Source organism: Hyaena hyaena, unplaced genomic scaffold, assembly GCF_003009895.1.
Source record: "Hyaena hyaena isolate Hyena2069 unplaced genomic scaffold, ASM300989v1 scaffold_32, whole genome shotgun sequence".
Taxonomy (NCBI): Eukaryota; Metazoa; Chordata; class Mammalia; order Carnivora; family Hyaenidae; genus Hyaena; species Hyaena hyaena.
Genome location: NW_024080663.1, coordinates 2318165 through 2390253, shown reverse-complemented (window position 1 = coordinate 2390253; position 72089 = coordinate 2318165).

The following is a 72089-nucleotide window of genomic DNA, read 5'->3' as shown; positions in this document are numbered from 1 at the left end:
ATTTTGAAAGGGTTTAGCACTGCTAAGCTATCCCGGAATTAAATATCCCAGACAGATATTAGTCCTTTTTGTTTTAAAAGAATGAAAACAAAAAGTAATTTACCCACTCTTCTAAAAATTGTAATTAAACTTAATAGAATAAACATTTACACACAGAATAAACACATTAAAAGGCCCAGTGTTTATTCTTCATGAACTACAATTATATACATTGACTTTGAAAAGAGTTATTTGCAATTTGGTCTTTTTAAGTTAAAATGTTTCTGAGGTGGATCCCTGGTTTAGGGAGCCTCAGATACATTATCCATATAGGGAATACATGCATTTTCACAATAACACACTAGGATGAATCTGTAAGTCTTTATTTGGGGATTTTCTTTCCTACCAAAACTTCAGATAGAAACTGAATGGCAAAGAAGGGACAAATATGTTTCCATGTATTTCATGTTTTAAAAACTTAAGTAAAAATCTTGAAGACCATTTTCCTGTTTGTTATCAAGATAAAATATGCTGGTGGATGCATTTGAAAGATTTGTCTTTTTTAAAGCTGCTTTCTTAGTTGTGCTATTGATTTGCACACCATCCATATATAAAATGAAAAGAAGAATTAAGCAGCACTCCCCCCCCCCCCCAACTCCCAGCAAAAAAAGCTTTCTTTGAAATGGAGTCCATAGGAGATAGAAGGGCCTTGAGAGACTATAAATCTAGCCCTTCTTGTTGTGTATGAGACACCAAGGGCCAGGCAAGCTTTGTGGTTCATCCATTGTCATCATTCACAACGGATCCTGTACTCAAAATCAGATTTTTCAGCTTTTATTCCGAAGTTCTTTTTACCTTAAGCATCATATAGCGGAGGAAAAAATGAGACTTGAGGTTTTACCATAGAACTGCCTCAATTCTCTAATTTGCTTTGTCTTTGTAAACACTTCCAAAGCCTCTTTAAAAGAACAAATGAACTCTGCATGAAACTAGACCCATAGTAAGCATTTTAAAATTTGATTCCCCTGTAGCTGTGCACAAACAATCCAAAATATTTAGAAGTCTTACCCTAATATATTTCTATTACAAAGGAAAATATTTGCATGCATGCTTCTGATAGAATATCAGTTATGACATTTATTTATTCATTCATTCTTCTTAGAACCCAAAAATAAATAGAATGTTCGGTAGATGTACAGGAACTAACTTAAATAAGTAACTTTAGTTGATCTGGGGACTTGTTTGAACTAATCCATTAAATTGGCCACACTTTGCTCACAAAGATAAAAATAGACCTCAAACAATTACTTTTCACTCATGTATTGGACGTAAATTTAAAGAAACACAAAATTTCAAGAGTATTAATTTTCCAACTGAATTATATCATTTTTACAAAAATAATTTTTTAGAAAGTATCTCCTAAGAGCACACTTTTAATTAAAGTTTTAAAAAAGAAACTATTTTCATATTATGCAATCATGCCACTATTGTAATATAATTTTTCAACTTTTTGAAAAGTATATTATGATATAAACTGTATTTTAACAAAGAACATAGTATTGGTAAATAGATTATGACAATAAATGTGGTTTTTGATTTGAAATTTAACTAAGATTTATATATTAATTTGAAGCTAGTAAAATAAATATAGTAAGTCTTATTTAAAATCCTTTGTATGTTTTAAAGTTTATAGTTTTTTCTTAGTTTTTTTTTTTTTTTTAACTTTTGGTTCTAGCTATAGATAATAGCAGAAGTGTAAATTTGCAGATAGTGTGGCATATCACTGAGCCTCAAAGGGTATTTCCATAAACACAGCAAATGAAAATTTTTCTCTTTGTACTTATATAGCTAGTAAAATATTTTTTGTTGATTTTGAAAACAGACTGTCTTACATAGCTCTCATTATTCATTAGAATATAATCCAACTCAGAACTCAAAAGATTTATGTAGTCATATATTTGTAATCTGGACAACAATACAAATGTTAGAGATACACTGATTCTGTTGTTAAGCTACACTCAACAAACTCAGCTAATCACCAGGTACTAAATATGGTTCAAGAAACTTAGAATTTCACATTATCTGTTTTCTAACTGATAGGTTTTTGGATGATTGCAATGTTTTCTCAATTAAAAAGCTTATACATTCATAGAGAGTGTTTTGTAGATTGATATTTAAGAATTATAAGTCATTTAAAATATAGATGTCAAGAAAAAAATCTCAAAACACTTTTTAAAAATTATGCTATAAAACTTTTTGTTTAAAGCTTATTTAGCATTTATGTTTATAAGTGTATAGCAACCAATAACTAAATGTAATAGCTAAATACAATAATAAAAAAAGCTTTGAAATATTCTATCACTGATATGTTTTATTTTTTAATTAAAAGTCTTTATTACCAAAATAAATTTACTTGTATATATGCAGATTACACTACTCTCTAACAGTGTAAGATCATCATTGTGTCATTTCTATAGTATAATGGTCCCTAAAACTATGTATAATTGAAAAGTTGGTGAATAATTGTGATGGTCTTATACTGTCTTCTATATCCTTAGACTTTCTCCTGTATTCTACATAAAAAAACAAAAAATTCCTTAATATATCCATCACCTGCACCTAGCCAAAAAAGGTCTGTTTTTTATATCTGAAAATTTACCATTACTGATGTGCAATATAGTAAGAAAAAATGTTTGTATGGTTTATGGAATTTTCTGTCCATCAAAATGCTACTTCATCATTGCTCTCCTTTATCTGGACATTCATTGGCAGTTCTGTTCTGGTTCTAGACTGGCACTGCTGTGACACCAAGAACCACATCATTCTAAAGCAAACAGTGGGCTTGGGGAGAAATCCTGGTTCCAGGACACTATTATTTATTTAAAAATATACTTGGTCAAAATCACATGATGTGTGTGTGTGTGTGTGTGTGTGTTCACAATTAAACGGTATAGTATTCACATAGAGGCTGTCATGATCCTCACGGGATCTTTAACCGTGAGTACCACCACTCCCTGCAGTTCTTTTCAAGCAAAAGTATCAGAACACAATTCACAGACACAAGAAATAAAATCAGTAAATTGTTTGTAAAACACAGTTTCCATCAAACTCCTTACCTGAGACTCAGTAGTAAACCATTAACCAAGATGATGTTTCTTACACCTACTAATGAATATCACAGTATAAATGTGAGTATTCACAGACATTATACAAATCTTAATGGGAAACCTAAAATCTTCCACCTATATAAGTCAGAAATTGTGTTCATAAAAATTTGAGTATATAGGTAGACTTAACTACAGTGAAAATAGTAGTAATAAAGGAAATTTTCATAAGTTTTCTCCCTCCTCCTCCATTGTGTCCTATGTATTACTATCAAAGAATAGTCTAAGCTGTATCCGTATGCTTTTCTCAGGTAGAAATTCTATCACTTTTGTAAAGCAAACCAGATTTTAGAAAAATGATGCATATCCTTCTAGTATTTGGACATCAACTTAAAAACAATCCAACTATTATAATTCCTTAAAATTACTTGGATGTAGCATGAAAAACACACACAATCCTTCTCACTTCTTTAATCTTGTCTCTGAATACTGACAGGGCAAAAGCAATAACCAGCTAGTAGTGATATACTTTAAAATTCTATTTTCTGAGGTAAACAACTTGCCTATAACAAAACAATTAACTACAGCATTTTCAACTGAATAAAGTTTTGGGTCCTCCCCCCTTATCCAAAAAGGCCCAATATAGTTTTTAAAAACTTGTTTTTTTTTTTTTTCTTTTCAAATTTAAATAGGAACCAGCTCAGTCAGACTGACACCTAATGGAAACTTTTATAAGAAGATGATTCTGCAAAGGAAAGAGAGCAATGAGATAAATACTTGAACCAGTTGAACCAAGAAAATCAAATACTTGTTGTTGACCGTGACATAAGTAGAGGTTTCCTTTAGATTTCATCACTAGCATTTACAATCATTCCACTTAAAAAATTATTACTCATTTATGAAGCAAGTGCAATCATAAGCTAAAGTACCAGTGGCAAAGAACTGAACGAAATAGCTTATTTTTAAAAGTTCTTCCTCAGTTTCTCAACGAATGACAGAGCATCACCTTTCATTTCTGGAAAACTCTAGGCCCCCAGCTCCTTTACGGCTTCAAATCTTATACATTTGTTAGTCAACCAGCAGCATGAAGCTAACTTTCCAAAGATCACGTAGTTACTATAATATGTGGCTCTCTCTACTTTACCAACTTCCCAATAAAACAATGCCACCAGCAGACATATTGAATTTTCTTAAATACATAACAAGCCCTTAATCACCAACTGGTGTATCCCTATCGAAAAAGGATAATTCATGGAACAATGAAGGAAAGAACAGTAGTCACACATTCTCTTGCTAGTGAGAGAATGTCGAGTGCAGAGATAGCATATTTGTGCTTTCTTTTCTACTTCAATTCCTTCTTAAAAGGGACTTGCTCTGGGAGCTTCTCGGAAGGTCCCCACTCATTTTCCTTGCAAACAACTTTCCCTGAGCGCAAAAGCTGTGAGTGTAGACACCCTGAGAGTTAACAGTGGGATCAGACGCGGTGTAGTGGAAATAGGGTCAGGAGAAGAGTGGTGCTGTGTACCCCTCACTAGGAATCCAAAGTACTAGAAGAAACGCCAAGCTCTAGATGGGAAAGCATGCGAGTGTGCCTGCCTTCTTCGAAGCATCTCGCTCTCCAGGGCTCAGAGCTGCCCTTGTGGGCAAGAACTCAGGGCGGGTACGTGCACGTCGCGCCCAGGAAAGGCGTCCTCCAAAGGAAAAAGGTGTCTGGGGCATAGCTCAGCTTAGAGCTGGTCTGGGAACGCCGCGAGGGAGATCGTCACAGGCTTCCCATTTTGCTGGTTTTTGTTTTTTGTTTTGTTTTGTTTTTGTTTTCTCCTGCAGCTTCGACTTCTCAGAAATTCAGTCTTCGCATCCCTTGCACAACCGACGGCACCACGCAGGGAGGAAACCTGGATTGAGAGTCCCAGCAGGTTCTTGCTGACCCTGGTGGAACCTTCTGGCCGCCTGTGCATTCTTGTCCCCAGCACTGTCTCCTCCTACCTTTGAAGTGCCACGACCTGGAAGGCCCTGGCGCCTCGCAAGAAGGAAAGGAGAGTTGCAGAGCTGTGTGGTCCGCTGCTGGCAAGAGCTGGGCGCCCCAGCCTCCTTGACCCTCCTCCTCCAGTACGGTGGATCAACTCTCCCAGCTCCATCGTGGGCATCTCAACTCTGGCCATATCCGGTTGTCCCCAGGAGTGTCTGGGCGTGGTTGGGGGGAATCGGTGGGTGGTTGCTTGCTCTTCACGCGGAGGGGACAAATCCGCATGGTTTTACCGTCCATTAGTACTCGAAACAAACAAACAAAACTGCAAGTAGAAAAAGGGAAAGGCTTGCTCTTCCTCTCTTCCCTTCGCAGCAGACCTGAGAAGGGGGAACATGCCTTGGGTTTGTTGGTGTTTGAGACTCGTCCTAAAAGCAGAGGCAGGGAAGACAGCGCTGAAGAGGTGTCCCAAAGAAACTGGACGGCTGAACAGTCACTGCCTGCCCCAACCACTTTCAGGAAGGTTCCAGTTCTGTGCCACACCGCAACCAATCCGCTTCTCATTCTGTTTCTCCACCCCTCCGCGGAGAATCCGCAAAGAAAGTATGGGTCCCTCAGGAGACCCGCCACACGCTTCCAATCTGGAAGTTCTGCGCGGACCCAGGTCTCTGTCACCCCCCTCCCCCCCCCCACGACTCCCCCACTCCCCCATCCCCAGTGCCCAGCCTCGGCCTCCAAGTCTAGCTGCGCAGTGGCACCGCTGGGGGGGGGGGAAGGGGGGGGACTCCGGCACCGCCCCGGGCCGGGATTCGCGAAGTCACGAGCTTCCGCAGCTTGCGGGGGCACCTTCGCCCACGGACACGCCCTTTCTGCGGAGGCAGCCCCTAGCGACCCTCTGCGGAGCTCCTGCTTCTCGCTCGCAACGCTGCCAAACTGCTCAAGGCCTTCCAGTCATTTCCAACTTTAGAGGCTCGCTCAGTCCCCGTCTCTCCCTCAAGCCACACCCCAGCGAGGAGAGGAAAAGAGCAGGCCAGGGCCGCCGAAACTCCGCGCAGGCTCCGCTAAGCAGACACCCATCCTTTCCCCGCCCCTCCCCTCCTCCTCGACCCCCGCGCCCCTGTGCGGACCCATTCTACAGCCCCAGTCACCAGAGGCAGGGCGCGCAGAGCCTTTCTGGTGGGATGTGTCTTCTAATCAACTAACACGCGACCCAGAGCGAAAACAACGAGGAAAGGAAAAGATCAAAAAAGTGCTACCTTGGCAACCACAGGCGTTTAGAGGCCAGCTGGTGGGCTGGGAGGGGCGGCCGCTGCCCGCCTGCCGCTGGTACTCTCCTCGACTACGCGTATTCTTAAGCAATAACAACGTAATCCGTATTATCCACCCAAGAATACCCGTCACCGAAGAGAGTCAGAGGACCAAGCTGCTGCTGCCGCTGCTACCGCTGCCGCTGCTACTGCCGCCGCCGCCACCAGAACTCTTGCTGCTGAGCCCGCCCCTGGCTGGGGCTGGGCTGAGCTTGACCGGGACCATAAATCCATAACTCGATTTCCCTAAAGAAGGATCCAAAGCTGTGCTCTGCTGCTTCCTGCCCAAATCCAAATGGCTGCTCTATTTCCAATTCTGAAAGACAAATCACAAAACCAGGCACTTAATACAGAAGAAGAGTGCTCTCTTCCCAGTGAGGAAGGAGGATGTGGGAAGGCTCTTTGGGCACGGGGTGGGCGTGACAAGTAACCTTTAGTTTACCTGGTGCTCTCCTAGCGCCTTCCTCTGTACTTGTTCTGCTTGGTACCCGCTCTGGTCTCGGCCAGCCCACTCCAGGTGTTTTGATTGAGTGTCATGGCAGCGAGAGAGCCCTGTAAGAGACATGCATAGTTAAGCACACAAATATTACAAATGTATTTGCCTAGACGGCTTTAAGAAGAAGTGAGGCTCAAATAAAGATAGGGTCATGCATGGGTGAAATTTTCAGCAGTGTGTTTTGGAAATGCATTTTCTCAAGCCCAAGATCACAGAAAATAAACACTCATTCAATTTACTACTTGAAATCAAATACTTATAGATCTACAAAAATAGGCATCTCTCCTTTGAAGGCCTTACAGCTATACAACATAATGATTTTGAAAGAAAAAAAAAGCTTCAAAGCACAAAATAATTAAACTCATTTTCCATAGTATCAGAACTCACTGAGTTGACAAGCTGGCATAGTTTATATGATTTAGGCATCGTTTGTAGTATCCATGTGAAATTCCATAGCCTACCTTTTTAATATACAGTATAAATGCATTGCTGTGCAGTTGTTGTGAACACCTCTACAGAAAAGCCTTTGAAGCTGTCTTCATAAAAATCATTTTAAGGAAAACAAAACAAAACAAAACAAAACAAAAACTCATTTGTAAAGTGACTATAATTTTGGCTTTCAGAGAGAGATTCTTTGAAGATCAATATGGCTCTTACTGGAAAAGCTTTGTCTTAAGACCCTGCAATGAATATTCTGATAATAAGGGTTTATTGTTCACTAAATAAAATGGACAAGTGCAACGTCACTACCCAAGACATGTTATAGCTCCGTTAGAAAGTTCTCTATTTGGTTTTCCCTTTACTCTCAAATACATGGAAGTACATCCATGTGGTGGAATAGGGAGGGGATATGGAAACATGGCAATAGACATTATGATTCCTTAAATTATGTAAGTGCAAATAGCTCTTCATCAAGGAGTAATTATATAACAGAATCTCTCCCACTACCACAACTCATCTCAACCTGACCTGGTTGAAATTTAAGGCACTTAGTTTGGGCTTGCTCTTACAATTTTTTCTTTAAATATATTACTTCTCCAAACACACCAACTCATCATTTTCCTGACATGTTACAAATAGAAAAACCAACATGAATTCTAGGTTTTATGAACATTTGGTTAATATATAATATCTGGTGCCTAAAACAACTCAAAAGAAAACCAGCATTGCCCAGTTAATAGCCTATTTTACAGTATTTTCAGATGACTCTTAAGTACACCTTTCACAAAAATACAGATGCCAATTAAGCAAATAAATAAGCACTATTTTCTGCCATTACCTAACATAGCTATAAAGTGGAGCTTTTCTCTGGGGGTGCTACAACCAAACAGACACACACACACACACACACACACACACACACACACACAGAAAGCTGACAGGTTCTCTTCAGCTTGAACTCCTAGAAACAAAAGCCCTTAGGGAAAGTAATGCAATAGTCTATGAGCAAAGTGTACATTTGCTCCTGAACTCTTCCATTTAAATCTCAACTAACATTAAAAGGAAAACAAGGAACACATTATATAGATAGGTTTTGATTTAGTAAATGGAGCATTCTTTTTTTAAGTAAAGAGGATTATTAAGATGTATATACACCACACACACAAACACACACATATACATAATACATACATCCACAGCAATACATGGCATATCAGAATCACAGTATGAATACCCACACAGATTTCCAATGCTTCCTGAGTAATCGCCTTTAGTTTTGCTTCCTTACAATTGAAATAAATACATGCACACACAGACTCACAGACTCACACGCTTTAAGAAACTAGAACAACGTAGTTGATACGCTTTCTTTTTATCCAAGTAACCAGTGCCAGCCCTTTCTCTACCTACCCAAATGTTCCACCAGCTTCAGCACCTGGACGAGTGGACAGCTCAGCCCGGGCCGACTGCCGGCAGCACTCGCAGCAGAACTGACGCTCTGAGCTCTAACCAAAGCTCTCCCGTGCTTCAGCGGGGCAGCCTGACTTACGAGAACACCATTTCCTACGAGACCACTGCCGCTGGGTGCATATTCAATTCAAACCTCCTTAAGCTGTCGGATTTCCCCCACCCATCCACCCTCCTCCCTTCTCCACCCTCCACACAAAAACAGAAAAGGGAAAAAAAGCCCAATACCATCAGGGCGTTTGTTGATCAACTTACACTTTGCTTTTGAATATTTAGATACCGCTAGCGGAGCAATAGCAACGGAGGCTTAGGTCCGCATTAAGTACCTTTGTTCATCGACTCCTGCAAGCCATGTTTATTAGAATCTACATTTCTCCAGCTCCCCAATAACTAGAGGTGTGTTTTGCGGGCGGGGGTTTTCAGCACCTTTTGATCTCCCAAGGCCACCGCGACTGACTGCCAGTCCCCACTACTTTCCCACCCTGTCCCCCACACTCCAAAACCCATCCCAGCTAAATGCTTGGTAATTTGCAACCAAATATACATAAAGAAACGCGACAAAGCAATCGGTTTGAGGAAATAAGCCAATTAAGCTAAAGCAGAAATGCTTCTCTCTCTCCCCCTCCCCCTTGCCTCCCTCCCTCTTCCTCTCTCCTTCCCTCTCAAGTAGAAAGGGGGAAACACCAAGGAGAGGAAAAAATCGGGAGGAGGATGGTAGTCGACTCTTACAATCAATGGAAAAACACTATACACATCTTTACTTAATAATACTCTCCTTCTCAGACAAAAAGAAACACATTTGTCGATGTAAACATAGTCTCCCTCTTCCACACACCCTACATCCTTTACGTTTGCTGAGATTTGTCTTGCGGTATAGCAAAGTAACTGTCACAAATCCATCTCGATTGAAGTGCTTACCCTCTAAATCCGGGTTTCAAGCGGGACTCCAACCGTGTGTAGAAACCAGAGTCATCTGATGAGCGGTGAGGTAGGCTCTGGGCAGTGGGAGCTGCTTCCCTCGGAGTGCCGGGTTACAGTGTTAACAAGCCCTGGGAAGGGACCTCGGTGCCTCGCGCTGGCTGTGCCCCAGTGCCTTCGCGTGGTGGCGGCTTGCTCACGCTTCCAAGGAGTCCCAGGCGATAGCCTTCAGCTGATGCGAGCTTCCAGAAAGGAGTGGGGAAAGGGGAAAAAAAAATCATCTAATGCAATCAAATCGATCTGATCTACACCATCTGTCGCCTGCCACTATACACAAACGTTAAAATAGGAAAACGGAAAACACTGACAGCCCGAGAGGGTTGGTCTGCAAAGAGTTCATTTTTAGCAGAGCATAATTGGGTATGGTCGGCATACAGTTACAAAAGCTGCTGTTAACCATCCAGTAGTGGATCCCAAACATGCTAATGGTGGATTAATTGAGGAAGATCTGACGTGCAAGCTTCATAGTCTCTTATTCATGACTTCCCAATGGGAAAGGACCAATGCCTTGTGGGACTATGGTAACATACAGTCAAAAAGCTGCTAAGAAAATGGCTGTGTGTTCACAGCACCTCTCTCTGATAACAAACATATGTCGACTAAAACGGTTTAGTAGAATGGGAGGGGGGGTGTTGGAGAATAAAATTTTCTTTCTCGGTATAAGCAATTCCTATTTTCCTTTCTTAAAGAAAAGCAAAAAATAGATACCATATCTTTACCATAGTGGAGGGAAAAGGATGGTTTAAAAGCTTTTTATCAAGATTAAACTCTGCTATATAAAAGAAACGGAACATTCCTGTGAAGCAATTCTTTAAAAAAATCTATTATCATTTTTTTCCTTACTGTGATCAAAGTAGATCCATAGCATGTGCAGTTTATAGAAACTCAGCCCAGTTAATCCCACCAGGATTGACTCGAGGTTGTTTAATGCCAGGTACCCTTTTGACTTCTTGAAATCAGGATGCCTCTTGGGCAAGACATTCTGCATTATTGAAAATTGACATAATGAATGTTAAGTGTGATTGCAGGGAGGAGATGGGGAGAGTTTTCTTTTTTAATTCTACAATTATTCCCTCCAGCCAAACCCCCTTTTGGTCTGTTTCCAGTCTCCTGATCAGCTGATGGGGGAGGTATAGGGACTGGGGAAGGAGTGGAGATATGGGACAGGGAAAGGAGATTGTAGATCATCAGTAGCCAATAAATGCAACTCTATCTGTAATAAAAATTATGGTAATAAGAGAGATCAGTTACTAACTATCCACCATGATATTTAAATATAAACCAGTTTTCAAAATTAATGTTTTATATACGGAAAGAAAATATATTGCAAACAATAGTGTAATGTTCCCCACCCCTTTTCAATTTTAAGATTAAAAAAAGGAATAGAGAGCTTATTATCTAGATATGTGACATTCTTTCATTATAAATATCTAAGTAGTCCACATTTCCTCTAATTTTGTCACTCACCTGAACATGGAAAATTGTATTCATTTTGATTTTTCTCCCTTTTTTGAGAACACGGATTACATATTTTATAGTAAACAATTAGTGTTTAGGATAATTCTTGAGCTAGCTTAATATATCTACTGAAACTTTGATAATCTCTTTAAGAAAAAAAACATAACAGTTATGAATTAGATTAGTTTAAAAATATAGCTTGAAGACAAATCAAACAATTTACCTGATCTTTTGTTTCAATATACATTAATTAAGCACTCCTTCCAACCTACACAACATTCCAGGGTCATAGTCAGAAATCCAAGACTAATAGCTCAGCAGCCTTTGTTGTCATTCGTGTCAAGCTATTGCCCCCTGCAGGTTAGGCTGAAAGTGCAGGCAGAATTTGGCCAAGTCTTCAGGAAATGGATGGGAGTCATGTTATTTACTCTCTCCCAATATGAGTCAACTTTTTAACTTTGTTTACATTATAAACTATTTGCTTAGAGACATCTAGTAAATTCACAAAAGAATGAGATTTAAAGATAGGTGATTAAAGTTTTCCTTCTGAGAATTTTGCTGAGTGGAACAGACCATCATCCCCTTTATTGTCACATAGGAAGTACCTTTATGCACTTAAGCATAGTTTCTTCATCTTCTCTTTTTCTTTTTGCACAAAATCCAGTACAATTCAAAAATGAATGTAACATAATTGGAATTATGATTTTTCAATAATAAAGAAGTAATCTGGGACAATTTACTACTTGACGTCAGGGGGTTCTTTGTAGACCCAATGATGTGCATTCAGATCAAACTCATTCAGATTCTTCCTACTGCTGATATGATAGGGGACAATTACACTGTTTTCTGGGTTATAAAATGAAACATTATTTAAACCACCATTCTCCTGACATCCCATCCTTTTCTACAATCAACCTTTCCAAACAAGGCACCTTGCCAAGATGAAATAAATTTATTGTTGACAATAGAATTTCAATTACATCAACTTTTCCACAGTATTAGAAAGTGGAGCATGTTCATGGGAATGATTTCACATTTGTGGGAAGATTCTTTTGTATTTCTTAAGTCACTATATGGCTACTCATACCCAGTTGTAAAAAAAAAAAAAAAAAAACTCTGCAATGTTATTTACCTGTTATTTAAATACAGATCTCATTGAACAACGGGATATTATTATGCAAAAGAGCATCAATTCTAATGCCAAATAAGCAATCAAATAATCTTATCCATTCAAATGTTAGAAGTATTTTTTCCACATTGTACTGAAGTAGTTAGAAATATAAAATGCCTTCTGCTATCTTAGAGCTACCTGAAATGCTCACGAAAGAGTTAAATAAACATAGTGCAAGGCTTTCTTGAAGGAATTTTTTTTTTTTTTTTTTTTTTTACCTTAACTACTGGTGCTTTTTGCAGATCCTCCAGAATAGAAACATGGGATAGGAACTGGATGACTAGACCATATTTTAAACAAATCTAAAAACAAAACAATCAAAAAACAAAAACCTGATTGCCTATCTTTGTTTTATTACGTTTTTAAAGCTTGTTGTTAAATTTCAAAAGGACACTACATGTATAAATTAAGAATCTTGCCTCTACAGTTCATTAACACTCTTGCTCCAAGCAAAGAGAAGCTTTGGACTAGGCTGCTGGACTATTAATTGCACAACTTGTTGTAGCCAGAGTAGCAACTAGTTGCCTGGAGCTGACATTTCTAGTTGCTTTCGAGTGTACATTTTTAAAGGAAATAAAATTCACCTCCCTTTCAAAATTATATATGTATATGATATATACATATCATATATATATGATACTATTACATATGATTATATATAGAGAGACACATTGCTATTGAGCCAGAAAATTTCATCTCTTTTGATTCAAATACCTATCAAATGCTTATCGACAGAATTGCTTTTAATTAGCATCCAGAAAAGAGATGGTATTATTTGACCTGTAGGTCTGAATCAAGGGGAAACTTGGTTGTTTTTTTTTTTTTTTTTTAGTTCTCCCCTTATACTAAACAGCAGATTGCCTGCAAATGCCCTGAAAAATACAATTCTCTACCTCTTACTATCACCACTATTGCTCTAATTGCTTCTGAAGGATCCGAACAGGCTTTGAGGTACCTTGTAATGTTCTGTTATTGCTGGAATCCTGGTTATTAGACATTTTTGTCCTCAGAAGCGAAAGACCAGGCAATCTTATTCATATGCATCCTGTGACTCAACTCAGTTTCCATTCGGCGGGCACGCGCTTGCTTGTGAGTGTGTGTGTGTGTGTGTGTGCGCGTGTGCGTGAGTGTGCAGGTTCATATGAAAGCGCCTGTTTCCAGAGGTTTTCAAATGCAAATAGAATGGGAGTGGTGGGCGCGGTGGTGGAGTGTGGTGTGTGGGTGTGGGGGGATTTGGGGAGAGACCGTAACTTTATACAAATTGAAGGCCATTACTACTACTGCAGATAAAAACAACTTAGATCTGAGAGACCCCTTAAAAAGATACAGTATCTTCCCGATCCAGACCGAGGCCAGCTAAAAGCAGGTCCCAGCGCTCGCGTTATTTTGAGAGAGGGTCCCGAAGCCAGCTGGAGGCCAGTTCTCGCGGGCGGGCCTCGGGGCTAAACTCTCGTTTGGTGAGGGGAAGCGCACGAGTCTCCAGGCCCGGTGCGCCATCACGGAGAAAGGGCAGCGGCCCCGGGCCCCAGCCCGGCTTTTTCCTCGGATGTCCCAGAAGCGGAGCCAGGGCTCCCTTTAGCCACCTCGAATCTAGTTTCCGCAGCTGCCTCCCGCCCGCGCTGGCTCGGACCGGGCCTCCCGAGGGAGAGCAAGGGAGCGAACGCTCAGCCTCCACCCTGGACCTCAGACCGGAGGTGTGGTTCAGGACCACGGCAGAGAAGCCGTTGCCTCTCTGGGCCACGCCGGCCTGCGCTTTGCAACCCCAAAAGCGCTAGGTGCGGTCGGCACGGGGGCGGGGGTGAGAGCGAGGGTGAGGGGAGTCGCCGCCCTTCTCGCACACCCCAGCCCCCGCCGCGCCCTTTCTCGGGTCCTCCTGCGACCTCGGCGTGTCCCCTAACACCCTCGCGAGGAAGGTTGCGCGGGGCCACAGGCGACCTGGGCCGAAGCCGGAGCCAGACGGCGCCGCGGGACGCGGGAGCCAGAGCAAGGCGGTGGCTCGGACCCCGTTCCTGAAAACGCTCGACTCCTCCAGGATTTGTCAAGTACTAAGCAGCTCCAGGAAGGCTCCGCGAGCTTTCGGGGAAACCCACTGTGTGGCTCACCCCTGTTGGTCTCTCTCGAGCCCTCGCCTTCCTCCCCTCTCCAGATCCACCGCCCTCCCCAGGTCGCGGGCCCCGCGGGCTGAGCCCGCCAAGCCGGCCGGAGCGCCGTTTTAGGCAGACCGAAGGAGCCCCCTGCTGGCCAGACGCGGCAGGCGCGGCGACCCTCTCCGGGTTTCGTCGGCCGGCCAACCGCGGCCCCGCCCTGACCCACCTCGACCCTCCCGCGCCCCCGGCGCTGGGGCGTGTCCAAAGACACAGAAAACAAAACAAAACAAAGCGCCAAAAGCCACTCTCACCTGTCGACTTCTTAAAGGTAAGTGTAAGTTCAGCCTTTCCCACGCCCCTTTCTGACCCTTCTCTGGTCCTCTGGGCTGAGGTGTGGGGGAGACAAAGCCCCTCCCCCCCAAAAAAAGAAAGAAATCACGGCTGCTTTTGAAAGCACGTTTTGCAAGCATGAGGATCAAACATACACACACTCGCTCGCGCTCTCTCTCTCTCTCTCTCTCACACACACACACACACACACACACACACACACACACACACACCACTGAAGCAAACCCACACTTAACCAGTCTGGAAGAGGGCTACTGATGTGCATGTTTCTGGAAGCATCTCATTAGTTGTTGGAGGGAATGTTTACTAATATTTCAGGTTGTAGGCAACAGCAGTAACTCTGTGGATTGCAAAGGGGAAGGGAAGAAAAAATGCCCCTTAGTTTAATCCGCCCTCCCATACCTGTGAGCCTTACTTTCAGTCTCAAGTCTTAGCATAGCCAGAAAAGTTTTCATCCTCTTACTGAGAAGGAAGACAGAGAGACAGCCTTTTCTGGGGGGTTTCCTGTGTCCTGCTCCAATTCTTCACTAGAGAACTGGGGAAGAGATTGTTTCATTTATCTAGACAATTTATGAGTTAGTTCTGTATGGCTTTTTGAAATTAGTTTAACCTTGAAATAGGCTATATGCTTGAGTGGCAGGTTTTTCTGTGCTTAGGTAAAGGTTATTAGAAATCACAATGTTTCTTTCTAGTCAGGCAACCTTGATTTAGAGATGGGCATAATATCTTATTATTGTGACTTTCAGTAATGTCTGTTGCCTCTGGATGTTTACTGTCTTTGGAGAAGGAGCATAGCTAAAAAAAATTTTTTTTTGTAAGTTTAGGTGTATAATAACTGTAGGTCCAGTAAAGGATCACTACTATTTGCTTCTATTTTCTTCACACACTCATTCTGCAGAAAGAAACTAAAGGATTTTGACTGTTCCTGGGATTATAGTAGGTAAGATCTAGGAGGTCTTTTAAAATGATGTCTGTTTTCTTATTCTGTATTTTCAGATGAATGACAATATTTGACCTGCTAATTCTTGAAAAGAAAGGAATGAGGTTCATAAGGAGTGAGATCTGGTATCTTTGTATATCCACCAATCCAGGAATTCTGAGCAGGTCATAGAGAATTAGAACTCTTCTGCAGCTAATAATAACAACTATAATAAGAAGAAGTAACATGTACTAAGTGTTTACTCACTGCCAGGTGCTATGCTGCAGCCTAGCCTTCACCTTCATTATCTCATTTAATTCTCACTGCAGTCCTATAGATAATGTACTAATACAGTTTCTCATTTTATGGGACAGGGAAGTAAGGCTTAGAAGGTTTATTTACTTGACCAAAGTGACAACAGGTGGTAACCAGAAGAGCAAGGATCTGGAGGCAGTCAGTAGAAAAGTTATCTTGAGAAGTCATCTTTTTGTATTGAATTCAGTCTGGTAACAAACTAGTATTTTAGATCTGAGTTTTAGTCTTTCATAGCAAAAAGGAAAGAGAATCTTTTCTGAAAAGAGAACATTTGATAAAAGGGAAGTATTTGTTTAAAAAAATGCCTTCCTTAACCCCGTTTCACAGATGAGAAAACTGAGAAAATGAATTGGCTGACCTAGCAGAGTGAGGTGCATAGCCAGGTCTTAAAACCAGATTTTTCTGATTCAAGCTTCTGTATTCATTCTGCTCAACTACACTGCCTAAACAGAAAGATTCTTGTTGTTTTGTTTTGCTTTGTTTTGTTTTATGTTTTCCCCCCTGTAATGCCTAACAGTAAATCATTAACAGCTCAGAGCTCATAGTTCTCAGTGAGGAAGCTTTCTTTCACGTTAATTGTGAATACCTTTTTATACTGAAAGGATGCAAATGTAGAAATAGTGCTATTCTCAGTGGTGAATTAAATGACATAAAAATGGCAAAAGACTAAAATAACTACATCAGCTTTACTTGAAAAGCAGTTCAAGCAGTTGAAAAGATATCTGAAAGGCCTGTCTCAGTACAATTTTAGTGTTCTCCACCCCCAAGACCTCTCCTTCCCTACCTTAGGAAAGTCATTCCACATTACATTTCTGCTAGCTTTTGTTCATGAAAGACTTCACCACTCATAAGGTTTTGGTACTTTTCATCTCCATTCATATATTTCTTCTTTCCTCTGTGAATGGTTACAGTAAAACTGTCAAAACAAATCTCTGGAGTGACCACTGTAATGGGCAAAAAAAATTATTCGATATTAATTGGCAAGAGATTTTTGACTGGCACCCACATTTTAATACACACTTGCAATGAACTGAAGTATACTGTGTAGAATTGATTTACTCTGTGTTGCAAAGTTAGCTCAGGTACAGAATGTGCTTCATAAAATGATCTTAAGGTTCCTCCAGTCTCAGTTGGGCTGGAAGTATCAGAAAAAGCCAGATGAACTGCCTTAAGTCACTGCTTGGCCTGCAGCCCATATGCCTCAGCTTTCTCCATCATTTGTGTGCAAATTATTTGGCCACATGGCCTCCTGTCATGTTGGGGATCTGTGATTTTTCCAAAGGTTTAATTTAGTTGAATGTGATTGTTAATGTCAAGTTGGGAATTTTCTCCCTCCCATCTCTCATTAAAACTCTTACTATTAGTTTGGAACTATTTGGAACTATTATGTTATATAATGAAGCTTGCTTGTCTGTGTGAATTTGTACTTTCACAGATTTTTAGACTTGAAGAGCTTTTTGAAATTACCTAGCCTAAGCCTTTTATTTTACTGATGGATAAATTGATGTCTTGAGAAGTAATACAGAATTCTCAAGGTCACCCATCTAGTTAGGGGGAGAGTGAGAACTGGAACCCAGACTTTATGTATTTAAGCTCTAAGACCAATGCATTCCTACAGCATCATGTTCCTTCTTTATGTGATTGTCAGAGATTCAGTCACTGATTTGACAACTAGTTATTGCCATGAACTTGGCAACTGTCCTAGGCATTAGGAATTCAATAAAAGGAAAAGAAAAACAATCCAAAAAAGCCCTTAAGTTTTTGAAACTTATAATCTAGTGGTGAACAGAACCAAATGCTTGTCTTAAAATGGTTATAAAGACATTTTATAAAGACATTTTTTTTCTTAAAAAATACCTTTAATGTACTATACCATATGAGGCAGACAAAAAATCTGCTAGTATTCTTCCACATTTTCTGCTAAAAATATTTTGAGGGAACCCTTAATGCCAGATACGGAAATCATTCTTCGGAAATGAGTATATGAACATAGGAAATCTTAACCAGGTGAGCAGGACCCTCGTGGGGGATGCATTCATGGGTCAAGGATAACTCTGTCCCAGAGTCTTTCTGTGATTTGGGATTAAATGCCTGTAAGAATGCATAGATTCAAGCAGGAGCTGGAATAAAGAAATAATAAACACATCAAAGAGGAAATTATTCAACAAGATGTTTTTAAAACTGACACATTTTCAAACATGTATTAGATTGTCCTGGAAGATGAACGAAAAGGCCAAGAGAGCACTAACTTGAGATTTAAGGCAGAAGCTTCAGGGTCTATTATAATTGGTTTTTGTGATTAACTAAACTTTCCTCTTTTAGAATATGATATATAATAGTCCCTACCTCCTCACTATGGCATAATTGGGGAAGGAAAGGTATAAAAAGTTCAATCCTGTAGAATCCTGGGTTTCAGTACTGTGAGATTATTCAACAACAATATTATTCAAAACATACAACTGGCCACTACAAACAAAATACACACTGGACATCGAAATGAAAAACCTACACAAATGATCAGGGTACAGCAACTTCCTAAATGTCCTCCCTTGCTGAATTTTAGCTCGCCAGAGTTTGAACAGATGACCAATTGTCTTATATCCACATTTACCACTAGTGAGGGGCATTATTTTTTCTTTTACAAGGTTGTTCTATAGTCAACTTAGAAATGAATGAAATGAAGTTCCCTCTTGGCAGATACACAGAATGGAATTTTTAGTTAATTAAGAGGCAGGGGGACAGGGCAGGGAGAGGAGAGTTTTGTCTGATAATGAAAGGGGGAAAAGTACATTTACCCACTGAAGTTTCTTCTGTGTTCTTTTTTGCTCATTTCTGCCATTTTAGCTTGTATTTTGTTCTGAGTTCCAATAAAACCATAAATATAACCTATTAGTTACAATATAGTTAATAACATAGTATAATAGTATAATATAGTAGTTACTAACATAATGCAATAGTTGGCTGTTTCACGTTTGGTCTTCTATATGTTAGTCACATGATAGGCCAGACTGACTGACATAAATCATTGAATGACTGTTTCATAGTTGGGGCCTTCAAAATCTAATTCACTGTATCGTGAACTGTTGAGGAACTCTTGCAGATTTTCTCTTTCATGTTGCCTGCATGTCATGCATTGGTATTGTTAAAAAAAGAGACAACAGGCCCAGACCCACAATGGAGTCACTGGTATTAAGCCCCAAGTCTGCAAACCAAGACTTAATACCAATCCTAATTGCAATTTTAGCCTCTCCCAAGGATGTAACTTTTAACTACTTGGTCTGTAATTACCTGTTCAGTGCTAGTGAGGCAGTCTGTCTGACAGAGCCCTTCCCTCCTCCACAGGAAGGTTACCTTGCCTGAAACAATCCACTTTTTACTAGATTCCCACCCCCCACCCTTCCATTTTGTATGGCTCCCTTTCTACTTGCTAGGTAGGATTCAGCTAGATTCTGGAATTATTGAATGAAGCCAAGTAGATCTTCAAATTTACTTTGTTGTTGTTGTTGTTGTTGTTGTTTAAACAGTATCAAAGTTATGATTAGGTTGGATCCTCAGGAGAATCACTGATTGATCTATTTCCTGCCTTCAAGTGTACCTGAAACCAAAGTACAACCACACCAAGTGTTGCATTGTAGAACGGTGGTTGGGTTGTTATCTCTACTACTTGTGTTACTGAGATTAGAAGTTATAAGTAAGGAAATCTGAATCTCCTTCCATTTTTTTCTGACTCCAGGCCAGCTAAAGAAGCAGTAACATATTCTCCTTTATCATCATTGAAAAAAATAGCAAGTCTGAAATAAAGGAAAACATGAGGCCTGAGATCTTTTTTGGTCTGCTTTAAGATCTAAGGAGCTTACGGAACAATTATGTGGAAGCTCCCAGGTGTATTGATTAAGGTTATCTTTCTGGAGGGGTAATGAGGTCTTTGAGAACCATATGACTTTTAGAGCCTACTGTCTGTAGAAGGAAAACCGGAAAGACAAAAAGAAGGAAAGAAAGAAAGTAGGAAGGAAGGAAGGGAAATGAAGAGAGGAAGAAAGGGAGAAAGGAGGGGGGAAAAGGCTGATTTGAAGTGGAGGTTGTATGGCAAGAGGAACTTTTACCCCTTAGGTTTATTTTCTCTGCACTAGGTATATAATAATATAGGTGTTCAAAATCCATACTTAGCTAGGCATTAAACTCTAGGAATAATCTGTTTATAGAAAATAAAGCCATTTCTATTTGAAAACAAATGGAAAAATAATTATTTTTCCGCAAATGTGTACCCTTTTAATTGATCAAATGCATCCAAGAAATTCTGCCGGCAATTTGAACACTCTGTAGGTGTTGTTGCTGCTCTAAATTTGTCTGCAAGAGGAATTGTAAATGGTATTTACCTTTTAATTAAACAAAGCATCTTGCAAATTAAACACATGTTCTTGCACATCAAAATTTAGTTAACATCCTTTTCATTGTTCATCCTGCTGACACTCTGACAACATCATGAGTCCACACACAATATAGAATCATACTGCTTCCCCCTCCCCTGCACTTTGCATTCCTCAGAGTAGATGATATCACATGCTTGAGTACACTCTGTAACTGACTTCTAATAACTGAGCAGCGTTTCCCATTTAATATACTTAATATTGTGTAAAATACGGGGCTGCATTGGTGTGTCCAGAACCTGGAAAGCTTTGGACACTGATCTGACATATGTCTTATAATCTTACACTGGAAATTTGACAGTGAATGACAGAACACCTTAGAGGAATATAAGAAGATGATAAAGGCAGAAGCACTGCACATGAATGTGGAGTCTGGTTTCTAATAGCTACATACTTTTTTACATGCATACCAGTAATTTGACATTTATAATTCACTGTGGAGCTGAATTCCTGTCATTTTCTTACTGTCAAGTTCTCCACATTTTGAAATAAATGTCCCTTCTAATTATTATATGAATTTGAACTCCAACATTCAATTTTTTCTCCTGTCCTTTATAATGGAGTACTACATTTGGCTGAAGTCTGATTTGCAAGACCGTTTAGGAAATGTGATCATTCCACATGTATTCCCACAAACTAAAAAGGGGAACCCCTTTCTTGATTGTGCTCTGCCTTGCTTGTGAAAGTACGATTTAAAACTCATCCATCAGTACTATTTCCAAGAAAATAAGGTTATTAATGGCAGGATGAAACTGAGATAATTAGGATATAGTCTTAATGGAACAAAAGTCAGAGAGAGGTTTTTCAATAAAGGAAAATTGTAGTTAACGACTGTCACTCAGTTGTACTGGTGCTCATTAATCTCTTTTATTTCTGTTTATTTATGGTTGATATAATTGAAAAAAAAGTCATGTGGTTAGAATATTGCCAAAGGAGAAATGAATTCTGCTTTGAGAAGAGGCATCTCTGAATAAAGTTAAATTCCAGGATGAGATAAGATCTTCCCTTAGCATTATGGCACTACCAAGATTTTTCTTTTTTAAACTTAAGGGATTATTTTTGCTGTCAGTGTTTAGTTTTAAGGTTCAGATAAATAGTATGTTGAAGAGATGCTACTAGTCTAAGAAATTGCTTTGAGGCACAGAAGTGATTGGTGTGGATATGAGTGGAGGAGAGGGTGAGTGGCTCCTTAGTGTCAACATAAAAAGCTTCAGCTCCAAGGAATAAACTACCATCTTGCTTTGTCTTAACCAAGCTATAAAATAGAGAAGTAAATAATGAAAGAACATGTGCAAATTGAGAATTTATATTTTAAATAGTATTTATGAAAGTAGTGATGGCACGATACTGATCTGTTGATAAAAATAAGCCTTCACACACATAAATATAAAATATTCTTTCTTGATTTCATGGAAATGAATAGAATGTGAATGCTGAATACACTTAAATAGGACTTAAAATAACCAAATCCATTTCCCTAGATTCAGATGAGACCAAAGATTAAGGACTTTAGCTAGTGACAAAGTTTTTAAGTGTTATCTGCTTTTATAGGAGCACACCTTCTGTCCCCTTGCTTAAACATTTCACATTTTAACTGGATACAATTTTCAAACTACAAAGAAAATCTATGCCAACCAACAAGTTTCAGAAATATTGATTGGAACTTCCACTGATGTGTAAAATGTGCCTGACTATAGTCGTAGACTCTCCGTCTGAAAAAAATTTTTTTTTTCTTAAGTTTCATATTGATCCTTGTGGCCATTTGGTTTTCATTAGGCTTATGAAAGATAAAACATTGATTTAACTCTTCACAGAGCCATTCAAGTGTAATTATTTTTACAAGCGATGTGGATACAAGTCTTCCTTCTTTTAGACTAATTTTTATAATATGTTTAGTAATGCGCTCCAGTTTTGTCAATTTCCAAAATGATAAATGAGTCTTTTTAAAAAATGAGAAGTGCTTACATGAATGCTGACAAAACGGCCACTGTTTCTTTCATTCTTGCCAAGAGCCAGGTATTGTGCTGGGTACATGACACATCCTGTTGCATTTTATGGATGTACTCTGGGGGATCAGAGATTTATGGAGACTGAACATCTTGTTCAGGGTCACCCATCTAGTAAAAAGTGGAACCTGGTCTCAAACTAAGTTCTGACTTATAAGACAAGGCCCTTACATACATTGCCATGTGACTATTCACAAGTCTCATTTTCTGAACACTTACCATGTACCAGGCACTGTATTTATTAATTTGTATTTAGTAATTTACAGGTTATAAAGTGTATCTTCTTTGGCATCAAATCTAAAACATAGATCTTAGAATTTTGACTAAAAATGTACTTCTGGGTTTAGGCTAAGTGTGGAAGTAGAAGCGTATATGGGTAGGGTCAACCTTAACAAAAACTGCAAAGTGGGCCAAGTGTGTCTTTGGTGCCTTTTCCTTTCCACTTTCATACCTCCCCCAAGTTTGCTTTTCATTCCTATAGAGCAAACATTCAGAAGAAATTACTTCTGCCAAAATTTGAGTTTGACTAGGGGCATCTAGAAAACTGAATAGGAATCAAGCTCTAAAGAAATAGGTTTATTTGTGCATTTGTTGACTCATTCATTCATTTTGAAGTATGAAAGGGATGTGAGGTCTAGAAAAGGTAGGAAACCAGAGACCCCCCCAAATAGGGTCCACAGTGTGATTTTTCCCCAATATATTTTATTTTGAAAGATAAAACATGGAACCCTTTAGGTGCAGTATAGATTGTCCAGAACACCACGGCCCTTCAGCACCATTACCATACTCTCATCCTTGTTCCACATTCTCTTACTCAGTTCCTCAAATCATTTTAAGTTTGTGACTGCAGATAGTCAAACATAGAAATCTTGTTTGTGAAGGATGAATCCAAATAAGTTATATTCTCTTCCCAAGGTCAATGTCATCTTTTTCTTTTCAACACCTAGGATGACGCTTGTCACGTAGGAAGCTCAGTATTTATTGAGTGAATGAGTGAATGAGTGAATTAATGTGACTGAATGGAAGCTGTAACCGAGGTGTCACAGCCCAGACCCATTTGTTTCACCTTAGCACTTAATTCTCAGAAGGAATAGGTTAACATCTCTATTTTGGTGTATGGGAAATTAGGCTCTTTTGGTACGTGGTTTTTCTTTTTCTGCCTAAATCAAATGAGGCCTGAACTAAAAGCAATTCAGCCAGAGAATATTCATTCAAAGGTTGGTTTCAAATTGAAATCATGTAAACACAGCGACTAAATGTACAATACTTTCCAGAAGACCCAGAAAAATCACATTTACTTCCAATAAAGTCATGATTATTGATGTAGTGCACTATCTTCATCCCTGTGAGTGAAACGGACAAAGAAGTATGAGACAAAGTGGGTATTTTTGCCAGGATTATCAAGAATGTTTTAGAAGCCTGGAGAAACCTTTGAACTGAACTGATTTTATATCCAAACATGCAGAATTAAAAAAATGAATAACTGAGCCATTTATCTCTCTCTGTGATTAATCTACACTATACCAACACCTGGCTATGTAGGAAACAATTGATTCCTTTATTCAGCATTCATTTGTATATTTAGTAAGACAGAGCTTGGGACTGATTCTTTTATCACTGTTATAGGGCCCTGGCCATCTGACTGCTCTGGAGAAAGTTGGGTATCCATTAGGGATAATTGTATTAAATAAAAGAAAGTTGTGACTTTTGATTAGGAGTGAGTTTTTAAGGCAGTAATTATGTTGCAACAAGTATGAGGGATACACTAGTTGGGTGTATCCAGTGTACAGAATCAAGGCAGGGTATGACATCTGATGTTGAACTGAGACTAGGTCCTTATCTTTCATGTAACCAACTGCATGACCATCATATTACCATTACATGCTGCTTCAAAGCCTTCAATGCTCCGTATTTCCTAAGGACAAATTTTGAAATCCTGAGAATGTTAGTCAAGGTTCATCATACTGGATGCTCAGTAAAAATTTTTTTTCCGTGAAGTCATGGATATTTGCTGGCATACATTGTGTCCTGAATTCACCCAAGCATTCTCAAAAGTCTTGAAGGCTTTATTTTAGGGTTTTGTGTTGTTGTTGTTGTTGTTTTTGACTGTGAGATTTTTCCCATAATACTCTGGGAATACCCTTCTCTCACTTCAAACATGTCCATAGTCTTGCTTCATCTATGAAACTCTTCCTATCACTGTACTTGAGCATTTGGAGCCATGGATGTCTCAGTTGGTTGAATCCATCCAGCTCTTGATTTTGGCTCAAGTCATGGTCTCACAGATAGAGCCCTGTCTCGGGCTCTGTGCTGAGTGTGGAGCCTGCTTGAGATTATCTCTCTCTTTTTCTCTCTCTGCCTCTTCCCCTGCTCACTGCATGTGCATGCTCTCTCTCTCTCTTGAAAATAAATAAACACTTTGAATAAATAAATAAAAGCTTAAAAGACTGAACATTCTCTGCAATTGAGTCAATCACTCTCTCCTCTGTATTATATTGCATGACACTTTCTCTATTACTATCATGTCATATATCACACTTTACCTATTTAATAACTTTAATGTTTATGCCTGGATTACCTATATTATAGACCTTAGGTACTTGCCTATGTTACCTATGTTATAGCTTGTAGGTAAATACTTGTTCCTTAAAAATTGTGAGCTATATGGTAAAGCGATCATATATTTTATAATCATTGATTTCCATGGTAGATTTTCAGTAAGTGTTGGGTCAGTCAGCCAACTACCCGTATTGGACTACTTGTGTAGAACAAAACAAAATGAAAGAAAAGAAAAAATAGAGAAAAAAAGAATTTGAGAGGAAGTGGTGATATCTTTGGAGATACATCCATAACTCTACCTTTTCTTTTTTTTATTGCTGTTCTCAGTATGACTATAAAGTAGTAGGTTTTTCTTTTTCCTAACTTTTTTTGTTCCTTTTCTTACTTATTTTTAAAAAAATAAATTATGAAATTTATGTAGCAAATATCATTTCATCTTGCAAGGTGATCTTATTTATTTTATTTTATTTATTTTATTTTATTCATATTGATATTATTTACTTATCTTATTTTTTATTCATATTGATATTAGTAAAACAGTGCTTTAGATTTATCGTCTCAGGACAATATTTTATTTAATATTTATTTTATTTATATTGATATTATTAAAACAGTGCTTTAGATTTATCATCTCAGCAATTGTTTTAAAAGTTACTCTCATTACTTTTTTTTTGCCAGCCTTTACCTTTTGTTTCCTTTTGGTTCATTAAAAACATTTAACTCAGTTCAAAATTTAAAGATTTGCAGCAACTGAAAAAAAAATCCTAAATACCAAATGAGGGTTATTGGTTAAAAAAACACAACAGTGTAGCCATCCTTAAAAGAATTTTATACAACCATTAAAATAATGATACAATGTAGGAAATTAGGAAATTATTTATGTAAAAAATGTTCATTTTCTTTTTCTTTTTTGTTACTAGTGATTTTTATTTTTTACTTTTTAAAAAATTAGGTGTACAGAGATTTTGACTGAACAATTCAGTGGACATCCATATATTCTTCTCTTTAGTTCATCAATTATTAACATTTTGTAAACACTTAACTTTATCTGCTTGTCTGTTTATTTTTCTGTTCAGATTGATAGAGAAAAATATGTATATGCACATGTGTGTGCGTGTGTGTGTATGCATATGTATGTGTGTCATAGGTCAGAGTATTTTTCTTTACCTTTAAAGTGTAAAAAAATATTATTTTATTAGAATTTGTTTTTATCAGTGAGCCCTTTTAATATGGGAGTCAGGTCTTTTTTTATTTCCAGCATTTTTTCTTTGATTGTTATTTTATATATTAATTATATTCCACTTCCTTCCCCTTCAGGGATCACATTATTTCTATGTTAGAAGTTCTATATCTGTTTTATATACTAATTATGTTTTCTCTGATTATTTTATTTTTTATTTTGTTTTTACTGACATAGCTCTGTTTGTGTTTTATTTATTTATGAGCGAGAGAGAGACAGGATGAGCAGGGGAGGGTCAGAGAGAGAGGGAGACACAGAATCTGAAGACAGGCTCCAGACTTTGAGCTGGCTGTCCGCACAGAGCACTACACGAGGCTCGGACCCACTAACCATGAGATCATGACCTGAGCCAAAGTCGACGCTTAACAGACTGAGCCACCCAGGCGCCCCAACCATGAGCATCTTTAATTAGTCTTTATTTCTAAGATGATTTTTTTAAAGTTTATCTTAGAGAGAGAGAGAGAGAGAGCGAGTACATGAGAGAGGGAGAAGCAGAAAGAGAGGGAGAGAGAAGGAATCCTAAGGAGGCTCCATGCTGCCAGTGCAGAGCTAGGGATGGGGCTCAGTCCCACAAACTGTGGGATCATGACCTGAGCCATAATCAAGAATCAGATGCCCTACTGCCTGAGCCACCCAGGTGCCCCTTATCTTTTCAAAAATACATTTCTTTCTGAGTTTGTGAATTCTCACTTCATATCTTTATATATTTTTTTTACCTGTGGTTTAAAGTTTATCAATTACAATTTAAATTTTAATAAAATCTATGAACTCTTATTTAATGATATATAATTCAGTTTCCTTGTTTTATTGTAGTTTCATGAAGAAGAATATTAACTGACATATTTTCATGTTTATTTTCTATTTTCCTATAGTTTTGTATTATCATTGTTTTTTGACATTACCTTCTTAAAAAGTTTCAGATGTATTTGATTTTCTTAGACTAGAAATAAATTTTATTGCAGACAAAGATAAGTTTAGATGGCTTATGGATTTCGTAGTTCGAGAGTACTTTCTTCTTTTGATAAGGTGACACTAATTTTTTTTAATTATCTCTTTTTTCTCTTGAGGAGGTAGATATCATGTCTTTTGATTTTTGCGACTTTTTTGTTTGTTTAGACTGTTAACTTGCATTCCTTGCTTTCTTATTTCCCATCACACCCTAGCTCCGACCATTTTCTTTCCAGAAGTGGTTCTTGCCCAAGAGTACTATTTCTGGTCTTAGGCACCTTATTGTTTTCCTTTTGGGTGGTACTCTGATGTACTAGATCTCAGATTTGTTTTTGCATTTCCTATTTTCAAGCTTGGATGTTCTTTTTCTGGGGTTGTCGTATCTGTGTTCCACACCTAGAAGCTCACGCCCCTTTCCCTGGTGTCATGTATGCAGTCTGTGCTTGAGGTGGGTTCAGGAGCTGCCTCTGTTAGATTTGGTTATCCATTTTCTGTGCCAACACAGAATTGGAATTAGTGTTCCTTGTATCCTAGTTATTCGGTAGGCCTGAGTTTTGAGTGGTTTTACTTATTCTCTTTGTTGCTATATATGGTCATTTTGATATAGTATGAAGAAATGCAGGTTTACATGGCTACATTCATTATCTTACAAGAATCAGAATGCCTCTGTGCTCTTGTGACAAATTTGTTCCTTTTTTGGTTTTGGAATGCATCAGTAGTTATTACTGGAAATTTTTTCTTGAAGAGGAGATAAAGAGCAAAACTTGTCACAGATCTCTTGACTGATCTCAATCCCTTGAATTACACGTGATATATTTTTAAACTTAAAAGAAAGTAACAGAACGGCATGAATAGTATAATCATATCTTTATTAAATATACATATAAATATGCACACACATATATTCATGGAAAATTATCTAGAAACTTGTGTACATTAATTTATTTACTGTGGTTACAATGGGGTAGTAGGATCTTATTCTCTGTGTAACAAACAATAGATTACTTAATCATACACACAAAAATAGAAAAAGGCATTTCCATTTTAGGAAAAACAGAAGTTGTCACAATTCAATTAAATTCAACAAAGGTTTTTTGAAAAAGGCATTTCTACCATAGCAAAAAATAAATAGGTATTGCATTCTATTCTAAATTCATTTAGGCTATGTTAACTAAATGAATCGTAATTATAATTACATGGATTATACAGGCATGCATACACACACATATTTGTGTATAACATGGTTACACACATATTAAGGAATGTTTGAGTAAAAAGGTAGTAACATTACAGTTGAGATGGGAAAAAAGCAGTGATAAGAGGCACAGAAAATGAGTCCCAGCCAAGGGCAGCTGGGCTGAGAGCCACTTCAGGACTTCACCTCTTGGCAGAGCATGGCAGCCAGGTCCCAATGCAGCAGGTCCTGGTTGAGCCATAAAGGGTGTACTTCACAAACGTTTCCAAAGAATCAGTGATTCTCCTCTATTCCTAAGCAATCCGACCAAAGCAAAGGATTCTTACCAAAGCAAAGGAATGAAATATTTTGAAGGAAGAGAAGAAAACTGTGGTGAAGGTAGATAGTTATATATTATAAAATATTTGTGTCACATTAATAGTGTGTTTAAAATATTTGGATAATTAGTAACTACAAACTAGTCACAAGGTTTATGGCATTGTCTTCCCTCAGAAAAACATAGTGGAAATAGACTGAAAATAAATAAGAAAGGCAGTATATTATCCAGGTGATAACAGCCTGGATTATTTGCTGGTGTTTAAGTTCTGAAATTGTAGAGTTCAAGAAGAAAGAGTTAAAATGAAGCAAAATTAGCTAATTCACAATGAAATTAAAATATTAACCATTTGGAGAATTTGATAATGTAAGAGTGTAGATTTGTGTTTATTCATCCCATTTCAAAGCTATGCATTTCCTCTTAAAAGGAAGAACCCTAGTGTTTTATTTTGAACCAAATGCTTATATTTGTTTTCTTTTGAGCTTTCCTATGATGATATCATAATCAATCTCTCCTCCGCCCTTTTTCTCTCCTATCCGTTCTTCCTCCCTCTCCCGTTATTCAGACTTTTTGATGCTGTTATCCTTCACAGTCCATAGATGAAGTTAGTTGTGACCATGTGATCTTTGTTGGTCAAGAAAATGTGAGCAAGGGGTGCCTGGGTGACTTAGTCAGTGGACCAAGCAACTCTTGATCTTGTTTTTTTTTATTAAAATTTTTTAATGTTTATTTATTTTTGAGAGAGCAAGAGGGCAGGGAGGGACAGAGAGAGAGGGAGACACAGAATCTGAAGCAGGCTCCAGGCTCTGAGCTGTTAGCACAGAGTCTAATGTGGGGCTTGAACGCATGAACCACAAGATCATGACTTAAGCCGAAGTTGGACACCCAACAGACTAAGCCATTCAGCTGCCCCTGATCTTGGGATTTTAAGTTTGGGCCCCACATTAGGTGTAGAGAATACTTAAAATAAAATCTTAAAAAAGGCAAGAAGGAAGGAGAAAAGAAAAGGAAAAGGAAAGAAAAGAAAAAAAAAATGTAAGCAAAAGTGCTATGCGTCTTCCATGGAACTTTTAAGAGCAATGTACCACAGAGTGCAATGTGCCACACTTCTTGCCTGGGAAACTTTCTGTTCCATATGTGCCCTGCAGTGAGTGAGAAAAACAAAGCCCTCAACTTTTCCCCACTCTCACTCACCCTTCAGCAGGGCAACACATAGAATGCATGAGAAATTAATAAGATTTTATGTTTATTATATTTTTAACTATGTGGCTATCTAGCCTATCCAATAAGCATAAAGACAAAGGAAAATTACATTCTTCATGCAGGTTTAGCATTTTGGAGTTGGGATGCATATGGTCATGACACGCACACACACATATTAATAACTGTTATATATAACCATATATGTTGTTATAATTTAATAACATAATATTTTATTATTTAAACACTTCAGGTTAACTTATTCTTACCTAGGGATCTTGACAAGGTAAATTCCTTTCACGAGTTTCTTCTCACATTTCCATTGTTGGCCCCTTCACATCCCTCAGACGTCTACTAGTTCAATAACTCCCTATGGAGCCTTTCTTGGCCACTCTGTTTAAGTAGACTCTAATGTACTACCTTTTATTGCAGCACCCTATCTGCATTTTCTGAGCTTGCAAGTAGATATTTGTTTGTCTGTTATATTTTTACTGTTTGTCTAACCCTCTAGCCGGTCAGCTCCATGAGTCTGTGTCCATCCTCTCCACCACTGTATAACTTGTACAGGACAAAATGACAGCTTCAAGGTAGGTAATATAGATGCCATGATAGGTAATACATATGTGAGGATTAAACAACTGACAAAGTTATTGTAATAAGTGTACATGGAATAGATATAACTTTAGTTTTATAATATTTTATATAATCATGAGTTATATAGCATTTCCCCCCAATACATCTGTTCTTTTAAGCTTATGGTAGAAAGTGTGGAAATAGCAGTAGTTCAGAGATTTTGTGGTTTGCTTAAAAGGGGTTGATCATTACTGTTATTATTATTATTTACTTTCGTGAAGACCTATCAATTTTTCCAGTTATTAAGATGTCATATAATTCTCATTTGAAAATACCAGTCAAGTATATTATTTGTGTGATATAAATGTTAATTAAGAGGTGTGCGAGATGGTGTTAGGAAAGTCTATACACTTTGATTGCAATACCATACAATACCATAAATATACCATATAATACTATATACCAATAATGTTCCATATAATAACATATACCATACAATACCATAAAAGATATAAGCATTCAGAGTGTCTGTTTAATAATACATTAGTTTATTATAGTTTATTAATAGTACAACAGTGTGTTACAAAAAGTCTATACACATATAATATCTAAGTATATGGTTTGAAAAGTTTCTGGATTATTATTATTATTTATTTTCATATGTTATGAGGACCATATAGTATGTAACACATATGGAGTACTCAATACATATTTTTTGAATGAATAAATATAATGAGAGGACCCAGGCAATGATACGATATTAAATGCTTGATATCTGAAATCATTGTCACTTCTACCCCTGGTGGATGGAGGGAAGAACCTATGCCAAGCGTGGAAGTGGTATAACTTACACACAACAGTAACTTTTGCTCCCATTCTGTCAGAGAGGTAAAGTCATGAAGCTACATCTAGAGGAAGGAAAAGGGAAGATAAGAAATAGAGGGTAGCTGGATTTATGATTTTACTGGGGTAGAAATTTTGGAAAACAGCCTTTACCATAGCATGAGATAGAATTAAAATTTTTATATTTTTAATTTTTTTTTACTTTATTTTTGAGAGAGAGAGAGATACAGTGTGAGCAGGGGAGGGTCAGAAAGAGAGGGAGACACAATCCAAAGTAGGCTCCAGGCTCTGATCTAGCTGTCAGCACAGAACCCAACATGGGGTTCAAACCCACGAACTGTGAGATCGTGACCTGAGCCGAAGTCGGAATGCTTAACTGACTGAGCCACCCAGGTGCCGTGGCATGAGATAGAATTAAAGCCAATTTTTCTACCTGTCTGTAAAGTCCTTTGTACCTGTATTATTCACTGGCTAATATTATCTTTGAAACTGCTAATTGTTCACAATGTATACTGTTACTTTCTAATTTAGCCCTAACAACATATTTTCTCTAGAAGGAATGAATAAACATTAAGTGGAGACATGATGCATTTGAAATATTTTTATTAGAGCATTGACTGTACAGCATAATGAAACAGAATCCTTTTCAAACAAAACGATGCATAGATTCTAGCCAATGTACAGCTCTGTTGAACCAGCTGAAATAAGACTAGCTCCGTAAGCCTCCGGATCTGCCCCTGTTCTCTTTAGTATATAAAACTAGAGTAGAGACTTTCTTTATAAATTCAACTGCAGCTGGACTGGCTTATGGTCCTCTCATTTCCCTAACCTTGCAATCAGATCTAGAGGTGTCACCGCCTGCTAGAGGTGTGCCCTGCTACACAGTCACTTTTCCAGTTCTTCATAAGATATAGGTGATGCTCCCTTCCCCTTTCTGTAACAGTCTGTACCTTCTTTCTGTCATTAGGAAGATTGTAAATCCTGTTTAGTTCATTGCTAACTACGTTATTGCTCTGCAAATAACTGCCGTTTCTGTGCCTCTGAAATACACACAGAAAATAAGACGAGGTAGGTCAGTTTGACAAATGTTGACTTTGACTAGAGAGAATTTATGTCTATTTCACTGGTGAGAAAGATTAGAGTTAACACTTACCATCATCACTAATTAAATTTCTAAATGATAACAAATCAGCTAAAATGTGTATCTACTTTTGAGTGGCAACTCAGCCTTGGGGTTATTATATAGCAGAAGAGATAGACTTTTCAAATTATTTTTCTGAATAAAGAACATATCTTAAAGAGATAAATATGTATATGAAATCTACAAAGATAGGTTAATATGAGACTCATTTTAGCAAATTATCATTCAATATAGATATTTGGTATAATTGATTTAACAGCTAAGTTTGTTTCATCAAATAATATAATGGATTAATTTGTGGCCAATATGCCATAGATTATATTTTTTGGAAGATTAGGGTAGTATTTGTGTTTGATTTTTTTTCAAGTAATTGATCTAACAAAAATTATGTTTCTTTTCCTAAAGAGGATGAGGCAGATTTTCATTATCCCCAGTACCAGTAGCTTTAGGAAGATTCTAATTTTAGACAATTTGGGGGAAAAATGAATAAAAAGAAAAAGCATAGCAGTAAAAACAAAAAAATCTTTATTGTGTGTTAACTGTGTGCTAAGCCTGTTCATTCAACAGATATTCATTCAACAGATATTTTCTGAATATCTGATAGACATTAAAGACACAGCAGTGAAGAAAGATATAAGTCTCTGGAAGTCTACCATCCAAGCTAGTAGAGACAGATAATACCCAAGTATGATAAATAAATAGGTTATCCAGCATGTTCCAATGTGGCAGGTACCAGGAAGGATGTAAAGGAGAGTAAGGAGGGAACAGGAGTGCTAGAATGGGGCTGAACTTTTTGAATTGAATGACCAGAGGGGTGTTGGGCATATAGGTAAATGAGGACAATTACAGATTTGCAGCCTCACTGTCCCTTTCCTGGGATCTCCTTTCCTTGGCCACCTATTCAGTTTGTTTTCATTGTCTTCCTTCTAGTCTGACTCAACCCCTTCTCAGGATGAGTAAAGCCTTTCCATCTGGACCACAGCTTCTCTTTTCAGCTCAGATTAAAGCCACTCTCCTCCTCCTCCTCCTCCTCCTCCTCCTCCTTCTTCTTCTTCTTCTTCTTTTTTTAATAGTTTATTTATTTTTGAGTCAGAGAGAGACAGAGCATGAGCTGGGGAGGAGTAGAGAGAGAGGGAGACAGAGAATCTGAAACAGGCTCCAGGCTCTGAGCTAGCTGTCAGCACAGATCCCGACGTGGGGCTCGAACCCACGAACCATGAGATCATTACCTGAGCCTAAGTTGGATGCTTAAGCCACTGAGCCACCCAGGTGCCCCAAAGCCACTCTTCTTAAAGCCAGCTAAGTCCTAACTCAACTAGATTTTGCTAGTGAAAGTCTCTTCTAGTTTTTTTCTCTTTTCAAGCATGTAGCGAAGTGGCCAAGTTGTCTGAATCTCTTAGTTTCCCTTGAACTATCACTTTACTTCCTCAAGTCTGCCATTTAAAAATGAAGTGGGGTTTAAGTGAGTTACTTTTATTGACAAATACTATGTCATAGAGTATAATGCTTGCTTTATATTGCATCTGTGTAAAAATCCAAGGAAATAGGTATTATTTTTCCCATTTGCAGCTGAGGGAAATGAGGCTTAGTGAGAACTGATTTGGGGCTCAAACCCACACCGGAATTTTCTCTAAGAGTTGCTTCCTTCATCCCGTCTCATTATCCCAATTCCTCAAACATTCATTTTACCTCTGCCACTTTTTGAGAAAATACAGAAATCAGATATTTTTAGGGTATGTATTATTGGAAACAGTTCAGTTCAGCATTAGATTTGATTCTCAGAACAAAATACACTTGAATGTAGAATTGCAATTTTAAAAGAATAAGAAAGCATGTTCATCACACTGGCATTTTCGGGTTTTCCCGTCTCAACAATCCTATAATGTTGGTATTATTATCTGTTTTATAGGGAAGTGAGGTTTGGGAGGGTTACATAAGCCCAGGGTGACATGTATACAAGTGATGGCACTTAAGATGATGAAAACAAGTACTAGTTCAATTAATTTCTTTTAATGTAAGTGTTAGCCCAAATACCCCTCCAAATTGATTGTGGAAGAAAATCTTACTACGCAGATTTTTATAAACATAATGATTAAGATTGAAGAAGAAAATATTAAATAAAAATCAAATAGGAAATGTTCATATGACTTTCATTTAAAAAAACGGAAAATGAATATCTTTTTAGTGTTTCAAATGAAATGGAATTTTAAAAGGTAACAATCTTATAACCGTATGTGTTAACTTATCATGCTCCTAAAATCTCATGTTTTTTCCTTTACCCTTAAAATATTATTTCTGGGAAACACACACACACACACACACACACACACACACATACACACACATCACACAACAAAGAAGAAACCAATTTTAATTTAAAATAAAATAAAAATATAAAATGTGCCCTTGATTTGGTGAAAAATGAAATAATGTTTTACAAACTCTTCTTTTAAGATTTGAAAAACATAGAGGCTGAGTATGAATGTTGCTTTAAGAAAGGTACTCATATTACAAAAATAGAACTTGTGCCTGTGATGTTACAGTTGCCATGGTTACTACAAATTTGTTACTTAATAGCAGAGCAAATAGATTCATAAACATGCTAATTATATCTGATACATTTTTCAGACTGTTTTATATGAATATGCATATAGTTTGCATAAAAATGAATGCCCCCATCCAGTAATTTTGCAAGTTTGGGAAGGCTTTGCTGTGTGTAAGTTTGGGAAGATTTCTCTATGATGTAGTGTATGACCATCTTGACATAGGTAAAAAAAGAAAAGAAAATTTTCAGGCAAATGATTTTATGATTCATGGGGCACGGAATTATTGTTTTTAAGGTAAATGATATTCTAAATGCTGAATACTTTACAGTCAGGCCTTAGAACGGTTAATACTTTGAATTTGTAATAAAGCTTTTTTTTAAAAAAAAAATTCTGTCATTCCATTTAAAGAAATACTAAGAAAGAGGCAGGTATAACAAAGGAATCAATATAGTCTTGAGTCTTTAATGTGAATCAGCAGGCTGTAAAATTTACATATGAAGATGAACGAAGATTTTACAACTATGATATTTTCCTTTCTATAGCTTAAGTATTTGATAATGTTGAGTGCTCAGTGAACATTGCAAAAACTCAAGGGCCCTGCTCTATCTTTCCTAAAAGACAAAACCATCAATATAATGAGAAGGGAGGAAAAGTCCTCTGTAGTTACAAAATCACAAGGAGAGGGTAAAGTTGGCCCAGATTACCCATTGAGCAAGCACTGATATAACTGAAAATAGATGTAGGAAAGAGGCTGTGACCCTTCCTGAGAAAGAGGATTTGCTTGGGAGATTTGTAACTTTAGTCAGGGCCTAGTACAGCTCTCTGATGAAAGAGTGGGAATGTATGTGTCTCCAGAGAGTTACACCAGGAGGGGGGGACTGCCCTAATCTTGTGATCGAAGATGTTACCATTCTTATAGCTCCATTTAAAACAATGCCCCACTTTCTCATGTATTGACACAGACTTTTCTTTTTTGATGAAGTTCTAGGAAAAAGTACTACCTACGTGCTCAGAAATCAAGTGGTATTTAGCAACATGCATAATATGAACAATCAGCCACTTATTTGTTTATGCTACCTTTTTCCTTTCACAACAAAAGCACAAAGAAGTTGGTTGCTGTATTTCAGATGTTTGAGCATGTCAGGGATATTGACTGAAAAATATGCTCTGCAGCTCACTGTCACCTAGTGATTGATATCAGCTGTAACAAGATAAAATGTTATGGCATCATAATTCTGTTTGATGCAAGGTAATCTTTGATCTTTTACTATCAACGGAAGATTATAATATATACTTAGTGTGATAAATAATACCCTTTCACTGTGTCAGAGAAAGAGCAAGTTAAATTGGTAATGGTTCCAATAGCTAGCATTTTATTTGCAGTTTTTAAGATCAAACACCTTGTAAACAATAGAAGGACTAGATTCCCAAAAAGTAGTATTGTTAAATTATTCCTATTTAAATTTGTTAATAATTAATCATTAATTGTTTCCTGTTTTGCATTGAACTAAAGGTATATTTTATTTATTTATTTATTTATTTATTTATTTTTTTACAAATAGTTTATTGTCAAATTAGTTTCTACATAACACTCAGTGCTCATCCCCAAAGTGCCCTCCTCCATGCCCATCCCCCCCTCCCCCCCACATCCATCAGTCCTCAGTTTTTGTCAGCATTCAAGAGTCTCTCATGGTTTGCCTCTCTCCCTTTCCCCCACCATTTCCGCCCTTCTTCTCCCGCTTGTTCCTCCGTCAAGTTCCTCCTAATCCTCCTATACGTGCAAACATATGATATTTGTCCTTCTCTGCCTTACTTATTTCGCTCAGCATAACACCCTCAAGGTCCATCCATGTTGCTACACATGGCCAGATTTCATTGTTTCTCATTGCCATGTAGTAGTCCATGGTATAGATAAACCACATCTTCTTGATCCATTCATCTGTTGATGGACACTTAGGCTCTTTCCATGTTTTAGCTATTGTGGAGAGTGCTGCTATGAACATTGGGGTACATGTGCTCTAAAGGTATATTTTAAAAACTGGTAAATGCATAGCCTTGTGGTAAATTTTTATTGGAGGACATCATGGTACTGAGATGCCAATTAGAGGTATTAATTTGCCAAAGAGATGTAAATTTAAAAAATCAAGAATTGAAGATTTAGTATGTGAAATACTCTAAAAAAGTATGAAAAATGGTCTTTCCTTTCCTTTGAAATATAAGGTCTAAACTCCATAGCACATAACAAATGCTTGATAGATGCTAAATCCTAAAATTGTTATTTTTATCATTATTAATTACAGTTCTTAGCATATACTGGAATCCTATAATTTACCTTGCATGTCCCTTGTCTGCCTTGAAAAATTCTTCTCATCTTTCAAGGTATAGCTCCTGTGGTACCACTTTGAGGGGCTGTTCCATTGTGTCTTTCTCTACCCCTCGGGAAATAGACTTGTTCTTTCTCTGTGTTCTCTTAGCATCGTGGCCATATTTACTGTTTTTCATTGCCTTGAGATAGCTTGCTGCTTGTGTGATACCCCATTTGAATATGAGCTCCCTGGGCCAGGGATCAGATCTTGATCATCTTTGCCCTCCATGTGTGCTCCGTGTTCAATAAATGTTTATTGGTTGAGTTACTTTACTCAGCACATGAAGTCCATATGGTACAAAAAGTATAAAGGGCAGAAAAAGGAAAATGAGAAAAAGAATAACAATTGGCAAACAAAAATTGTCATAAGAAAGAAAACACAAAGTCTACCCAAAACCTAATAGCTTTATGGACATACAGCGGACTTTCAGGCATTGCATTGGTTTGAGAATTGTCTAGGCCCTTCACTTTTCCTTTCCTTTATATATTGGCAGTAGGCCATTTGTAAAAACCTTTCAAATCCTCTGATTTGATCCTCACAATATCCTTGTGAAATAGGTCAGGTATCATCATTGTTTTTTTTATAGAGCAGGAAACTGCAGCTCAGAGAGGTTAATTGTTTGTCCAGGGTCACACAGGTAAGAGACAGATTGTAGACTCAACTTTGGATATGTGGCTCCAGATAAAGGGCACTTTCACTGATGCCATAACCTTTCCTGAAACTAATTATAAATGTTTTGTATGAGAAATGTTTACATTAAAAAAATGTTATTAACATTTAGCCATCTATAAAATAAGTAGATTCAGTGATTTCTACGATTGAATTGAATTTTGGATAACCCACAAAATGTCATTCATTTTTAGTTCTTGCTACCTAGAATGATATGAGCACATTAGGCAATTGGAACTGTGAAAACTTGATATGGCATTTTCAGTCTAATATTTCTGTATTTCCATAGATTCTTCTAGTTAGCAATTTATTGCCATGGCTAAGAATTGTTAAATTATTTTTGCTTTGAAATAGGGAAAAATTTTAAAGGTTCTATACATTCCATCTTTAGTCTAACTTTTCTACTTACAAGCCAGTGCTGTTCACCTGATCATATTGCTTTTGTTTATTTTGTAAAGGGAAACTATCTCAAAAACTTTTTCAGAACCCTTGTTCTCAGAGAGGTAATAGATTCTGTCTTTTGCAGGTAAGAATCCGGGCTTTCTAGTTGGTTACGAGCAATATTCTGAGATCAGAACTTCACTTAATTTGGATTTACAGTTGCTGTCAGCTACAGTAATGTAGAAGAATAAACTTTATAGCTGAGATGACTTAAAAGATTGTCCAATGAAATCTCTGTTTGCTCAAGAGGAAATTGTGGTCTGAAGAGGTTGAAGTCCACCCAGTTTCCTGTGGGTAATCTATGGTGCAACCAGGACTTGAACCTAGATTACCATCTTTCTTTTCAGTATTCTTTTCTCTAAAATATGCTGACTTGTTTTTGGTGTATAAGTCAGTTATTTAATGCTGTGTAACAAATCACTTTGTATGGTGGTGGCTTGGGGAAGCTGCCGCAGGGCTATGCTAGTGATTTTATCACAGTGATCAATTTGCATACCACTAAGGAACAGCTTCTTTATCAAAATGTATAAAGACTACTTTACAACTGTTTGCCTGGTCACTAAGTTACCAAGCAACTGAGATCTGTATTATATAACAGTAACATAAGTAAAATGTATGGTTGTTCAACTGAGGTCCACGGAAAGCCAGGCTATGTCAAAACCTGTTAGCTTCTATTGTCCTGGTTTAGCATCCATAATTTGTTTTATGTATTCTATTTCTGCTGGAGCATGTGTGAAGCTCCATGTTTCAGAGAAATGATAGGACCATGGCAGCTAGTGAAGAACAGCGTGTCAGCTGTACACCACCTCCTCAGTACTTCCGGAGAGCACGTCTCCTTCTCACAGAGTTGACCATATTCTGATATCTAACAATCCCTTATTGTTGCCATAACTTTATGTTTTGTTTCATTTTGTTTTCGGAACTGACTTCTCCTGGAGGTGCTTCTTTAGAAACAACGTGCAGAGAAGTCCAAAATAGCTGCATAGATATCTGGCTTTGTTAAACTCCAGCCTACATCCCTACTTTCATTTCTGAAAGCCATGAAATCCTAGCTAAAGAAGATACCTTTGCTTCCTTTCATCCTCAGTGTCTGCTTTACCCGACGGGAGTAAAATGCCACAGTGGTGTGGGAAAATTCATGGTCCTTCTACCTTGTCTCTAAAATTGGTTTTCTTTTAATAAACTTCAAACCAATAAAATTTGGGGTACTTTATATTTGAGTAAACATACTCATATGTAGTTCCAGCTAACTGGACCCCACCATTGCAGTTTCTAATAATATATATCGTTTTTATTAATCTTCTGAAGAACTTTGTTGAGAGTTAATAAAACGTCACTTTTTTGTCAGAAAAACAAAAACAAAGCTAAAAACCTGCATAGCTTAAAATAATTATTTTATTTGCTCCTGTTTCTCTTGATCAGAAGTTTTAGCTGGGCAGGGAGGGGTGCCTGGGTGGCTCAGTTGTTGTTTTCCACTCTTGATTTTTTCTGAGGTCATGATCTCACTGTTTGTGAGATAGAGCTCTGTGTCAATGTGGAGCCTGCTTGGCATTCTCTCTCCTTTCTCTCCCTGTCCCTTTCCCCACTTATGCATGCTCTCTCTCAAAATAAATAAACATTAAAAAAAAATGGAAATTTTAGCTGGGATTAGCTGGGTCTGAATTCTGTGGGTCTTATTTGAGGTCACTCCTATGAACAGTAAGGTGGAGGCTTAATGGACTAAAGAGGTGGTCTTATACCTGGTGTTGCTGACAGGGCTCTTCTCTCTCTCTCTCTCTCTCTCTCTCTCTCTCTCTTTCTCTCTCTTTCTCTTTCTCTCTCTTTGTCATCTCCATTTGTCAAGAAGGCTGGCTCAGGCTTCTTCAGTGTCATTTGGTTTCCAAGGAAATGACAATGGAAGCTGCGAGTTCTCTTGAGACGTAGACTTGGAACTTCCCTAACATAATGCCCACCAAATTTTATTGGTCAAGGTGAGTCGCAAAGCCCACCCTAATATAAGCAAATAGAGAAAATGACTGTACTTTTCTGCTTCAAGAAACATTGCAAAGTCATATTTCAAAGAGGTGTGCACTCTTTGAACAAGCATTGATGTCTCCCCCACTTTTTTGTAACCTGTATTTGTGGATATGCCAAAAGTTCTTGCATCTGTATTTTGCATGAAATAATACTTTATGGTATATAGAATCTAGTTTCTCTTTACTGCAAGTAAATCCTATGGTTACATACCACAGAGACAACCCTTTCTTTCTGACTCAAAATGGTAATGATATCGATATTTTAGAGTATTTTTTTCCTTTATTACAAGTCAATGGGATAGGTTGACAATTTTATAAATATATATTTCTCATTTCTTTGAGGAAGAGGTTGAGGGCAAAATTGGTTCTCTAGTGAGTGTCTGTGTTTTGGTTTCTGTTAAATGATGATCTATAATTGATCTGTGTGCCAACTAGAACTGCCTCAGACTGTTTTCAGCTATTTTGTTCTCAATTCAATATGTAGCATTATTCACAAAGAGCATTACCGGCCTTTTCCCAGATAATCAATCACAAACTAAAGCAAACTAAAGAGAAAAAGACTGTTTTTAATGCAATGTTTAGAAAAAAGGAAGTGACTAAATTATGTGTGTGTGTGTGTGTGTGTGTGTGTGTTGAGGGGGGAGGTGGTCTGGAGAATCATCTCCGTGACTAGGGCTGTTTTTTAATAGGCCCAGCCTTCTAAGCATTCCCTTGTTACCTAATCTTACACTGTTAGAGATGCCAGAGTAGAAAGCAATGGTTAATGGTTAACGTAAGTGGTTAGGGAAAAATAGTTAAACTTAATAGATTTAGGTGCTTGATAGACACAAATGTTATTTATCCTTATAACTGTTCTTTTAAATAGCACTATATGTCCACTTTGCAAATAAGGAAACTGAAGATTTAGGTTAGTAATTTATCCAAACTAATACAGAAAAATAAAAGAGAAGTAGGATAAGATACAGAAAAGCTTGACTTCAGACTCTTTTCCTTTCCTCTTATTATATGCAGTCTTTTGATTTGGGGATATTAACATTATTATCCTTAATTTTGGGGTGTCATAAATAAAAGGTCATAAGTAAGTGGGCACAGTAAGCTGCAGTTGTTAAATAAACACAATGACAGGACACATCGTAACTGGTAATTGTTTTACTAGAAAGATTTGTCTAAAGAAGCCATGAAAATATCCTGTCCTTCCTTTCATGGTGGATACAATTTGGCTGATTTATTTCAGCATATTGGAGTAACTTCTGGGAGGAATGTGGTAATGCACATTAATGGATTATAATTTTGTTATAGTAAATTTTTGATTTGGTCTAAAAAGTGTTAATTTAGAAGGACTAGATTACATGGTGAAGAAACAAACTAAACTCAGTAAGAATAAAATCCAAGATGTTTATATTTTCACATTATTGTCTCTGAGATCGTAATTGGTCTTAAAACCAATAAAAAAGTATTTTGGCATATTCTAATTATTTGACTCACATTAATAAAGATGATAAGAAGCTTGAGCAGGTAGTATCACTGTTTCCTCTCTTTTATAGATGAAATAACTGAGGCACAAAAATTTAAGTATCTTTTCCAGTTTCACATAGGTACACAGTGGTAGAACCAGGATTTGAATCAAGTCAATCTGAGCAGCAAAAAAGACTGAATTAAGAAAACTCAGCCTGACTTTGGAGCATAAAATACATGAAGTGTAGAAATTTGGGGAATGGAAGACTCATTATAAATGATGTGTCGTTAAAGAAAATTTTCCATACCCTATTCTTTTTCCTAACCTTTATCTTTTCACCTCATTCACTCAGTAACATCATGGGCCCTCTCCTTTCTTCTTCTGCATTCCTTCCTCTAACTTCCTGTAATTTCTATTGCCCATGCCTGCCATTCAACTTATTTTCTCTGGTCAACCCAAGCTTCAACCAATTTCTAATCAAATCCTATACTTCATTCCCCTGTTGTAGTGTTATTTCTCCAACAGTGAATGAACTCGTCTATGCACTTTCTCAAGCACAGAGAAAACCACACAACTGGGCAGATTCATAGTCACCAATCTGAATTGGACTCTCAACATTTTTGAGAAAAATAGTCTTTCTTTTGTTCACACCAATTCCCTTATTCACACCAACTCTTTCAAATGTCTTCTACCTGCTTCAGGTCTTTCTTCTCATTTTTCTATACTTAAAATTTACTTTAAAAATTCTAATTTTATCTCAAGTTCTAATTCATCCAAAATGTTAAACTATCATTATAATAACAGTGTTGAAATATGGAACATTCATTTATTTTAATGGACTCCAGAATAAAAATTAGAGGCAGTGTAGCATAGCTAATTGCAAAGGAGTCAGGCTTAGAACAGTTTCCTGATTGCTAAAAATTATCTCCATTTCCCTATTAACTAAAAAAGTATTGTGTGCATGAGCGCATACACACACACACACACACAAGTACATATATATTTGACCTTCTGTTATCTTTTTGTGAGTGGGTAATATATTTACTCAGAAATAAAAATCACTACCATTTCCTCACCCACCCCTTTCCCTCCTACCCACTCTAGCTGGGCACACATTCAGTGTACTTTATGCAAATATACATGAATAAAAACAAATATTTTAATCCCTCTGTTTTTACAAAAGGTAACATTTTATATGTATACATACATGTATGTTTGTGTGTATATATATTTATATGTGTACATGTGAATGATACACATATATGTGGTATTTTTGGAGAGAAAGAGGGCTCTCTTGGGAGATACATATATGTATACATATACACGTGTGTGTGTTTTGCACATTGAGTTTTTCACTTAACATGCTTTGGAGTTCTTTCCATGTCTGTATACAGAGACCGTCAACATTTCTGTTTCTTCATTTGCTTATGTAGTAGCTGTATAGCATGCTGTTGTATATATGTACCATAGTTTGTTTCACTATTCTCCGTTTAAGGACTCTTAGTTTGCATCCAACTTTTGGCTCTTACAAGCAATGCTGCAATGATATCCTAGTATATATGCCATTTTCTTTATGTGAAAGGCTATCTGAGTTTGTTTCCAAGTGAGTTAAAGAGTAAAAGCATTAGTGACTTTGATGGATATTACCAGATTACCCTCCATAGGGCATGTACTACTTTATATTTCCCCCAGAAGTTTCTGAGAGTGCTTCTTTTCCCATAGCTTTGACCACAGAGTATATTATCACATTTTTGCATTTTGGTGAGTGTAAGTAAGGAGCGATAGGTTAATTTTCATATATTTAAGAATTTGTATTCTGCTTACTGAGAACTGTCTATTCACATCCTTTGCCTAATTTCTTATTGTATTGCTGATCCTTTTCTTCTCCATATCTTGTAGCTATTTATTTATTAAGGGAATTAGCCTTTTGTTTCTGACACCAGCTGACACGACCCCATCCCCCCACTTTATCCTTTGTATTTGCAATTGTTTCTGGTGCTTTTTTTTTTTTAATGAAGTATAACTCACCAACTTTTATTCTTGGTTTCTGGATATTTTAGTTAGAATTAGAGAGAATTTACTCCTCCAAACTTAGAAAGAAATTTGTCTATATTTTCTTCTAATATTTTTATGATTTTTACTTTTACATTTATATCTTTGGTCCAAATGCAGTTTATCTGATAAGGATCAACATTTGTGTTTGATGCTTACCCATTTGTGATAGTATCATTTCTTAAAAATTTCATCTTTTGGGGCACCTGGGCTCAGTTGGTTAAGCATCCTACTTTGGCCCAGGTTATGATCTCAGGGTTCAGGAGTTCAAGCCCACATTGGGCTCTCTGTTGTCCATGCAAAGCCTGCTTCAGATCCTCTGTCCGCCCCCCCCCCCCAGCCCTTCCCCACTCGCTTGTGTGCTCTCTCAAAAATAAACATTAAAATAAAATTTTCATCTTTATATCACTGACTTGAGATACTATCTTATAATAAATTGGCATTTATAATATAATAAATTGCCATTACCATTTGGATCTTTTTTTTTTTTACTTTTGTTGTCGTTGTTGTTCTTGTTGGTTGATTTGTTGTGTGTTTATATTTGTGTCAGTGCTTTACTGTTTTAATTTTGTTAGAGTTGTGTTATCCAGTGGGGTATCTGCTGACCACATGTGCTATTGAACACATGAAATGTGTCTAGTATGAAATAAGATGTGCTATAATTGAAAAATAGACACTGGATTTTATTTTTTTAAATTTTTTGAATGTTAATTTTTGAGAGAGAGAGAGAGAGAGAAAGAAAGAGAAAGAGAAAGAGAAAGAGAAAGAGAAAGAGAAAGAGAAAGAGAAAGACAGAGTGTGAGAGAGAGGGAGACTCAGAATCCCCAAAGCAGGCTTCAGGCTCTGAGCTGTCAGCACAGAGCCCCATGCGGGGCTCCAACTCTGGAACTGTGAGATCATAGCCTGAGCTGAAGTCAGACATTTAACCAACTGAGCCACTCAGGCATCCCTTGACATTGGATTTTAAAGAGTTAGTATAACTAAATAATTTGAAACATTGCCTTAATAATTTTATATTAATTATACATTGAAATGATAATATTTTGAATATTATCATGGCTTATATAAAATATTTTTAAAAATTAATTTTACCTTCTTTTAACTTTTTAAATTATGGATACTAAATGTTTTTCAATTATATATGTGGCTTTCATTATATATTTATTAGCACTACTTTTGAGTATGTTTAGGTAAACTGAGTTTAATGTAGCAAAAGACAGTTAAGTTGAGCCTTAGGAAATACTAAAAATGCTTGTTTGTGTGAGAAATCTGCTTTGCTTATACAGAAGTAGAAATTTTCCTGTCATGCTCTCACTTCCCTTCATATCTTCTGCATATTGCTTTCTGGAATGCCATTATGTATGCATTTTATGTTATATATTCATATATCATATGTTCCATGTTATATGTGTATGTATATATGTGTTTAAACTCCAATTATCTCCTACTCAGTTATGACTCAGATATCCCCTTATCTCTTCTGCTGGGCTCGCTGTTCTAGCTATAGCTCAATAACTTTTTTTTTACCCCTTTTCTCCAAGTCAGTTCTAAGCTCCTTGAGGACAAGAACATTGCCTGAGTCACACATGTGAACCCAGTGCCTGGGACAACCCATGCAATACAGTAAACACTCTAATCTTTGTATAATGAATCAGTGATAAGAAGCTATGAGATTGGGTGAGTTCTCCAAAAGAGGAAATGCTAAGGAGAAAGGGATAAATTTTAGGAGGCATCTGCCAGTGGATGAAGCTAGAGAAAGAAGGGCAATGAAAGTGGTGTTCAGTGAGAACTCCAAAGGGCAGGAAGATATCCAGTATTATTAGTGTCATAAAAGAAAGTGAAGTGTGGTTGAAGATATAAGGAATGAGCAAGAGACGTTTAGTTCTGAATGGAAGCTCAATGATGAGAAACCATAAGAATGGTTATATTCTCCAAAGAAGCAAGTAAAGAAACGAAGAGGTGTGGTAAGCCTAGTGTACCACTTTTGTGAACATGACAATTCTGCTGTCTTGCCCAGTGTTATATATGTTAATGAATAGATACGATGCTGCATAAACTTGCTAGCCTTCTTCCTTCAAGCATTCCTGTGAAAATTTGAGAGAGGGAATGTATTCATAGATTAAAAGAGTTAGAAAAGCCAAGTGAAGTTACTTTTGCTTTCCTTTAAAAAAAAAAAAAAAAACGTTTATTTGTTTTTGAGAGAGTAAAAGAGGATAAACAGGGGAAGGCAGAAAGAGAAGTAGACATAGAATCCAAAGTGGGTTCCAGGCTCTGAGCGGTCGGCACAGAGCCCAGTGAAGGGCTCAAACTCATGACTTGAGTCAAAATCGGACACTTAACCAACTGAGCCANAAGTGGGTTCCAGGCTCTGAGCGGTCGGCACAGAGCCCAGTGAAGGGCTCAAACTCATGACTTGAGTCAAAATCGGACACTTAACCAACTGAGCCAACCAGGCAACCCTATGTTTGCTTTCTAAATGAGGAAGATTCATGCATATTTGTTGATACAAGAAAAGGAGCCCATGGAGATGGAGAGATAGAAGATGTAAGAGAAGGAAGGGGTGAAGGTATTCTCAAGATCCCTTAACAGGTGAGAAGGGAGAATATTGTGAGCTCCGGTAGAGATGATGGCACTTGAAATGTAGAAAAACATGGTTTTCTCTGGGACCTCATTTATATATTGGATGTTTCATGGAGCAGTGGTGCTCAGCTAGTCTTTTTTTTTTTTTTTTTTTTTTTTTACAAATAGTTTATTGTCAAATTAGTTTCTACATAACACTCAGTGCTCATCCCCAAAGTGCCCTCCTTCATGCCCATCCCCCCCTCCCCCCCACATCCATCAGTCCTCAGTTTTTGTCAGCATTCAAGAGTCTCTCATGGTTTGCCTCTCTCCCTTTCCCCCACCATTTCCGCCCTTCTTCTCCCCCTTGGTCCTCCGTCAAGTTCCTCCTAATCCTCCTATACGTGCAAACATATGGTATTTGTCCTTCTCTGCCTGACTTATTTCGCTCAGCATAACACCCTCAAGGTCCATCCATGTTGCTACACATGGCCAGATTTCATTGTTTCTCATTGCCATGTAGTATTCCATGGTATAGATAAACCACATCTTCTTGATCCATTCATCTGTTGATGGACACTTAGGCTCTTTCCATGTTTTAGCTATTGTGGAGAGTGCTGCTATGAACATTGGGGTACATGTGCTCCTATGCCTCAGCATTTCTGTATCCCTTGGGTAAATTCCTAGCAGTGCTATTGCTGGGTCATAAGGGAGTTCTATTGTTAGTTTCCTGAGGAACCTCCACACTGTTTTCCAGAGGGGCTGTACCAGTTTACATTCCCACCAACAGTGTAGGAGGGTGCCCGTTTCTCCACATCCTCGCCAGCATCTAGAGTTCTCTGATTTGCTCATTTTAGCCACTCTGACTGGCGTGAGGTGGTATCTCAGTGTGGTTTTGATTTGTATTTCCCTGATGAGGAGGGATGCTGAGCATCGTTTCATGTGTCTGTTGGCCATCTGGATGTCCTCTTTGGAGAAGTGTCTGTTCATGTCTTCTGCCCATTTCTTCACTGGGTTGTTTGTTTTTCGGGCGTGTAGTTTGGTGAGTTCCTTATAGATTCTGGATATTAACCCTTTATCTGATATGTCATTTGCAACTATCTTTTCCCATTCCGTTGGTTGCCTATTAATTTTCTGGGTTGTTTCCTTGGCTGTGCAGAAGCTTTTAATCTTGATGAGGTCCCAACAGTTTATTTTTGCTCTTGATTCCCTTGCTTTTGGGGATGTGTCAAGTAAGAAGTTGCTGCGGTGGAGGTCAAGGAGGTTGTTTCCTGCTTTCTCCTCTAGGGTGTTGATAGTTTCCTGTCTCACGTTCAGGTCCTTTATCCATTTTGAGTTGATTTTTGTGCATGGTGTGAGAAAATGATCTAGTTTCATTCTTCTGCATGTTGCTGTCCAGTTCTCCCAACACCATCTGTTAAAAAGGCTGTCTTTTTTCCATTGGATATTCTTTCCTGCTTTGTCAAAGATCAGTTGGCTGTATACTTTTGGGTCCACTTCTGAGTTCTCAATTCTGTTCCATTGGTCTATGTGTCTGTTTTTGTGCCAATACCATACTGTCTTGAGGATGACAGCTTTGTAGTAGAGGCTGAAGTCTGGGATGGTGATACCTCCCGTTTTGGTTTTATTTTTCAGTATTACTTTGGCTATTCGGGGTCTTTTGTGGTTCCATACAAATTTTTGGATAGTTTGTTCTAGTTTTGAGAAGTATGCTGGTGCAATTTTGATTGGAATTGCATTGAATGTGTAGAGTGCTTTAGGTAGTAATGACATCTTAACTATATTTATTCTTCCTATCCATGAGCATGGAATGTTTTTCCATTTCTTTGTGTCTTCTTCAATTTCCTTCATAAGTTTTCTATAGTTTTCATCATACAGATCTCTTGTATCCTTGGTTAGGTTTATTCCGAGGTATTTTATGGTTTTTTGTGCAATTGTGAAGGGGATCAGTTTCTTGATTTCTCTTTCTGTTGCTTCATCATTGGTGTATAAAAATGCAACCGATTTCTGTACGTTGATTTTGTACCCTGCAACTTGGCTGAATTCTTGGATCAGTTCTAGTAGGCTTCTGGTGGAGTCTGTCGGGTTTTCTATGTAGAGTATCATGTCATCTGCAAAGAGTGAAAGTTTGACTTCCTCTTTGCCAATTCTGATGCCTTTGATTTCCTTTTGTTGTCTGATGGCTGATGCTAGGACTTCCAGCACTATGTTAAACAACAGTGGTGAGAGTGGACATCCCTGTCGTGTTCCGGTGCTCAGCTAGTCTTTACAATAGTTATTACTTAAGATTTTTTTTTACATTTTATCCTTAATATTGTTTTCCACTACTATTTGAGACACAAAATAAGGAAGGAAGTTAGGCTTGACAGTATTTGGCCATAATCAATTTTTTGTCTAGGGTTATTGTGTTTGTTTCACATGTGTGTCTTTTAAAAACTAAGTTCTGGATAAGTAGCATTATGCTCCATTTTATTGGATTCATTTGGGAACATATAAGCATACTGATTCCAAACTTGGTTAAATATTTGAGTATTTTGATTCCCTACCAAAGATTAATAACTCTGAAAAACATTTGCTGATTGGATTAAAAGTCTCTGTAGTTTATCTCTCTATTTCATAGAGTACAGAGCGAGATAGCACATTTGTCTGACAAATATATATTTATGTCAGATAATATCAGTTTTGTTATCACCATCTGCACTCTGCTATATTTTAACAACAATATGAACAGAGATATACATGTAAAATTGTGGATTTACAGCAGATATCATCATTAATTTCCACATAACTAGAAGTTTTTTTTGTTAGTTTAGAAAACTTTAGCATGTTAAGTTAAAAGCGACTGAAGCTTTATTTTATGTTTTTGGAAATATTATATTTTATAGAGGATTCTATTAAAGGATGAAGAAATGATGCCAAATTAAAGATAGTTTAAATGATAACATGAAGGCAAAAAAAATAATCTGTTTTTGACCTAAAAAGACATTATTGCATAATATGGTTGTTGGAAGATTTTTATAGTGTGTGATCTACAATTTAAGGTTAATTGTCAGATAACACCAAGGCAATATCTATTGCATGTTTTCTATACCAGTGTGTGTAATGGAGTGGTATGGTGATGTTTACATTATGATTTCAGCATTAAAAAAAAAAAAGGTTATCATAAGATTATTGTTATTCAGAATGTTTTCCAAATACAAATATATTTATACCAGTCTTAAAGCAGTGATTTTGCTATTCTCTCTTAATGCATTTCTAGAAGTTCTATGAACAAATGTATGATCACTAAAATGAAAAGAAATTTACTCATAATCTTTCTAGCCAAAAATGTAACTATTTTAATTTCTAAATCATTTGTAATCATAATCTAGATGCAAATTTTACCAGTTTATTAGAGCGATTTCCTATGTTGCCACAAATCTTTATGATGCTCATTTTAATTGATCCATAATACTCAATCAAGTTAATATTTTATTTATTTATTTATTTAAACACCCCCTTGTTATTGAACAATTAGATTGCTAACGGTTGTTCTCATTATAGGTATTTGGAAATACACTTTTTTTTAAAATTAATGTTTATTTATTTTTGAGAGAGAGAAACAGAGCACTAGCTGAGGAGGGGCAGAGAGAGGGAGACACAGAACCAGAAGCAGGCTCCAGGCTCTGAGCTGTCAGCACAGAGCCCACCACGGAGCTCAGTTCACAAACCGTGAGATCATGACCTGAGCTGAAGTCGGATGCTTAACCAAATGAGCCACCCAGATGCCCTGGGAATACACTTCTTTTTAACAGTCATTCTTTTCTCTTTCTTTTAGCTTTGGATTCACTAGTATTAGGTTTAAACTTAGTTACTTTTAGTTACTGAGTTTTGGCAAATTATGTAACTTTAGTAAGTATCAGTGTCCTCATCTATAGGAAGTGGTCAGTGTTTATTACCTTTCAGGTTTGTGTGGAAATTGAATTCCAAAAGTATTACATTCATTCTATATGTATTTAATGGACACATATTTTGTGACAGGTACTATTCCAAATTCTACTTATACTATGTTGGAGAAAACAAAATCTACTGTGTTATCATGTTGCTTACATAAGGGAAACATACAATAAGATATCTATGTATAAAAATGGCACATACTAAGGAGAAACATAAAATGGTATAAAGGAGATTCAGAGTGCCAGGGTGAGAGTAAGACAGCATTGTAACTGGTGTCTCAGTCTCAGATAAGATAATATTTGAGAAGAGAACTGCAGAAAGTGATAGAGCATGTCATCTGACCATCACGATGAGTGGACTAGGGGTGAAGGAGAATATTGAAGCAGGAGAAAACAGCAAGTGGAAAGGTCCTGAGGTTGTTGAACAGAAAAAAAGGCTGATGAGGCAGAAACAAGTAAGTGAGAAGGAGTAGGAGATATTGTTGGAGATAAAGGAAGACGGGGGGGTTGCCCATAGTTTAGAGCCTTTGTAAGTCATTAAAAGGATTTGATTCTTCTCTGAGTGAGATGAGAATTATTGTAGGGATTTGATCAGAGAGGAGCCACAACTTGATTAATTTTAGAAGAAGAGCACCTGGGTCGCTCTGTTGGTTGAGCACCTGACTCTTGATTTCGGCTTAGGTCATGATCTCACTGTTTGCGAGATTGAGCCCCATGTCAGTCTCCATGCTGACCATGGAACTTACTTGCAATTCTTTCTCTTGCCCTCTCTCTGTGCATACTCTGCTCACACTCTTTCAAAAAAAGAAAAGGATTCATTTTGCTTCTGTGTTGAGAATATATTCTAGGCTGGTAGTTGTAGAAGCGGGGAGATCATTCAGGAGACTAATGTAAAAACCAGGCCAGAAATGGTAGTAGCTTAAAATAGAGTCATACAAAGAAGTAAATAGAAGTGTTTGGATTCTGGACTTATTAAAAAAGAAAAAAAAAAGAAAAAGACCAGCATGATTTGATGACAGTTTGCAATATATTTGTGAGAGAGAGGTGTTGCAGATGATCTCAATAGTTTTCCCTAAGCAACTGAAAGATGGCTTGGTCACTTCATAGTATGTGGAGAGTTTGAGTGTGGAAAGACAATCAGCAATTCATTCTGGACACTTTATATTTGAAATATGTATTAGATACTCTACTGAGGTATTCAGATACTGGTGTCCTTAAGCCTGAGTGCTCACTAGAAATTGATGAGGTGAGGGAGGAAAATAATTCTGAAGACTGAGCTGTGGGGCATGCCAACATTTAGAAGTTGGGCTGTAGAAAGAAATCATCAAAGGACAGAATCATTAGCCAGTGACTGAGAAGAACCAAGAAAGAATTTTCTTCCAAAAGTCTAGTGAAAAATGTTTTTCAAAAAAATTTTTCCGGGCACCTGGGTGGCTCAGTCGATTAAGTGTCCGACTTCGGCTCAGGTCATGATCTCATGTTTGTGGGTTCGAGCCCCGCATCAGGCTCTGTGCTGACAGCTCAGAGCCTGGAGCCTGCTTCAGATTCTGTGTCTCCCTCGCTCTCTGCCTCTACCCCCTTGTGCTCTGTCTCTCTGTCTCTCAAAAATAAACGTTAAAAAACGGAAAAAAATTTTTTTCAACGTTTATTTTTGAGAGAGAGAGAGAGCGTGAGCATGAGTGAGCATGAGTGGGGGAGGGGCAGAGAGAGAGGGAGATACAGTCCAAAGCAGGCTCCAGGCTCTGAGCTGTCAGCACAGACCCTGATGTGGGGCTCAAACTCATGAACTATGAGATCATGATCTGAGCCAAAGTCAGACGCTTAACCAACTGAGCCACCCAGGTGCCTCAGATGTTTTTCAATAAGTATGGAGTGAGGTGTTCTGGGTGGCTCAGTCAGTTAAGCGTTGGACTCTTAATTTCAGCTTAGGTCATGGTCTCATGATTCATTAGATCTAGCCCTCCATTGGGCTCTGCACTGACAGGGTAGAGCCTGCTTGGGGTTCTCTTTCTCCCTCTCTGTCCCCTCACACTCACATGCAATTGTGTGCTCTCAGTATAAATAAACATTAAAAATGTAAAAGAAAAAAAAATAAAAGGATGGACCAACTTATAATAAGAGCAATGCCAAATATAACTACTACTTCTCATCCACTATATGGGATGGCAACTTGGTAATATCTCTAAAAATTACAGATACATTTTTATTTCAACCTAGTACTCACATTTCCAGGAACTTATAGTATTATTTAACACACTAATGTGGAATCATGTATGAATAACTAATATGTAATAATGCATGTATAATGAATATTCAATGAAATATTTTTATGTAACAGCAAAAGATCCATCTATAAGAGGCTAGTATTGTAAACTGTAGCGGCTCCACATAAAGCGATATTGCATGTTCTAGAGGAGAATGAGGACGTTCTCTGTGTTACCAATATGAAAAGATTATAGGTTATACTATTAAGTGAATACACATGGGATGCTACCTTCTCTATAATAAAGGGAAGAGGTAATATAATCCACAGCTGTTATGTATAAATAAACATTGGAAATATAAAAAAAAAAGTAGTCAAAGTGTTAATAGTGGATAGATATGGAATGAAATGGATAGGAATAGGAGTGTTAGTGAGTGTTTTAAATATATACTTAGGGGCGACTGGATGGCTTGGTCAGTTAAGTGTCTTACTCTTGATTTTGGCTCAGGTCATGGTCTTGTGGTTCTTCAGTTCAGGCCCTGCATCTTCATCTTCAGTTCAGTGCAGAGCCTGCTTAGGATTCTTTCCCCCTCTCTCTCAGGCCCTCCCCTGCATGCTCTCTCTCTCTCTCAAACTTAAGAAAAAATACATACTTAGGGATCATTTTGATATTTGAATCACATTTAAAAAAACATGGAGGAGAGAGAAAGATCAATGGGTTCAAGTGCTGTATATAAACTGCTAAGATGAGCTCTGAAATTGACCCATCAGATTTGGTAAAGGAGACATTTCAATAAAGGCAATGACTTTTAGAAGTTGTGCTGAAAAGGGGAAGAAGAGATAGGGAAAGGCAATTAGAATGGGATGTAAGAAAAGGATATAATTAGGTTTGTATTGTGATGAGAATAAACGATTAAAAAGGAAAATATTGGGATGCCTCTGTGGCTCAGTCAGTTAAGTGTTTGACTCTCGATTTTGGCTCAGGTCATGGTCTCGCAGTTTGGTTCCTGAGTTCATTCCCTGCATCAGGCTTCTCATTGAAAGTGAAGAGCCTGCTTGGGATTCTCTCTCTCTCTCTCTGTCTCTGCTCATCCCCCACTGACTCGTGTACTCTTTCTCTCTCTCAAAATGAATAAATATTTTTTTAAGAATGGAAAATATTGGTGATGCAGAGGAGACAGAGGGACAGACAGAGAGAGAGAGAGAATTGTGGATTGCTGGTGTGAGTAAAAGACCTAGCAGTGATTGGATTCCGTTTGAATTTCCATTTTCTTGCTTAAGGCCAATGCCAAACTACACTCAACAGAAATGTTTAACATCTTCCTTCATGCCCTTACATTTATGTCCCTTTAAACTGTTTTTTTAAATTTTGTGACTGAAGAACAAAAATATTAGATCAGAATTTTTAGTGATCTATACCAGTTGTCTTTCTTTCTTAAGTTTATTTATTTTGAGAGAGAGAGAGCAGGAGGAGGGGCAGTGAGAGAGGGAGAGAGAATCCCCGGCAGGCTCTGCACTGCCAGCACAGAGCCTGATGCAGGGCACGGACCCATGAACTGAGAGATCATGACCTGAGCCGAAACCAAGAGTCTGACACTTAACTGACTGAGCCACCCAGGCGCACCAAGATCTATACCAGTTGTCTTATCCGAATACCTAATCAAATCCTCAAAACCATCCTGTGAACTTTATATTATTCCCATTTCACAGATGAGGAAACTGATCAGGTTAACTTGCTCATGATTTACAGTGTATAATAGCATATTCTAGATTCAAGCATCAGCTCTTTCTGAATCTAGAACATTTATTTTTTGTTTTTCTGTGTTGTAATGATTTCTTTGGGTATTCTGAAAAGTCTTCAAAGAACTGGCAGGTTATTTTAAGCACTAATAATTTTTCTTCTGTTTATTTATTTAAAAAATATTTAGTGAGTACCCATCTTGCATTAGACACTGATCTAGGTACGGAAATAAAAGAATGAATGAAATGGATATGACTTTTGGCTTCGTGATTCCTAGGGTCTTTTTTTTTTTTATTTTCAATTTTTTATTTGAGTATAATTGACACACAATGTTATATTAGTTTCAGGCACAACATAGTTACCTGACAATTTTATATGTTATGTTATACTCACAAGTGTAGCTACCATATGTCACTATACAACACTATTACAGTATCATTGACTGTATTACTTACACTGTGCCTTTTATTCCCATGACTTATTCATTCCATAACTGGGAACCTGTATCTCCCACTCCCCCTTATCCATTTCTCCCATTCTCTCACCCCTTTCCCCTCCCCTCTGGCAACCATCTCTGTATTTTTCCCTCTATATATTTTTCCCTCTGTATATTTCCTCTGTATATTTCCCCTCTGTATATTTTTCTCCTCTGTATATTTCCCCTCCCCTCTGGCAACCATTTCTATGTATTTATAGGTCTGATTCTGCTTTTTTGTTTATTCTTTTGTTTTATTGTTTAGATTCCATGTATGAGTGAAGTCATATGGTATTTGTATTTCTCAGTCTAAATTATTTCACTTAGTATAATACCCTCTAGGTCCATTCATGTTGTTGCAAATGGTATGATCTCATCCTTTTTTATGGCTGCATAATATTCCTCTGTGTGTATATGTGTGTGTGTGTGTGTGTGTGTGTACCACATCTTCTTTATACTGCAGTCTTTTGAAGGAGAGAGGTTTAGCAAATCATTGTGATTATAAGAAGCGTTACAGTAGGCAAAGTGCTGTCCACAAATAGCAACAAAGTTCTGTGCTGAGGGAATGAGCTCTGAGTTATTAATAGAATAGGATAAACTATTCAGTTTTTATCCACATAAATTATTTGGTGAAAGTAATTATAAATAGTAATGTTATTATTGAAAATCTGTGAAAGATCACAGAATAAAAATATCTTTTAAGTATCATATATTAGAGATAAAAATATCAATATTTCATGATACTAAGTATGTAGTAAAATCATAGTGTACCTTTTTATTAATTTATTCTTTATATTCTTAAATTCAATGACAGTATTCACTGTCTCCATTCACACAATGCCTAAAATGCCTGCCTGCCTGCTCTTTGCCTTATAAACACTTTATTCACCTGTTGAGACTAACCTCAAATTTCATCTCTTTGGATGGCCTCCCTGACTTCTCCAAGTGAAGTTAATCACTTCTGCTTCTCTCCTCCCATTGTTTATTTCTGTGGTCTCCTTTAGTGATTTACTCTTAAAATATCTAACTTTATTCAAAAATGGGTATTCCTGGGAAAGCAGGTTTCAGTCATCTTAGTATTACTGCCCAGAGCCTGGTTTATCCTTGCTGTTTAAAAACTATGTATTTAACAAGTCTTTTGGGGTGCAGTATGATGGAGGTGAACATTGGAGATTAAAAAGTGGGCTCCAAGGGCTGCTAATTTGACCTGCTTTATGGTGGCTATTGGTGAGGAAGAAAAGATGCAGATAATGCAAATGAGCTGGGAGGGAAAGGGCAATCCAAGTCAGACAGATTTTGAAAGAACTGCATTTTATATATATTCAAGCATTCATTTCTAAAGGGCGCTGCTTCAAGAGTGTTTCATTGGAGTGTGGTTTTAATAAAGTCTAGAGCCATTTGCTTGTCCTCAAGATGTTCCTTGTAACTCTAAGGCTATATCTAAATTAAAGCTAATGACCAAACAGAGATTTTTCCCTCTTCTGTTAATGTCTAGCAGGAAAGAACCATTAGCAAATTTATGAATTAGAGTCTGTTTATAAGTTATTGAGAAGAATCATCATGAATTCCCTTAAGCAATTCCCTGTGTCTTAAAAAGTAGGTATAACTGATAAGTTCAGAAAGCAAGACTCATGGGATATAATCAAAAACATTTATTTTGTCTCCCACTATTCTAATAAAATTTATTCTGTGGGGAGAACTTCCTCCTCTGACCCTGAATAAAATCTCTTGCTGTCCAAAGATTTTTTTATTCACTCTTAGGTAATAAAAAGCCTTGCAGCCACTTTAAGTCACAAACACAGTCTCCACTGAATAATCAGAAATGCCCAGGGCCTCATGTAATAATCAAAACCTCCAGGTTCATTCACAGTTAGCGATACTCCTTGTCCTCACAAGGGCTGGTTGTAGAACAGCATTTTGAATTCTCTCTTTCTTACCTCCTCCTCTCTTTCTAGTTGTTATATTTGATGCTCCAGAGTCTAAATTCTGGAAGGGAGGGTAGGAAAGAGGCCAAGGAGGTCTTATTTGGCTGATACTGCAGTAAGGTGGCATTGGGGGTTTAAGTCTCATTCTTCCTCTTGTGGGCTGTCACAGAATCCCACTAGAGCTTCTTATGTCACTTCTTAGAGTGTTTTGTTTCTCAAATTTCTGAAGATGAAACCCACAGGGTTTTAAAAATTAGGCAGTGGGAGATTGGGGAGTTGGGATTAGGTCAGTAAATTTAATGGCTAAAGCACTTAGTCAAGATTTGTAAATTGAGGGGGCCCTGAACTGAAATACAATATGGATAGAGTATAAAAATTGCATTTTATCTCAGTTTTAGCTTTCTGGTGTAAATTTTCTGGATTAAGTCCATATAACAAGAGTTCTTTTGTTTCTTCCACAGCTATTTTGCTTATTTAAACAAGTCAGACTGTGCCAAAGGTTGGGCCCAATGAGAGAAAGGGACAAAAAAGGAACTTGCATTGTGTCTCCCAGCAGTCACAGTATCTGAAAAGGAGACTGGTGAACTTGTTTGAGCTACACTGTAAGTTGTGAGTCAGGGCTGGTGTCTTTCAGCTGCTTTTCCCAGCTTGGGCAATAGGTAATTTGGTCTGCAAAACAACTGCAAAGGCAGTTTTGAATAATCCATACTAATAAAGTACCTAAAATTACTATATATTTAATGCTAGGTAAGACAACCCTTCACTACCATTAGGAGCAAGTGAGTATAGCTAAACCGGAGCCTTTTCCACATAAATACTAATGCGAAACCTTGGGAGGAAAAATGGACTGACAAACTCAATATACGTTTCACAGTAGTAGAATAAGGCTACAGGGTTAAAAGGGGCGGTGAGGGGGACACCAGTATGCAAAATAATCAGACGCTAATTGGACTTTCCAAAGGAGTAAAGTTGGGAACCCTCTGGTTGTTTAAGAGCAATGAATTCTGAGTCATTAAAGCTGCACATTGAAGATCCTCCACACACTTAAAGAGGTCATGGTGCCTTTTAACACAACTACTGCAGGAATACTGCTAAAAACATTGCACAGATAGTAATCTTGAAGCCTCAGATAGGAGCCAGAGTCGGTTTTGCATTGCTGTCTGCAGAAAGAAAAATCTCATTTGTGAAAATAACCACTCTGTTTTCATATTGCCAGACATCTGCTCTTGGCTAAGAACAACATGAAAGGGAGTTTGCTTTCTGGTAGAGTTCTGTCCTTCTGCAAAGAAAATCTTCTTTTGAAATAATCGAACATCTCGACAGAGTGGCCTACATTCATATCTGCAAATTAATCTAATTAAGGCCTCGTACTTGGGTTAAAATTGTCACTTAACTCTTGTGGACACCTAATGGCATTCCTGTCCTTTCACTTCAGATCATGGTCAGCAACTACAAATAAACAATGCAAGGTATTTAGGGATACAAAAATTCAACGTGATATAAGAAAGTAGGGAAGTTCACATTCAGTGAGCACCTGCGGTTTGTGTAAATCATGCAGGGCACTCTCCCATATGTACCTTTGCAACAGTTTTTTAAAGATGAGGAACTTGAACACAGAGAAGTTAGATAATTTGCCTCATATTTTGGCCTGTATATTGGAAATCCAGGATTTAAACCTAGAACTTTTAACCCCTAAAATTCAGGACCTTCCCTCTACATCATACTGGTTCCCTAAAGGGACTTCCAGACTGCAAGAAAGGCAAGACTTATTGACCAAAAAAATACCGTGAAATACTGACCACCACCTATGTTGAGGTGGGGGTAGGGGAGTGGCCAGGGGCAAACCAGCCTTCGAGAAATTTCATCAGATGGATCCTCCCTTGAGCACATCTGCCAAGTACACTTTGTGTTTCAATGTTTTTTCCTCAGTGACACTGCAATTTCTTTCAGGCCAGAATGTTGACCTTAATCTTGTTTCCCCATATAGTGCCTAGCAAAGTACTGGCAACAAAGGGAAGGGTTGTGTTAACATGTGCGGTCTTTCTTTGAAGGCAACAAAGATATCCAAGTAGAATTCTACTATGTCATAAATGTGAGCTACTTAACTATATTTCACAGGCATTGCATTTTGGTGTTTTAAAATTCACAAGCATGTCATGTTGTATGTTTGACTATGAATTGTAGATATTCTTACAAACCAGGTATTTATCTAAGAGGCCCCTCCTATATTTAATTAGTAAAGGGCCAGAAACCTATTTTCTTTGGAATTATTTTCTGTATTCTGGTCAATGTCAAGATGCTGTGGCTGCCTAATAAATAATAGGTCATACTAATCAGTTCCCCAAAGGTCCATTGTGATTTCACAGCATACCCCACACATCAACAACCTGAGTTCTATTGACACTCTGGCTCTGAAGAAGGTAAATACACTTAAGGCTGGCCTATGAAATAAGTCTAAGTATTCATTTGGGAATGCTAATCATATTTGGAGACTGGCCTTAAAGTATTCTCAGTGTTGCATTTTTATTTTAAAAAATCTATCGAATTTTATTAAAAGTTAGAAAAATTGAAACTCCCAAGTAAACATGAGGAGGATATTAAGTGGCCCGTCTTCTGATATCAACTGTAGAATTTTACTACAGAAAAAAAAAAGCTAGTACAAACTCAGCATTGTGTCCAGTTCTCTTCCTCTTTGACGAACAACAAACATTTGACATATTAGGAGTATCTTAGAACCAAGTCAGGATTTAAATGGAGCTACCAAGCCTATTTTTATAAACTTGATGCAGATATGCTGGACAAGAGGCACTGGCCTGCAAGTCAGGTAACAGCCCCAGACCTGGTCTGCATGATCTCAAGGAAGTCTCTCAGCCTTTTATTTGTTTCAGTGACCTCATCTGGAAAATAGGGGAAATAATATGTCCCTCTGCATATGTGGGGATGTGATGAATATCCAACAAGATAACTCACGTGTACTAGCAGCGAGAAACATAATTTAGCACTATAAACTAGGTACTGTTATTATTATTATCCAGCAATAAAACTGTTAAAATGAAGATCTAATTTGATGTATCTAAAAGAGCTAAGCAATAAAATACCTTCTCAGTCAGATCAAGGCAATGCCTTTTATTGATGACAGCAAAATACACAAGCATAAATTGGCTTAACTACTAACTCTTCCCTACTGTTTCTCAGGGAACATTCCCTTTTACCCTTCTTCCCCCCAACAAAAATCACGCTGTAGAAATCTGTTACTGTGGCATTTAACCATCAGACACTTACTTTACCATTTCACTATTTTCCTTTTTATTGTCCCTGGTGGTAAATTCACTAGAAATGGAAGTCCTGGTAACATGCAGGTTGGACCTTTGGATATCCAGCAGCAATAATTGCCTAACTGCTTGAATGTCAGTGGTTGGTGTTCAAAAGACTCCACTAACTGAGATTTACAAGCTGCCCCCTTTGATATTCCATTAAGAATATTGTAGAGGGAAAGTGTGCTTTGAAAAATTGTTAGGAAAAACTGTGGGTTAGGTTTCTAGAGCTCTACCACATACAGCTCTAGGCTCAACAAGAAACCTAGGTGTAGGAAAGTGGATGGGAGCTCTGATAATGAAGATCAGTGTTCAGGATGTAGTTCCTCCACTTACTTATTGAAATGACTTTAATTTTAAGCAATTTATTGAATTATTGAGAGTCTCTGTTTCCTCATCTGTATAAAAAGCATGGCAGTGCATTCACTGATTTAAGTACTGTGCAGTGAACACTTGGTATGTGACAGATATATGCTAGGATCTGAGGAGCCACTCATGATCAAGACATGGCCTTGTGGAGTTTGCAAATGGTGGGGAAGACAGAGAATGAAGAGATAAAGAAAATAGTAAGCCCCTCCTCACAAGATTTAGTAGGGAATCAAAGTGGAAGGGCTAAAAGACTGTTATGTCATTATGAGATTAAAATAATAAAGTGAAAATAAACAGAAAAGAGAGTGGAAGGCATATGTTTAGATACCTGATAACAATGATAGCTACTAGTGCATTCAACAACAATAATAGCTGTCATTATTGAACGATTACTATGTGCTGCATACCCTGAAAGTAATTTACATATATTACAGACATTTTACCCACTTTACACACCCACAAGGCAATTATCATTGTCTCTTTTTCCAGAGGAGTAAATGGAAGCTCCAATAGGTTAAATGACTTTCTCAAGTCCTGTAGCTTGTGAGTGAGGGAGTTAGAAATCTGATCCCAGTTTTTTAAAATCCTGAACATTCATGCTATTAACTGCTATACTATACCACCATAACAACAACAAAAAAAATCTAAATTTTATGGAAATATTACCTAAATACTTGTTTGGCTCCATACCATACACGTATCAAGAGGCTTCTGCAATTCGGGAATTATGACCCATGAAGACATTCATACTGTACTCTAAATGTCTGATTCTCTTTTGAGGTTTCCAACTTCCACAGCAGAAAGTTCCTAACTAATATATTTCCTTGACAAATAAAATAAAGAAAATGTGTTGTTCTACCTGGAAATCTTTAAATTATCTCTTTAGACTTTCAGCACACAATTTACAAGTGACAGGCAACATATTTCATTATCTTTATGTTTGAAATAACTTTCAAAGAGAGTGGAGAGGGGCGTTTGACATTATTGTAATCAATTCTGTCAGAAATATTATTGGATTTACTTGATTTTGTGAACACAATCATTTTTCATTGTTATTCTGAATTTTCTCAGATGTTTTACAGGAGGCTAACATAAATAGTAAAATATGCTTCAGTAAGACATCTGTTGAAAAAATAATGAGGAGGTGCTCTTCTGAGCAGAGGCACTGTGTAAGCTGTGATGATTTCTTTTTATAGTAAAAAGGCAAATTTCTAAGTGTCCTCTGGCTAACAAAAACTGCACTCTTCCTCTGTTAGAAAGGCAGCGTGCCCTCCCAGAGCTTGAACAGCAGCTGGATTTGCCTGAGTTCAGGAGGAAAACATAGCCTAGAGAGGCACTAAAAAGGTTTCACCTGTGCAGTCTGTGAGGCAGTCCAAGCCTTGACAAGTTTATGAATCAGTCTATTGGCACTGATCCAAACAGACTTGCACAAATTAAGTGCTTTATGGGGCTGAAAACCTTTGTGTGAAGGTTCACTTTTCTGCTTGGTTACCATTTATATAGTAGGCCTTTCACGTTGAGAGTTAAGGCTGAGGAAGGGACAGAGCCAAGTGTCCATGTGGCTGGTGGCCCTGGATGACTTATGTCCAACAGTCTTGGAATATCATGAGGAAAAGTTCACCTGTGTCTCCTTTTACGTAGATGAGGCTAAACTGCTCTGATCCCTGGGCACAATTTAAGACTGGAGCAGGGATATGCTTTTTAAGTGAAAAACCTGAAATTTCAAAATTTTCACTGGATGTCCTTAGTTGACCCTTAACTGCTTATAAGTCTTATTATTTATTGTTGTCTTATTTAGTGTCCTAAAGAAGAGATTTCATTGGTTTTATATATAGTGTCTGAGAGACTATCTGGCAGAGGACTTTGACATAAATCAAAGAAGGCATTCATATCCTTATTTTGAATATGAGGGATCCAGATATCTGGGAACCTAATGAAATTACATAATGATTCCTGACTATGATTCCTGGCTATTATGTGTAAAGCACTTAGAATCTAGGTACCTTAATGGCAGTACCCAAATCCTTCATTTGGAAATATTTGCTGCAGACCTATAGTAGAGATGAGAGCCTTGATTTTGTTTTTTTCTAGCTGTACTGCCCCATGAGCTCATTTCTGAGTCCTTTGGTTGGCAGCACTGTGGGTGATTGGTGTGTGTCTAATGTGATTGTGTATTTGTATAAAATGGGAAATAACCCTCAGATGTCTTTAGGAGAGATTTTAAATGACATTTTTTTCCTTGCTAAACATGTAAAAGAAGGGTGGTTTATTTACTTCTATCCCTCATCTATTTTTTTCGGTACGAAAGTAATAATTTTGACATTTCAGGCATATTTTTTGAGGTTATGAGAGTAGGGCACCAAAAATAGGGCGGTATCTTTCCTATTTTTGTATTCCATGGGCCTAGCAAAGCAGCAATACAAGATCACTGAATGTGTAAAAGTTTGAATCTTTGAATTCTTCTGAAGAAGAGCAGTTTGATTCTTTAAATTTTTTTTTTAAATGTTTATTCATTTTTGAGAGACAGAGACACAGTGTGAGTGCGGGAGGGGCAGAGAGAGGGAGGCACAGAGCCTGATGTGGGGCTTGAACCCACAAACCATGAGATCATGATCTGAGCCGAAGTCAGATGCTCAACTGACTGAGCCACTCAGGCTCCCCAAGGAGCAGTTTGATTCTTTTCAGGTATACCTCACTCCCCAAATTTAGCCCACATAAACTAAAATTACCTGGGAAAGTTTCTGAAAAGATTTATTTTGATGAATAGCTAAATGTCCTTTAGAGTTAGTGTATCAGGTATTGGGATATAAATGAGTACTTCCAAACCACTTGAAAAGCATTTTTTCTATGACTTGTACTCTAGGACTAGCTAAGAAATCCTTAACTACAGAATTTCATATCATTCCATGTTAGGAATGTTGTGAGAACAAAGCAGTCAGATCCTGCCCTCAACAGGTTGGTAGGCTAACTGAGGAAGATAAGATTTAAGTTACTTGAACTGCCTGGAGAATGTGCCAGTAATAAGGAGTAGTGTCTAGGACCAAATAAGGCTGCAGGTAATAAAGCTTTAATATAAAAGTAAGCCAACAGTGAAGGAAAAGAAATGTGAAGGTGGAGCAGGGAAGTCTTCCTAGAAGAAGTGGCATGTGAGCTAGACCTTTAAAGATCTAGCTTAACAAGGGCAGGGAAGGTTAGATCTATAATGCACAGAGAGCTAGGAGAATGGAACCAAATGTGCACAAGCATGAGGCCTTCTGGGAGATAACAAGCACCAGTTGGAAGTCCAGTGTGATTGAAAAATAATTTGCTCACCAAAGATAATCCAGCCTTGGTTTTGTTGCCTGATCTTTCACAAATTTGCATCCAAATTGATGAAGTTAGAATGTATGCGGTCTCTAGCTTGTTGTAAATTTCCATCTCTGTGTTTGTCAGGCACCGTTTTCTCATGAACTCCCTTAGAAATCAAGGGAAATAATACGCTGTGCAGAGGAAAGAGAATCTGGTCCCTGTGCATCCCTGCTGTGGTGCAGCATGGTCTGATGACCAAGGGCACAGGATCCTATTTCTAGGATTAGTCAGAAAGGATTGAGCACATGTCTGTAGACTTTTGCCTCAATATTATATTTTAGATGGTTCAGTCAGAGCTGTTACATTTGGCAGCATTCCTTGTTAGCATTTGATAAACAATTATTGCCAAATGTTAGCAAGGAAACCTGCCAAATGTTACAGCTCAGATTTAACTGCTGAAAAAAAATGCAGTTCAAAAAAGCCTTTTGCTACAGAGCCATCGCCTGGTGTGCCAGTTCTGAAGCTGCAGGGGACCCCAGTTGGGACAAATTGTGATTCTAAAGGTACAGGGCCTTTTGCCAGCAGTTCTGGGTTCCCCTCTGAAGTTATGAATTAGTTGACACCTGTTGGTTTTCAAAGCAATAAGTTTGGGGGAATTTATTTCTGGTGAACATGTTGCTCCAGGGCTTCTAGTCACACTTGATATTTGACACATCCTCTTTCATGACACTTTATGCCAATAGGCAGAATGGTAGGTCATCAGATCACACAGTCTCTTCTTGCTTATATGTTGGTGGATTGTCCATTTTTTTTCAGGCTTCAGTGTTCTTTAATAGCTACGGTGGGGTTATTCCTATGTTCCGTTTTCCATAGGAAACATTTCCCCATCTTTTCTTTCTTATTTTCTATCCTTGGTTTAGTAAAAAGAAAAAAAATACCATCTTAAAATTATCTACCCCCCTTCCTTTTTGGGTAGTAAATCCCAGTAAATCCAGAGAACATGATGCACCTTGGTTTTTACTTGTTGGCTACAATGTCAGAGGAGTTCAAGATATCTGGTTAGGAATAAGAGAGGGGCGCCTGGGTGGCTTAGTCGGTTAAGCGTCCGACTTTCGCTCAGGTCATGATCTCGCGGTTTGTGGGTTTGAGCCCCGCGTCGGGCTCTGTGCTGACTGCCAGCTCAGAGCCTGGAGCCTGTTTCAGTCTGTGACTCCCTCTCTCTCTGACCCTCCCCTGCTCACGCTGTCTCTCTCTCTCTCTCTCCTAGGAATAAATAAGAATATTAAAAAAAAAAAAAAAAAGGAATAAGAGAATGTGGATGGCTGGGTCATAGCATAGTTAGGCATCTTTACAGCCCATTCAACAGCTCTCACAGTGGGACTGGCTAAGATTAACTTCAAATTTGAGAGTTTTTATCTTTATTTAACGGCTTTGTTCTTGTTCTTGTCCCTGCCCTATACAGTTTTGCCAGAGGCTTGTGTTAGGATAGGTGATTTCATTTAGTAACTAAATTGCTGGATAACCCAAAGGTGGGAGCATATTCAAGGTGCATAAAGGTAAAAATGTTAAAATGGGGAGTGAAAGACACATTTACTTAATAGGAATTGATAGAAAAATTTGCCTTTATGTTCAAAACCACATAGAGCAAATACAAGTCACAGTTGTATTTCCTCTACAGGATCTAATCCCTCTTCCAGTTTTGAGATAGTTTGATTACAACCAGCAGCTCAAAATGTCCAATACTTGCATTCTTGCGACAGTGTTCTCAAGCAGATCAAAAGTTGGTATGTGACCATGTTTTGGCCAATCAGATGTTCTAGTCCAGGACTTTGAATCTGAAGTTAGCGACCCAGGAAGGAAGGATAGTGAACGACTCATCCTGTAGGAGATAGCCATACCTGGGCAAAGAACATCAGTGGTTTCAGTAAATCCATTCAGTTCAGTGACTATGAGAGAATATGCTTCTTGTAATGTGTACTAATATTAATTACGTGCTGAATTTATTTCCTAATTATTTATTGAACCTTTTCAGCCTCCCCATCACTAAGACCATTTTTCAGTTTATATATTTATAATCTCCTTCCCAGACTACAAAGCCCTCCTACCTTATATCTTCAGATCTATTCTTTACATAACCTATAACTTATTAAGTGATCCATAAAAGATGAGAAAAAAGTCAGAATTTTTCAGTCCAGAGTAAAGAAATGATATAGTAAGAAGGTGTTAATTAGTGTTATAAGATCCAAAGTAACATGGGAGGGGATGAAGAGCCTTATCTATAGTAAAAGCCTTGGTCAAAATGCAAAAAGGTAAAGATGAAGCTGCATGTAAACAATTTTGAAAGTTGAGGAAAGAAATTGAGGATTATTAAACGTCCTCACAGATGTCCATGAAGCACAAAGCAAGATCATCTGCTAAGCAGATGCTGAATTTGCTCTTGAAAAGATAGAAGGTTTAGAATAGCTACTGAAGAAAATATTGGCTGGCCAAAGAAAATTAATTACCATGATGAGGGCTCAGCAAAGGCTGACAACCACAAAAATAATGTTGTAGCATCAACTGATAATAGTTGTGAAAAGAAAAACTGTTTTTTTTTTTGGTCTTTTTCACAAAGATACAGGAAAATAAAAGTAAAATTTGGGATTAATTTAGGTTTAAGAATTTATCACGTGGATTTAGTTGAAAAGCCATTTTACCAAAAAATTAAAGATGGGGATGGGTAAGAATTTCAGTTCTGAGAATGAGGAGTAGGTTGGGTAAGAAAGGAAGCAAGTCAGAATATACTAGACAAAAATTGAAGAAGAGGGTAAAGAGACTTTCTTTGAAATGGAAGAACCAATTATAGTCAGACATTAATATATGGATTCTATTCCTTCTAAGTTCAAGTAGTGATAGAAGATGACAATATTGAATGGAGTTCATTATTCAAATGGAATGAAAGTAAATGCTCTTGAGTGGAAGTCTGTATTAAAAACAATGAGAAAAGAGTGATAGGTTTCCCTGGCTACTGTTATTGACCCAGCATTTAAGAAAGAGGGCCATATGCACAGTGGTTTTTCACTGAAAAGCTGGTTGCTTAAGAACACAAATAAGTTGGCAGAAAAAATTCTGAGAAGTAGTTGCAACCTTGTAATTAGTAGTAACCTTAAAGTTCATATAACTGAATTCTTACCCAGTTAATTCAAATTATAATTTTCTCTGAAGCTTGAAAATTGCAAGTGGCAGAGAGCTCACTTCCTTTACAAGTTAGTCCTTTCTATTGTGGAGTAAATCCAATCATCAGTAATTTCTTCCTTGAATTATATAAACAAATAGGCAAAACTTTTGCATATTCATATTTTCAGAAGACTCTTCTTCAATTGTGTGGAGACATTTGTGTCCCTTGCACTTTTTTTTTCCAGGATAAAACAAATGCATTTTCTTCATTAGACCCCCATAAGAAATGGTTCTAGGCTTTTTGATATCCAGATTGTGAAGGTTTAGGGATTGAATTATAGACTAGTCTTTCTTGTCCAGAGATGACACTTCATCTCTCTTCTCATCTGAGGGTACCTTTGATTCCTTTACCCTAGACCCTAGACTCCTCTATCAGCTTTGTGTCTTCTGAATGCCATTCACTCTGCCTGGAATGGCCACCTTTTCATCCTTCTCTTGATGAAATATATTCCTCATTCAACACCTACCCCAAATATTTACCATTCTTACTCGTGAAGGCAGCTTTGGCTACACTTCCTTTTTGCCACCAACACTTTTATATTCTAGCACTTTCATTACAACACTGACATTTATCTCTCCCACTAGAGAAACTTCTAAAGGTCAGTGATCTTATTCATCTTTGTATTCCCACTTCCTAGTATAATTCTCCCTGCTAGAATCCAGTTTTTTTATGCATCTTTCCTTTCCTTGCCTTCCTTTGCCTTCTCTTCCCTTCCTTTCCTTTACCTTTTCTTTTCTTTCTTCCCCTTTTTTTTTAAGTGTGATGCCCCAAATTAGACACCATACTTCAGCTGCGGAGTAAGGTGGCGCATTACTTGGTCTGAGCACTGTTTGTCTACTAAGGTGCTTATTTATTTGTTTGCTTGTTTGTGCAGCAGCTCCAGTTTATTCATATTGGGCTCATATACAACTGCATTCCGTGTTCTTTTTCACCAGACTTGCTATTAAGCCAGATTTCTCCATTCTCAGTTCTCAGCAACAAAAACTGACTCCGGCTAATTTTGTCACAAAATAAAAGTAGTTGTTGAGAGGTGTTGTGTCGCTCACAGATGCAACTGGAAATATGGAATTTAGAAAATAGACGGGAACAGGCTTAGGCCAGGCAGCTAGAAGCACAGCCAAATCCCTGGGGAACGTCGACATTTAAATGGCAGATGGAAGAAAGGAGCCCAGGAAGGAAAACTGAGAAGGCGCCATCAGAGGGGCATGAGGAGAATCACAGCGGTTTTAAAGCCACAGACACCAAGGGGAAAGAGAATTCTAAGAGGATGCTCAACAGTGGCAAGTGCAACAGAGAATTTAATAAGACTATGGTTGTAAAATGACCACTCGGTTTTGAAATTAAGCAGCGTTTGCTGACCTTGGTAAGAGTGTTTTCAGTCAAGTGGTGACGATAGAAGGTAAGTTTCATTGAGGAGCTAATAAGAAAGTTGGCAGGGTAGGCTAAACTTTTGATTACTTTGGGTGAAAATCAGTGAAAAAAGGAATATGTGAGACCAATAGAGAGCTTTTATTAGATGAGAATCTTGAACATTTTAATAAGCTCTGGGGAAATTCTGGGAAAGAGACTGGAGTAGAGAAGAGAAAAGGAATAATTGGTTTAAATGTATTTCTGAGGAGGCAGGAGGAGTTTGGAGTAGAAGCCAGTAGTGTAGTCATGACACTGGGGGCGACACCGCATCCTCTAGGGTGGGAGGAAGGCAGATAAGGTTGTGTGAATCTAGCAATGAGTTTCTTTGTGTGGGGCTAAAAAGTTGGTGGTCTCGATTTTTTCTATGTAGTAGAAGGGAAAGTGGTCTATGGCAAGTGGAGTAGGGCTATTGAGGAGTTCCTTTTTTTGTTTGTTTGTTTTTGTTTTTGTTTTTGTTGTTGGCTCTTCTTCCATTATCCATGATCTTAATCTGTGCTATTTGCCAGAGTTCACACTTCCCCTAAATGACTTTAACCCAGTGCTGTTTGCACTTTTCTACATCATAGCACATACTGCATTGTACTGTGTTTGTTTACAGAGGCATCTACCTTCACCAACAGACAGTGAACTTAAAGAAAATAGCCTTGTCTTATTTTCATCATTGGTCTAAAGATGGTCCTTAATCAGTGTTTGTTGAGTGAACAAAGAGTTTTTAAAATTGCATTTCTACTCTGGTTTACATTAAAGGGTTTTATAATTGACATATTTATAACACAAGGCAAAAGAGAGCAGATAAATCAAGTGCATGGCATTATATATACCCCACTCTGGATTTTTTACATGAACTCAATGTTACGTCCTTTTAGTTCTCGGGATTTCATCAGCGGGGCTTCATGCTTTGGTGTGGACATCTTGCACTGCATATGTTGATGCGTCTTTCCAGTAATGTGGGTAATTGTAGGATGGACGGAATCTATTGTGAAAAAGACATACAGCTTAATTCTTCTTCCTGTGGTCAGCATCTAGGCCCATGTGACTCTGCCTGGAGAAGTGAGGCAAGAGGTGCAGCACCCCCACACATTCTCAGCTCAATAGAGGACAGCCCAATTCTGTAAATGACCACTGTATTCCTATGAGTCATCAAAGCAGAAAGGGTAGAATACTTCTCCCGCTTTTGCTTAAGCAGGGATGATGGCCCCTAGCTCCCTGCTCCACCGCCGTTTCTACTCTCATTTATCAGAGGAGCATGTGGTCGGCAGACCTGTGTGGGCTGTCCACAGTGACTCAGCAGTTCTGGGATAGAACTGGACATAATTTATGGGCACGTAGACCTGGAGAGCAGAGATGCTTGCTTGGCTGTGTGGTCGTGTCAGGCAATTAGCACACCCTGTGGGATGGAAAGGGACCATAGGACAGGATGTTTTCTATATCCTTAGTGTACTTATTTTAGGTCCTTACAAAAAGGAATTGCACATCTGCTTAGAAAGGAATGGAAGAATACTGGGAGTAGCAGATAACTCCCTCAACATCTTCATGGACTCTGATACATGGGTTTTGTATTTTCTTTCTTGCTTTGTCTTCTACCATAATTTGGAAGGCCATGGGAGGGTGTCTCTAAAGGCAGGATCACTATTCAGTAGGTACGCTCCAGGATTTCTTCATGTCTGAACAGCACATAAATTAAACATATCAGTCTGGGACCAAAAGAATCTGTAGGAAGGAATGCTTCACTATTCTCCTTAAAATATTAGCAATGGTTATCTTAATGAGTCACTATTATTTGCCAGGCACAGTGCTTGGCATTGTATACACAGACATGTGATGTTAGTAATAACTCTGAGAGGTAGGTGTTATTATCCACATTTAGCCAATTCACACTGAACCTCAGAATGTTTCAATGAAGTGCCTAAAAGTCACAATATTAGTAACTACCAGTGACTCAAATCAGATTTGCCCATTCTAAAGTTCACTCCTTTTTAACTTAAAGAGCATTATGAATAGCTTTGGAGAGGAAAAGTAGCACTAATAGGCAGAGATCCTGAAGATTAAGTAGGTGGATGAAAAGGAGCTGTTTTCTCTGTAACTATCCCTCCCAACCTTTCCAGTGGTGAATCTTGGAGCAGGGTGGAAAGGAAAGGGGAATTGCAGGCTGATGTTCATAGCAGTTTCTCAGGATCTCATTGAGCAAGCTCGGGAGGGGGAAGCCTCTCACTCCTCACTTATTCTCCAGTCCAATTTGGAGGATGCCTAAAACTTTGAACAAGGATATTTCTAAAGTTTCTAAGCCTTTAAAATCATTCTACCAAAAAGTTAGAGTTCTATAGCGTGAGTATAGAACAGGAATAAAGCAGTGAAAACTGAAGTGGGAAAGGAACAAAAGGCATTTCACCTCAGCCAATTTTTTTTTCCTTTATGCAATTGTCCATTAACTGCCAAATATCTTCTACTGTAACAGCTGTGCTCTTCTTGAATATATGCAGAGAAAGTTAGGAAGCCAATTCTGTTCAAACTGAATGAGTTGCTTACAAAAGTGCTGATACGGTGAAGGGTCTGAGGTTTTATGTAAGTTAATATGCTTCTTAGAAGCCCAGGCTGCTGAGGATCAGGAGATCTGGTTTTTATTCCAAAACCACATGCATTGTGGCTGTCGTTGCTGTCACTCCCATTAATTAGGGAGTCAGGCATATGCCTAAGGCATTAGAGCAATAAAGCCATGGTAGGAACCAGGCTGCCAGGGTCCATTTTCCACATCTACCTCTCACTAGTTATGGGATCTTGGGCAACTTCCTAGAACTCACTGTGTTTGTCTTCATCATCTGAAAAACATTCATACAATAAAATTTTAAGTGAGCTGATATATACAGTGTATGTAGACTGGTGTTCGGCGTGTAAGTGGCTCTATGTAAAGATTATTATTTTTAATATGCAAAATGAAATGGTACTCTGTAAAAATGTACTTTGTTTAACCACCATAAAACAGACTCTCTTCTCCCTAACACCTGAGAAAGTTGTAGAAGGAGAATCCCTTGATGAGAGGGAGTTGTATGGTCCATGTTTTTATTCTGATTCACTTTCTCTTCAGGGTTTTTTCTTGATTGAATACCAACATCATCCCACTACCTTCAGGGAACACTGCTTCCTTGCTAATACTGTTTCAAAACCAGTGAGTGGTGGTGGGTGAGGGTGCTGTTACCTTATGGCCCAAGATGAGATGAGGCTGCCACCACAGCCTCTCATATATATTACGAGAGGCTACTGGCAAAAAGAAGTAAGCAAGCATATTTCTCCATTTCTGTGCTACCCAATATGGAAGCAACTAGCCACATGTGGCTAGTGAGCATTTGAAATGTGGCTAGTCTAGTATAAAGATGTGATGTAATTTCAAAGATATAGTATACAAAAAACATATATAAAATATCCCACTAATTACTGTTATATTGGTTACTTTAGAAATCATACGATTTTGGATTTGGGACTAAATAAAATGTATTATTGAAATTAATCTATTTCTTTTTATATGATGCTCCTAAAAATTTAAAATTATATGTGTGGCTCACATTTGTGTCTTACATATATTTCTGTTGGACAGTACTGATATAGATAACCTGGTTTTGCAAAGTA